This window comes from Henckelia pumila, chromosome 1, assembly GCF_033568475.1.
Source record: "Henckelia pumila isolate YLH828 chromosome 1, ASM3356847v2, whole genome shotgun sequence".
Classification (NCBI taxonomy): Eukaryota; Viridiplantae; Streptophyta; class Magnoliopsida; order Lamiales; family Gesneriaceae; genus Henckelia; species Henckelia pumila.
Genome location: NC_133120.1, coordinates 163,086,799 through 163,158,887, shown reverse-complemented (window position 1 = coordinate 163,158,887; position 72,089 = coordinate 163,086,799). Strand labels below are relative to the sequence as shown.

Genomic DNA, 72,089 nt, shown 5'->3' with positions numbered 1-72,089 from the left:
TGCAGCCGAAGATGAAGAAGAGTAGCTCCTGCTCCAAAATGTGAATACCCGGCAATGACTTCGCTGAAGATGAAGAATGAGTTGCTGCTCCTCCTTTACTTATCATGATCATGTCCCTACACAATAACAAATTTAATGAACCTTGATTGGCATTCAGGACTGCAATGTTTTACAAGTGCAACAATTTGAAAATCAATTGAAAAATAGTGTTCAACGGCCAATAACATTTATAATGCATTAGCACACAACTCTGTACGAACAAGAAAGCAAAATGATATAGCACGAATAAGCAAACAAAGAGATTCAATCGTAAGTACAACATAAGAAATAATGAGTAAAACAAGAGAGACAAAAAATAAAATAAAATAAAACCCACCCCTGCAGTACACCAAATCATTATAAATAAGTTTCTGTAATAATTTTTCTTACTTGTGAGGAATGAGGACCCCCAAACTGATACGGGAATAAATTCATCAGATCACTTGCATAGAAGTTTGTATTACTTTCCTGCGTTTAAAATTAAAAAAACAAAAGAGATATAAATGTCGATTGTGCCAAATTGATCTTCCATTTTCAAAATAAAAATATAATAAGATACCATTCGACTGTGCTCAAATAAAGATGGAAATTGAGGAGAAGCAAACGAATATTGTGGTAATCTGAAATTTGAGTGTTGTTGTGATGGTATATAGTTCATTTTTTGTGCGGTGGTGGCATCTTGTGAACTTTGTCCCTTCCTTTTGGTTCCTTTTGCATCTATCAAGTCCAAAAAAATTAAAAAATTAGAATTACAACAGATATATAATGAGTATATGAATATAAAGATTGAATAAATTAAAACTTACTTGAAATTTGAGTTTTTTCTTTTCCTTTCGCTTTCCCTTTTTTGCTTTTAGCATCCCAATGTCGTGTAATATTTACATTTGTAATACCTTTTGTTTTAGCAGTAAGTGGATTACGTATGCATACTTCTTCACTTCGAAAATCATCACACGGTGTCTCATCGACTACACTCGAATTTGGGAGAAGCTTGGAGATTTCATCTTTTGCCGTGTCAACCAATCTATATAACAATTTTCTCGCATCATCATGAGGTTTGCTCAGTTGAGTTAGATCATATACTGATCTCATTATTTGATTGACAAACACCATCTCAGATACATCACCACCACCACCACCATCTCTTTCTTGAATATTAAAGTTGACTCTGTTTCTTACATTCTTCATCCATATTTTCAAAATATAACCATCGGGTAAAACAGTAACATTCATGCAGTTATAGACCATCAAAGCATGCTTACACAAAATCCCCATTGTCTCAAACTTATGGCAACTACACTTTATTTCATGATTCTGCTTGTTGAACACCACATTCCTAACTCTGGAGTTTTCGTCATGAGATTTGACCTTAATCTCAATCCAATTCCAATCATTACCAAAACAAGACGGCGGTTCAACAAATTTGCAATTCAAAGAATTAACCAATTCCATTTCAAATAACTGGTAAATAGTAACTGTATAAATTTCAGCAGCATAAGCCAACAATAGATGATTTTTCAAAATTTGTGCAGGCTTTCCATGAAGGCAACGAGTATCCTCGGTCTTTTCCTTTACCCGCCAATTATCTTGAATCTTTGCATAATTGATCACAAATTCATAAAGAGAACTCATTTTATTACCTGACTTTTTCAAAACCATATTTGTCACCTCACTCCTTGAAGTGGCCAAAAGTCCCGCACTAAACCTTTCATTGCTAAAAACATTAGCCCATTTTTCCTTAATTCTGTACATCTCATTCAACCATTTATGACCATCCAAATTATATCCATCAATCATAGATTTTCACGTGGTCTCAAATTCATCTTTAGATTCACAATAAGTCATACATTTATGCCACAATTTTTTAAAAGCTGAATCACCATTTAAACTACCAAAGTGTGAGGGAGCATTTTGATTGATATGCCATTGACATAAACGATGATGTGAATGTGGAAAAACTGTATTAATAGCATTCATCATAGCTTGACATTGGTCTGAAAAAATAGTTTCAGGTTGTTTTCCATTCATGGAATCAAGAAATGTTCTAAACAGCCATTCAAAAGAACTTTCAGTTTCATCAGACATAAATGCCAAGACAAACAACACATTCTGCATGTGGTGATTTAGTCCAACAAATGGAGCACATATCAGATTATACTTATTTGTTCTATATGTTGTATCAATCGACAGAACATCGCCAAAATATTCATAATCAACTGCACATCTATAGTCTCTGAAGAAAAAATTCATCACCCTATCATCATCATCCAACTGCACATTCCAGTAAAAATAATTCTCCTTATTCGCCTTATTTATAAAATATTGAACAAGTCCAGTGGCATCTCCGTTCTCAACTTTGGTATGTTTTTTCAAACGGCTCATATGGTCATATGCATCCTTTCGAATAAAACCTAAATTTTCAGATCCACATGCTTCATTTTCCATAAAAGAAACGGCATTAGAGACAGATATTCCAGCATTTACCATAGCCTCTAGAGTAGACTTTTTTGCATATGATATATTACGTGCCGATCTTAACAAGTAAGTTTGATCAGGTGCAAACATCTCATGGTTATGTTCTGTGAAAAATCTACTCACACGCCATTCACCCCCTCTCTCCCTCGTAATCTTCAGTTTGGCTTTACATTTAGTTCTAGTGACCAGTTTTTGATAAACTGGAATTTTTTTACTAGAACTTTTTTCATCTTTTGAACCTTCACATGAACAATTAAATTCCTTTGATTGAAGTTCATTAGTATGAGAAAAACATCGTTGATCACCCTTTCTCACACTAAAACCTTTGGCATGTGCATATTGACAATACAATAAATAGTCATCTTCGATATCGTTCATGATTGTACCCACTAATAGTTTACTCTCCAAAACATCAACAACATTCTTTTCATTTTGTACCTCGATGTTTTTTGGCATAGATAAATCCTGGTCTCTATATTGAATTTCTGAAATTTGATCAATTTCAACTTCTTGACTGTAGTCTACCACCAATTCTTCAAGTGACAATGAGTTGGTATCTTCCATTTTCGATCAAGAAACCAATTGATTTTCTGAAATCATACAAAAATATAAAGCAAAAAAATTAAACTAAAATTTAATTTTCATATTTGAAATGCAACATTTCAATCGCATGATCCATGTAAATTATTGACAATAATGATTATTAAAGTTCTAATATTTAAAAACCATGTCGTCAATGTCTGGACAAATTAATCTTAAATTTATTTTTCTTACTTGGTCTTCGACCCTTGAAAATAAGAGAGAAAAAACCCGATAAGAAAGGTTTCCATACATGAAAGAGAAAAGACGGTGTTCATAAAGAGAGGAAATAGTCTCTTTGGCTTTCAATTATTTTTAATCGGTCCCATTATCAGAATTTGGTATTGTAATTTTTGGTCTAAAATTCAAGGCACAACCTTACATAAATTAATGTTGCAAAGACGCAAAAAAATGTATTGCTATCGAAATACATATAAAGATTAATATAAAATATTGATGCAGAAGGAAAACTAATATCTTTAGCTTTCTGCTTCTTTTTTTTGGCTCAGTCTCATACATATACGAAGGATTTAAATAACACCAAAGAATTAATCCGTTCATATTTAAATTTGTTGGGATCGGCTTGTTTCTTTTGTTTTTTAGCATCTACTGTCTACAACGGAAAAGCAAATGAACATATATGTGTATAACCAAGAAAAAACAAAAGAAAATGTGAAACCAGAAGCCAACAAGAAAAAAAAATTCTCTTTTCGATGGTTTATTGTTGAAGCCAAAAATATTACGTGACTAACTATTTTCTCACAATATAAGTCAATACTCAGATAAAAATTCTGCTTACATGAGATTAGCTTCGAGTGGTGAGAGCGGAGGCAGGAGTCGGAGTGGCGGAGAAGATGCAGATGGAGTCGGAGTCAGACGTCGAAGCGGGAGCCACAGTCAATGGCGGAGAAGATGCAGATGGAGTCGGAGTCAGACGTCGAAGCGGGAGTTCGGTGATGGAATAAGAGTAGGGTCGATCGAAGATCTCGGAGTGGGGCAGAGATTACGCGGTGTGTGTATCTTTTCCTGATTACGCGAAATCTGAAAAGCCCGCCCAAATCAACAAACCATGGTTAGATCCATTATTTTAAAATTAAAAATAAAAATAAAAATAAAAATTGGCGTGACACGTGTCAAACACTCAATGGTTTGCGACAATGCCCTCACGGTAGGGTCGAATTAACCGTTATATTCTGTTCCCCCTTGTTTTTTAATTTTATTTCATATTTTCCATCTGTTTCTCTCTCTTAGTCACCAAATACCTAAATTATTATTATATTTTAATTAATGATAAATTATTTATTTACTGAAATTTTTAAAATTTATTCTCTTAAATTATATAAAATTAAATGATATTACATTAACAAATACAATGGAAGAAAATAACATATTAATCGAAGAGGCAATTTCAAATATTTAAAATATTTATATATTTACTGAGATTTTTAAAATTTATTCTTTAAAATTATACTCTCCTTGTCTCATATATAAATCAATTTTTCTTTTTTTCTTTTTTGGTCCAAAATTTATAGATTGTTATGATAATAAGTAATTTTTTCTCTACTTCTTTACGAATATGCTCATATTTAATTAGACTTGCCATTAAATATATTGATTACTTCAATAATTGTTTGCACTACATAAGCACTTATTAAATAAGTGTAAATTTGAAAATTTATTTACAAATTGACATTTTCAAAAAAAAAATATTAATTTGTGTGAAAAAATAAGTAAGATAAATATGTTGCACTAATTGACTATAAAATAAAATGACATATATATATATATATATATATATATATATATATATTTGAAGATAGAAATATATATTTTAAAAGTAAATAAAAAATATTTAAAATAAATAAAAAAATGTGTGGAGATATATGATCTTGTTTTTAGATATCATGTTTGTGGTTACTCTTTTAGTTTCTATGGCTACTTTAGAAAAAAAATCATTATCAACCATTAATATTAACAAAAATAGACTTAAGAGCAAAATGAAGGATGTTTTAATATTTTCTTTGATGCATTGATTATACGTATAAAAAAATTATTAAAATTTTTTGTATTGATGTTATCATCGAAAACTTTGAAAATTCTAGTGAACGTTGAATTTCTTTAACTTACAAAAATGTTTTTCGAAAATATAATTGATGCTTAATTATTTGAATATAACTAGTACTGTAATTTATCTATTCTCTTTTAATTTTGTGTCTAGCTTGTAGGCGGCCCCCCATGACTAAAATCCTGGATCCGCCCCTGAATGAGCGAGACCGGCTCACAAGGGAATTATTTGGCGATTGGTTCGAAGCGTTTTTTTTTCTCTCCATCTTTTTATAATATGTTATTGTATCATATTTCCATATCATTTTGGTCTACACTATGTTATTTATGTGATGTTCATGTAATCGTTTGAATTGAAAATACATTATTAATATTGGACATTAAGTTATAAATATTATCCTTTTTATCTGTGTTCAATTTTTTTTAAAAAAAAATACTTGTTTTCGTAGCAAAATTAAAATGTTAGTGTAAGAATTATAAGCACAAAGCATTCATTAAATTGGCAATTCCTTCATTTTTTTTAATTGGTTATATTCATATTGTTCTATAAGCATAATCAATCAACAAAATTCAATACATTACACCTAATTTCATGCAATCATCAAACAACTAATTACACTCAAATTTTAAGAAATTAAAAAGACTCATGAGACGGTCTTATTAATCAATAAAAAAATATTAAGATATCCTCCTCACAATCGTACCTAGGGATCATTGACAACTTTTTTTCAATTTTATGCATGACTATTAAGGCGTATAAGATTTTTTTAAAAAAAAATTATTTTATCGATTATATCATAAAATTTCTTTATAAATTATAGCTCATAATTTTTGTTCTATTTTTTTAAATCATGATTGATTAATCTAATGTTTAAGAATTAAGAGACTTTATAACTTTCTTATAAAACAGACATTATATCTTTTTTAATCATCTTTTATTGAATCTTACAATTCTTACAAACTCACATCTTATGAGTATGTGAGTTTGTAGATAACTCCGGAGAGCCGGCAAGGCCAAGTGGTCCTACACATTGGTAGCTAGGAAGCCTGCACTTATTAGGGTTTCTTCCTGAAGGAATAAAATTAAACCTAGAGGGGAAAAAAAAAAAAGATTGCATGCCCTCTCTAATATTTTATTTTACGAATAAAATTAATATTTTTGATATAAAAAAGTAGTTTTTTTTCCTTAGTGACCCAAACAAGATCACAAAATTGATCAATGAGACCGGCTCACAAGAGACTTATTTGGTGATTGGTTCTAAGCGTTTTTTTTTTCTCCATCTTTTTATAATATGCATATGTTATTGTATCATATTTCCATGTCATTTTGGTCTTCACTATGTTATTTATGTGATGATCAAGTAATCGTTTGAATTGAAAATACATTATTAATATTGGACATTAAGTTATAAATATTATCCTTTTTATCTGTGTTCAATTTTTTAAAAAAAATTAAAATGTTAAAGTGTAAGAATTATAAGCACAAAGCATTCATTAAATTGACAATTCCTTCGTTTTTTTAATTGGTTATATTCATATTGTTCTATAAGCATAATCAATCAACAAAATTCAATACATTACACCTAATTTCATGCAATCTTCAAACAACTAATTACACTCAAATTTTAATTTAAGAAATTAAAAAGACATCTTAAATTAAAAAGACTCATGAGACGGTCTCATTAGTCAATAAAAAAATCTTAGGATACCATATCATCCTCGCAATCGTACCTAGAGATCATTGACAACTTTTTTTTCAATTTTATGCATGACTATTAAGACGTATAAGATTTTTAAAAAAAAATTATTTTATCGATTATATCATAAAATTTCTTTATAAATTATAGCTCATAATTTTTGTTCTATTTTTTTTTATCATGATTGATTAAAGGGTTAATTGTCAATCACTCCCTAAAACACTTTATAACTTATTTATAAATCCCTACATAAATAAAACTTACTTTCAACTCCCTGGAGAGAGAAACTTTTGTTTCTAAATACCAATTTTACCCTTATCTTTTAAAAAAATAAAAATAAAAATAAAATAAAAAATAAAATAAAAAAATATAAAAAAATGAGAGAATGGATAATAAAAACAAAACTAATCCAAATAGTATATATATAAAAATTCAAATTAAAATCAAAGAACATAAACCATATCATATACATGCTTATGTTGATACAGGAGCAAGTATGTGTTTAGGAAGCAAGCATATACTTCCAAATCATTATTGGAAGAAATATGATAAAGGATTAAAAGTTCGAATAGGAGATGGATCAATAATCATGCATAATGCAGTAGCAGAAAAATTAAAAATAGAAATAGAAGAAACAAAATTTGTAATACCCATTATATATCAAATAGAATCAGGAATGGACATTATAATAGGAAATAACTTTTTAAGAGAATATCTTCCCTTTACACAATTTGAAGATCACATAACTTTAAACAAAGGATCATCAATGATTTACATTCCCAAAATACAAACAGCATTTCGCGTAGGAAATGAAGGATTTACAAAGAATTTTCATAAACGAAATACAAATCCAATAGAACTAAAAATAGAAAATATTTTAACGATTAATCCTGAAAAAGAAATCATGAGGAAATTTCATGATATATGTTCTGAAAATCCTCAGGACAAAATTAAGAAAAGAAAACAATTCATTGCTTCAATAAAACTCAAAGACCCTAATATCATAATCTGTGAAGCACCAAGAAGATGTAGCATGGATGATGCAAAAATATTTGAAAAAAAAGTTCAAGAATTATTAAAACTTAAGATAATCATCCCTAGTAAAAGTCCACACTCTTCACCAGCCTTTTATGTCAGTAAGAAAGATACTGATAAGAAAAGAATGGTAATTGATTATCGAAAGATGAATAAAGCAACAATTATGGATGGATATTATATCCCAAATAAGAATGATTTACTATCTTATAAAGGAGAAATGAAATATTTTTCCAGTTTAGATTGTAAATCAAGATTCTGGCAAATTCAACTAGAACCACAAACACAATTACTTACAGCATTCAGTTGTCCAAAAGGACAGTATCAATGGACTGAATTACCTTTCAGACTTAAACAAGCATCAGGTATCTTTCAAAGATATATGGATGAATCTTTTAAATCATATATAGATTTTTGTTGCGTTTATATAGATGACATATTAATTTATTCAAAAACACTAGATCAACATTATAAAGATCTCATGACAGTTTTAGATATTTGTCATAAAGATGGAATTATACTTTCTGAAAGAAAGCACAATTATTCAAAACAAAAATAAATTATTTAGGATTACAAATAGAAGATGGAAAACATTGTTTACAACCGCATATACTTAAAAAAATTCATGATTTTCCTAGTGAAATCAAGGATAAAGATCAATTAAGAAGATTTTTAGGATTATTAACTTATTCTGGAAATTACATTAAGAAACTTGCAGAAATCAGAAAACCTCTTCAGGTAAAACTTAAATAGGACTATAAGTGGAAATGGTCGAAAGAAGATACTAATTACATAGACACTATTAAAAAGAAAATAATTAGTAATCTTCCTGAATTATATTTTCCTTTAAATAAAGATATAATAATAATTGAAACAGACGCTTCAGATGAATACTTAAGAGCATGTTTAAAAGCTTATACTGGAGAAAGAAATTTAGAAGAACTTACTAAAACAGCTACTAGAAATAATGAAGAATTATGTAACTATACATCAGGAACTTTTTAAGGTGCACAATTAAATTATCATTCGAATGAAAAAGAATTATTAGCTTTAATATTCACAATTAGAACTTATGAAATTTATCTTATTTCTAAACCGTTTTTAGTAAGAACAGATAATATGAGTTTAACATATTTCAAAACAAGAAAAATATCAAGAAATGCAGGGAGAAATGCGGCAAGGCTAATTAGATGGCAATTGGAATTGAACCATTATCAGTTCGAGATCCAACATGTCAAAGGAACGGATAATTCATTACCCAACGCATTAACCAGAGAACTTCATCCAAACTATACTATCCGTAGTAATGAAATAATAAAGGAGATCCTAAGTGATCCAGAAAATGACTGTGAGTCATCCGAACATGCCTCAGAAAGTATGGGGAATATAAATTGATGAAATGAGATTTATATTCAGAAACATGAATTATTTTATGACTTTCAGTCATCCGAACATGCCTCAGAAAGCATGGGGAATATAAATTGATGAAATGAGATTTATATTCAGAAACATAAATTACTCTTTGAGTAAAATAATCAATTTAAGATTGATTCAATTCTTGCAAAAGAATTTATAAATGCAATGATACGCATAATAAAACTATCCGAATTACTCACGAAAAGAGTTATTTTACTAACCATTATATATATAAATATGTTTTCTTGTGCAGAGTATAATCAAGAAGGAGCAACTAAGTCAATTAAAAGAACAATTGATTGAATTGCAGGAAAAAATTCAAATTCTTCAACTAAAAGAAAGGAATTTGAGTAGAAAAATTCAAAGGACAGAAGAAAAGATGATAACTTCATCATCATCATCCTCACCAAGAACACCAATCAAAATGGCAACTCCATTTGACAAAATAATGGAGATAAAAGAGAAACAGTCAGTGGTCACAGCCAACACTGACAAATAAAAAGAAAAGAAAAAAGAACCGGTGGACACAGCCAGCACCGAGAAAAATAAAAAAGAAGAAAGGACGTTTAAAAGTGCCCTTGAAAAGAAAGAAAGAAAGATGGTCAATCTGCGACCACAAAAACCATATTTTGAGAAAACAAATTTTTCAGAAAAACTCAAGACTGAATTTTTTGAAACACTAAACTATTTGAGAATAGCCAAACCATCTGCAGAATCTTGGCTACAAACTTGTGACACACAGAGCATATCAAGAGCAAGAACACTGCAAGGTGCTCCAGCGCATGAAGTCGCAAGATTCTTTTCAAATGGATTATTAAGTGGATTGGAAGTCAGTCCCAACAATCAAGAAATAGAACTATTTCCATATCAGTTGAGAAATAGTATCATCCAGTTCAAGAAAGCGGTCTTTAAGGACGATCCAGTATTAACATTGAGTATTCACTCAACCCTTCCAGATTGGGATGATAACAAATTCTATCTACCAATGGTATATATTCAATGTCGAAAACAAAAAGACAAGTTCTTATTCGAAGGATCAAATGAAGAGAAACCAGTAATGGATATCTCAACACTTTCTGAGATAAGAATAAAGACATTGATTGATATGATCTCAAAGACAGGAAAGATTGATGAAAACTCAAAGGTTAAAATAAATTTTACAACCAGTAAAATTTTATTAGCCACTGGACACAAGGATACAATCCAAAAGAAGGAACAAGCCATGTTAGCTCAATTCGAAGCTTCAATCTATGAAGCAAGAGTTGACATGACCCGAGAAACCCAACAAATGTTATGTCAAAAACTAAGAACAATGATATCCACTCACAAATGTGGACATTGCCAACCCATTCAGACAGAAGAAGCAGATGTCAAAGAGGACAAACCAGCTGTCAAAGAAGACAAACCAATAAAGAAATAGTCCGAATGCACCAGTGATTCAGAGAGTGACACAATGTAAAAACAAATGAAATCGTGGACCACACCACATGTTAAAGGCATCCACTCAGATGTAAAATGAGTTGTTTCCATTATGTAGTGTCGGGTGGTCCCCCTCTTTTCTTTTATTTTTAATTATGTATGTGTTTCTCCACGCCTATAAATGGAGATGTTTTGTGCTGTAAAATAGTAAGTGAAGTTTGAGTATCTCTCTCTTCTTAAAGTTTCTTACAATCTGGTTCATACAAGACGTATGAAAACTATCAGAAACTAAGAAACATAAAATCAGAAACAAAATAAGCTTTATGGCTAATAACTAAACAAGCAGGGCGTAAGGAGGATAAGGTTGGAAACCAATCATTGAATATTCATGGTTAAGAGTAAACCTGGAGATCCATAGAGCAAGTACCAGTTGATCAAGTGATCGTTAAGGGAAAGCAAAGATTTGGCCTCTGCTCAAAACCAAGATTCATTCAAACAAGGTAACCTTTCTAAACCTCCTGCAGCCCTTAATTCAAAGAAATAGTCAAAATACATTAATCATGTCATCATCCTTTATAAGAAATGGAAGATTAATAATAAAAAACTGGTTCGAAATAGAAGATGATCATGAATATGATACATTTCGTGAATATCGTTTAAATACTTCTGATTTAACCATATTTGAATCAATTTATCAACTAAAATTTGTATTAATAATCCATTAATGGAACCAAACTAATATGAAAATATTTATCTGTTATAAATGAATCAGATCTGAAAATCCATGAATCAGATCTGTAAATCCATGAATAAGAAAATTCATAAGAATTTGAAGAATTTCGCAACCTGGTATCAGAGCTTAAATAAAGCAAATTATTAATGTCTGGATTTACTTTAGATATTGAGATTAAAAATTTATTTGATAAAATAATCTTACTAAAAGATTTACGTTAAATAAATCAATTATGGAATAAAAGAAAAGATCTCCAAACCTTTTATTTCAAAAATCATAAAAAAGAACATTTTTCAAGCAACTGGAAAATGATAATTCAAATTTCTGAAAACGATGAAATTGAAGACATAACAATATTTTATGAATAAGAACAAACTTTGTTATCGAAATCCGATCAACAAAAACAAAATAATAAAAGTAACAATTTTTACTTAATGAAAAATGTATGAAAATACAAAAATGAATATCTTTAATTTATATTCTCAAAATATAAATTTTGATATAGAAAATTGTGAAAACAATTTGAAACATCTTAAAAATTGTCAATCTTCAATTGATAGTTTCGAAGATTTTCAGAATTTATTAGACAGATAGATTCGACAAAAAAGCTTTTAATAGCCTTAAGAAAATTAAGAAGTTCTATCATCTGTTAAAATGACAGAAGTAACAATTCCAAATCAAAATAACCTGGTCGATGAATCTGAAGAATCTGAAGAAAACCAAGAGTATAATTTGAATATTATATTCAATCAAAGCAAGTTTGCTGAAATACATAAAACAGGATTTTCTAATTCAAAAACAAATCTAATAGACCAACCAGGAATACTAAGTAAGATTTCAAATTTTATTAATCCCAGGAAAAATTTAATTTATTATTCGATTCGTACAAAAGAACGATCTTGTAAAATAAATAACGAATCAAGGTCTAATACTCTGAAGTTATTAACAACTCAAGATATTAATACCATCATGGCAAAAGCCAGTGAAAAAGAACGATCTGAACTGAAATATGTTCATATCGGAGGAATTGAAATAAAAATATCAGCTCACTACCGAGAAGGAATAGATACACCAATTGAAATAACAGTTCGTGATAAAAGAATACGTAATTTCGAGGATTCTATCCTTGGAAAAATTGAAGGAAATTTATGTTACAAAAAGATGAAATTTTTTATGTATCCACAATACAATATATCTCTTTTTGATAAAAACATAAATGACGTTTTAACATTAGATTATTACTTTTATAAAAATAATCTTATGTTAACAGGAAACCATCCGATCAATATAAACTATGTTGTCGGTTTAGCAATAAGTAATAATTCTCAAACAAGAATAATTTCAACAAAACCAACTATTTCTGTTGAAAGAATGTTTGAAAATATTACAAGAGTTGAACACCCTAGAAAAGCATTTATTGAAGAAATAAATCCCTATAAAAGATGGAGTTCAGATGACCTCCAAATCACAAAACAGTCTGTACCAAGAAGATCATTATCATTTGCTAGAAATGATGAAGATATTCTTGATAAGATTGGAACCATGAATCAAAATATTCTTAAAATTAAACAAGCTATTGTTAATGAGTCAACCTCATCGCAATGACATCCTTAATAAAATTAGAAAAAGATCTAGGAGATTTAGAAAATAATATTAATAAGATCAATCTATCAATACAAGAATTAGAGAAGAATTTCAAAGAATATATTGATTTAGCAACGACTAGATTAATAATTGAACAAGAAAGACATAGTAATGAAATATTAAACTATCTTAAAGAAGTTCTTCCAATAGATAAAGGAAAAAGAAAAATGGAAGAAGAACCATCATTCAAAATTGAATCATGGTATAGAAATCCCCTTAGTTATGGCAAACATAAGTATGGAGATGTTTAGTGAAACCGACTCATCTGATTTTGAACAAATAGGAGTAAATACAGAAGAATTATATCATTCAGAATTATATCATTCACATCAGGACTCAGAACAATACAGAGATATGGATATTTCAGAATCAGAATCTGAAGATGATTCTAGACCACGATTAAATCTACGAACGAATGTAGAAGATAGTGGTGGAAGAGATGATGAAGAATTTAAATATAACAGAGACCAATACTCTGGATCTTATAAAGATGTTAGAGATATTATTAGATAATCAAAAACATCAGGATTTGTGAAACAAAATATCTTAGATTTAGGATGTTCAACAGCCAAAGAAAGAAAATCAAAGATAGATCATTGGGCAAATGAACTATCAGTACAAATTCAATTAACATCATTATTAGACAAAAGTGAGAATATTCAAGTTTTAACTCATGGGATGATAAAAATGACACTGGTAGGAGCAGTAAGAACTTGGGCTGAAAACCTAGTAATTACTAATCTACCACAAGGAATGACAGGACATCGATATTTCGAACTATTTGTTGATGCCTTGTACCAAGAATTTTTAGGAGTTTCTAATAATGATGCTAATTTGGTAGCTAAAAATATAGAACAAAATAGAGCAATCTTTATATTAGATAATATTAAATTATGCAATTTATGTTACTTAGAAGAATTTATTTGTGATTATGAAACAAACTATTATCAATTAATAGATGCTGATAAAAAGGAACATTATAAATTAAGTATCTTTAATAAGATACCTAATATACCTATACACAGTAAAGATGAATTCTTAACTAGTCCTTATGCTAAAACTTTAGGAGGAGCTATTAAATTCATCAAAGACATAATAACAAAGAAATGTCATGAAGTAACACTAAATAAAAGAATCTCTAAATCCTACAAACAAAACAATAAACTTTGTTGTGACAAAATGGAATTCACAGTAAAAGAATACGGTTGCAAAACAAACATGTCACACAAATATTTAAAACGACAGAAACAGAATAAATTTAATAAACCTTATAAATCTTTTAATAAGAAATAGTTTGATAACAAAAAACCATATTGCCCAAAGGGTAAAGGAAAGAATTGCACATGTTGGTTGTGCAACGAAGAAGGACATTATGCGAATGAATGTCCAAAACGAAACGAAAAGAAAAATAAAATTAAACTTCTTGAAGAAATATATACTATTGGATTCTATCCCGTAGAAACAATTGAATTTTCATCCGATGATGAAAATATTTATTATCTTGATGAATCAAGTGAATCAGATTTGAATCCGATTCCACATTTGATAATTCAAGAAATAATAATGATTAAAATAACGACAAGGGCATTTTCGGAAAGACAAATATAGGGAGTAAATTGAAAGTTATGTTTGATTTAGGGAGTTATCTACAAGTTGCCCTTGATTAAAACTGACATTATAGCTTTTTTAATCATCTTTTATTGAATCTTACAATTCTTGGATATCATAGCAAAATCAATTTTCAATTCTATGATATTAATAATTTTGATTTTGATTTCAAACTAATATAAAAATTGAGTAATTAGAAATATAGAAATTATTTGTAACCAAAACGAAAAAAATCAGATAAGAAATGAGAAATTAACCAGGTTTTATTTGAACTTGTACTTTAAAAATGTTTTTAATGTTTTATAAGTAAAAAAAACTTAAAACATGTGTTCAGACAAGATTTTTGTAAAATATTTTTGAACCTTTGTTATTCTGAAAGAAAAGAAACGAAAAAGGCCCATTAAGTTTGAATGTTATGTTAATAAACAGATTTAATTAAAAATAAATTGTTTATTTTTTGTGGATTTTGTTTATTATGAGACAGATTAAACGATAAACAAAAGTTGAACCACAAATATTGCTGTTTGAAAGCCACAAAGTTCTTGAGTCAGATCTCCTCCGCGAAATCAGATCTCCTCCGCGAAATCAGATCGAGCCATCGAGCCGAGGTTCACACCACCGGATTTATACCAGCTGAGCCACAGTTATATCACAGTGGTCTCTGAGGTCACTTTCACTCCTTGCACTGTTGCACATTTGACCCAAAAAAGCCGGTAAGAAAATATTGCACAGTCAAGGAAATAACGACAAGAATGTAAACACATTTCATTGACAAAAGAGATGTCGCACTATAATAAAAGAGATCATGTATGACGAAAATCGAAACATTCATCGAACATCTACGCTAGTACTACCGATGAACATCAGCGAAGTCACATAGGTAGCACAATCACGGTCTTCATCGCTGAAATTTGCAACTTTCCAAGATTACGAGTAGCAATCAATGGCAAAACATAGCAATGAATAGTATAGAATAGAATATAGCTAGGACTTTTCAACAAAGACGATCTTAAAGCAAGAATTTTATATAAATATTCAACCAATGACGAACAATGATCGCATGACATGGTAATACATAGTTTACATGTGACTTTCCAACTACGACAATCTTAAATAATGGCAAACTGCAAAGATCACATAACTAATGACCACAAAAACTATGAACACAACATATTATTTTCCAAGAAAGAAAATCTTAAGCTAGAATAAATAAATACTCAAATAATGGCAAAAGAATAAAAGAGGAACACATTACAGTACCATGTGCGGAGAGTGATCGTCTTCACTTTTAGGTTCGACATCATGATCTTTTTGGCCCTGTAATTTCTTGGTCATCCTAAAAATATGACAAAAATTACTATCAAAACTGTTTCGCCAACAAAAAGATAAAGAATGATAATAAACAGTTTGGCCTTTGATGATGAGATTAATTTTCTCTTTCGCCCACTCAAACCAACCCTAAATTTACGGCTTTGATATATGATTCAAACTTGGTCGAAGGCTCCAGTACTTATGCTTACAGTATAGCCTCACTCTAGCACCACAAAACATCAAACATGTGAAAACCGTAATTTTTTTAAATTACGTTTAGGATCTTTTATTATTTAATTATTTATTTGTAATAATAGTTAATTTATGATAATTAACATTAGTATATTTTATGTCATCGAGATAGTGTTGGAGATAGAATATAATTTTGGGTATCTTGATAAAATATTATTAAGATAGGTGATCAAGATCTAGGTGTGGTCAAATCTTGGGAGATAGATTTGAATTCAAATTTTGAAAGTCACTATCCTAGTCAATCTCAAACTCCTATTGAGTGCCTATAAATAGAGGCTCATAGTTTAAGGAAAAATCAAACAAACATACTCTCTTTTCCTCTTCGTGCTTTCGAAGCTCGGCTGAGAGTTTGCTTAGAAATCCACCCCCTTCTCTTCAATTATTTTCGTGTATAAGGCTGCCATTTGGGAAAGTACTTTGTCCTGTTTTTCTTTTTTGTTTTTAATCTTTCACCATAAAAGTCAAAGGAATTTGTCATCTTGTGCCATCATACTTTCGAGAATTTGGGCTAGGAAATTTAGAGGATTTAGTGCTTGCTTGTTCTATAAGCTATCAACACGTGAGCATAGTGGGATTTTCGAAGAATCCCTTTGAAGTTTCGGTCCAGCATTGTCAAGTATTAATTTTTGTACACATCTGCAGGTAAGTGGGCTTTTGTTTTAAAACCTTATGTATGATTTAAAATTTCGATCGTTCATGATATTCCTTCGAATTTTTCTATGTAATTGATATTCTTGATGAATTTGTTAAGAGTATGTTTTGACACTGTTATGACTCAAATTATAAGTGGAAAGGAAATTTCCGAACCATGTTATGTTATGGCCCTGATACGGTGGGTAATAATAACCGTTCTATGACCTCACCCCTTAGAGAGATTACATATAGGGGACTGATCAGTTAGCCACGATTAATGAGAGAAATTTCAGTGTCTGGCCAAAATTATGTTATGTTATGTTATGTCATGTCAATTATGTTATGATGATGTTCATGCTATGCTATGTTAAGACATGATATGAAATGTTTACGCTTTGAATTATGCTATGAGTTTTTGAAATAAATATATATATATATGTATATATTTGATATGATCGATCGGCCCCCACTTGCTGAGTGTTTCCCAAAACACTCACCCCCTTACTTTTCCCTCCCAGATGATGATGCAGATGATGATTTAGAAGAGCGTGAACAAGATATGTTTTGGGGATGGTGATAGAAGAATTTTTAAGAGTTTATTTGGTTGTTTTATTTAGGGATTAATACATTAATATTTTGTTATTTAAGTTTTTAGACTCTTCCGCAATCGTTTCATTATTTTGGATTTATCGAGTTGTAAAAACAATGTTTTGAAGTTATTTATGATAATAGACTGGTTTGGTTTATACTGTACTACGAGGCTGGTTGTTTTATAATTTGTGTGAATTTGAAACAACGCCGGTGGCACGTCTCGGTCTCGGGGCGTGACATTTAGTGGTATCAGAGCCCGCCAGGTTCATAAATCCGGATGGGAATCCGTACCAAAAAATTTGACGTTGTCAAATTTCGACTCAAGCCTAGCGTATCCTAACCCAAACCGTCCCTCTGAGTCAAACTCATACTTTGTAGGATCAGTGACGTTTTTCGGTCGTTTGAACCCGCAAATTCGCGTTTTTGCTATTTTTGGAAATGTTTGTTTTGCCTATAACTTTTCGTGGGAAACTCGAAATTTGTTTCTGTCGATTGTCTCATACTCCTTGTGATCAGTAGTTTCGATCCTTGGAAATATCTCGAAAATTTCCATTTTTGGAAAATTCGCCTAAAAATCTTGTTCTATATCAATTCTGCCTGAAGTTTCATCAATTTGAATTTTAACTTGAACCCATTCATATTTATTTTAGGAAGATGGCTCGTACCAAATTTACGGCTCGCAAAAGCGTTGTGCGAAGCAAGGATCAAGTTATTGAATCATTGAGGTCTTCTCTATACGTGGAGCAATACGAGAAAGAGGAAATGATTGAAAACATGATAATGCTAAAGGCTAACAAGAGCGAGATGGAGGAGCATCAGGACCACCTTGAATCCGATGTTGAAAGGTTTGCATATTACCTCAATAAGGAAGAGAAGGAACACGAGGAAACAAAGAAGGAACTAGCATCTGCACTAGCTAACGTGAAGGAACTTCAAGCCATACTCCTTGAGGAGGTACGCAAAGAGGCACTAAGGCGTCAAGAGTCGGGAATCCGTATCCAAGGTTTAAAAAATCAAATGCAAGAGCTGCAACACACTGTGCAAAACCTTGAGGCGCATAACTTAGCCGCACTCGAGTACATTGATCAGCTCCTTATGGCAGCCCTTGTTGGAAATGAGGACCCAGAAGACGTTCCGGCAGAAGATGAAGCCGCGGGCGATGGAGAAATCATAGATTAGACTATCACCTAGCTTATTCATTTTATTCAGCACTATTTTTATTCAGCATGGTTCTGATATCTTGGTGTTTTGAGACTTGACTTGTTTTGTTTACCTTCATGAAATTTTGGGAATCAATAAAATAATTTTTATCCTTTGGATTATTTATTGATTTATTTATTCCGCTATTTACTTTCTTCTTAAAGTGTCATATTTCGACAAACTCTTAGAACTCCTTTACTGTAGGAAATGGCCGGAGCACCCCCTAGAACTCGCAACAACAACAACAACAACAACAACCAGGGGGATAATTCGAACCCACCTCCAAGAGTCAATCTTAGTAGAGAAGACATTGCGGCTATTGCAGCAATAGTGGCAACAACTATCCAAGGGATGGGAAACACCAACGGAAACGGCAATGGCAATCCGCCACCTCCACCACCTGCCCAGAATGGAGTCAAATTCCATTACGAGGCTCTTCGCAAGAACCGAACTGAAATGTTCAAAGGGAATGCCGATCCAGAAGTGGGACGAAATTGGATAAAGAAGATGGAGGACCAACTTCGTTTACTTGAAATTCCTAAAGCACTGAAAGTAAAGGTGACGATTCCTTTTCTGGAGGACAAAGCAAGGAAATGGTGGAAAGCCGTTTCACCTGCTATGCTAGCTGTGGGAGCAATCACATGGCAGCAGTTCCGTACCGCATTTCTGAAGCAGTACTTTCCAGCTGAAGTTAAAATGCAAAAGCTGAACGATTTTGAGAATCTTACACAAACACCAGACATGACAGTGGTGGAATACACTTCCAAGTTTAATGAGCTTGGGTCCTATGCCCCAACAATTATGGGAGACGATGATCTGAAGTTGCATCATTTCAAGAAGAGGTGGAATAGTCGTATACAGTCGGCATTAGCAGTTTATCAGCCTGCCAACTTCGCGGATTTGATGGGAGCGGCCATCCGAGCTGAATCGGACATCAAGCATCGTGAGAATGACTTCCACAACAAACGACCTTTGACGAGCCAATCTTCTTCACACAAACATGTGTCCAAGCGTTCGAACAATTCTGATGAATCCTTCAAGGAAACTTATGTTGCTCCAAACTGTCCACAGATCAAGCTATGCCCCACCTGCAACCTCCGACATGAAGGGGAATGTCGTCGAAACACTGGTGCCTGTTTCAACTGTGGAAAATTCGGACACCGAATTGCTCAATGTCCCGAAACCATGAAGGCAAGGACAGGACCACATACTAGTACTACTACCCAAGGCCAACCAAAGGAAAATAAACCCAATGCTCGTGTCTATGCAATTACTCAAGAAGAAGCAGGCGGTGCAAACAAAGTCATGGAAGGTACCATTCTAATCAACAATGTTTCTTTATCTGTTTCGTTCGATTTTGGCGCCACCCATTCGTTTACATCTAAGAGATTCGTAAGATGCTAGGGCTTATACCTGAGTAACCGATCGAACCATTTAGCTTAGCGACCCTTACTAGTAAGTTAATCAAAGTTTCGAGGACGAAACTTCTTTTAAGGTGGGGAGAATGTGAAAACCGTAATTTTTCTAAATTACGTTTAGGATCTTTTATTATTTAATTATTTATTTGTGATAATAGTTAATTTATGATAATTAACATTAGTATATTTTATGTCATCGAGATAGCGTTGGAGATAGAATATAATTTTGGGTATCTTGATAAAATATTATTAAGATAGGTGATCAAGATCTAGGTGTGGTGAGATAGATTTGAATTCAAATTTTGAAAGTCACTATCCTAGTCAATCTCAAACTCCTATTGAGTGCCTATAAATAGAGGCTCATAGTTTAAGGAAAAATCACACAAACATACTCTCTTTTCCTATTCGTGCTTTCGAAGCTCGGCTGAGAGTTTGCTTAGAAATCCACCCCCTTCTCTTCAATTATTTTCGTGTATAAGGCTGCCATTTGGGAAAGTACTTTGTCCTGTTTTTCTTTTTTGTTTTTAATCTTTCACCATAAAAGTCAAAGGAATTTGTCATCTTGTGCCATCATACTTTCGAGAATTTGGGCTAGGAAATTTAGAGGATTTAGTGCTTGCTTGTTCTATAAGATATCAACACGTGAGCATAGTGGGATTTTCGAAGAATCCCTTTGAAGTTTCGGTCCAGCATTGTCAAGTATTGATTTTTGTACACATCTGCAGGTAAGTGGGCTTTTGTTTTAAAACCTTATGTATGATTTAAAATTTCAATCGTTCATGATATTCCTTCGAATTTTGCTATGTAATTGATATTCTTGATGAATTTGTTAAGAGTATGTTTTGACACTGTTATGACTCAAATTATAAGTGGAAAGGAAATTTCCGAACCATGTTATGTTATGGCCCTGATACGGTGGGTAATAATAACCGTTCTATGACCTCACCCCTTAGAGGGATTACATATAGGGGACTGATCAGTTAGCCACGATTAATGAGAGAAATTTCAGTGTCTGGCCAAAATTATGTTATGTTATGTTATGTCATGTCAATTATGTTATGATGATGTTCATGTTATGCTATGTTAAGACATGATATGAAATGTTTACGCTTTGAATTATGCTATGAGTTTTTGAAATAAATATATATATATGTATATATTTGATATGATCGATCGGCCCCCACTTGCTGAGTGTTTCCCAAAACACTCACCCCTTACTTTTCCCTCCCAGATGATGATGCAGATGATGATTTAGAAGAGCGTGAACAAGATATGTTTTGGGGATGGTGATAGAAGAATTTTTAAGAGTTTATTTGGTTGTTTTATTTTGGGATTAATACATTAATATTTTGTTATTTAAGTTTTTAGACGCTTCCGCAATCGTTTCATTATTTTGGATTTATCGAGTTGTAAAAACAATGTTTTGAAGTTATTTATGATAATAGACTGGTTTGGTTTATACTGTACTACGAGGCTGGTTGTTTTATAATTTGTGTGAATTTGAAACAACGCCGGTGGCACGTCTCGGTCTCTGGGCGTGACAAAACAACTCAAAGAATCTTCAAAAATTTACTTGAAAACACACCGCCGCAAAATTTAGAACTTTCCAACCAACATGACACATATCTAACACACTAAAACGAACTTGCAGATCCAAATTCCATGATGAACAGACTAAGGAGTTTATTTACTTCCTACTTGCTTTGTATGATGGGATTGTAAAGCAACAAATTTCATAGGCATCACCATTAAAATGTAAGCATTGAAATAAACCAGGAACAAGGATCTCAAGTACCTTGATCTCACAAAACATAACATGATACCCACGCAGCCCATGAACAACAGCTCGAAAAAGACGGCGCCCTTCACTTTCACTTTCAGCCCAAAATGTCATGTAGCAATTTAAAGCAAGTTTGTTAACCTTGACAACCTTCTGGAGATGAAAACTCTTTTGCTGTAACCAACCCGAACGAACAAAATCATTAAACTTAGGCCCCGTTTGGTTTCAAAAGCCAGGCCAAAAAAATACTTTTTAAGTGCTTTTCAGTTAACAAGGTGTTTGGTTGACCAAAAAAGTACTTAAATAAGCACTTTTTTAAGTCAAAATTAGAGCTTTTTCAAAAGCAAAAAATTGTAGCTTAAAAAAGTGCTTTTTTAAAAAAAATGTCTACCAAATCCAAACGGGGCCTTAATAAGAAATCAAGGCTATTAAATTAAATAATTTGTATAACCATATCGTGATTATAGGCATCTAAGGCTGCATTCGCCAAATCCCTGATCACACGTATGCCATCGACATCCAACATTGTGAACCCATCACCGGGTGCTTGATTACTTGGGTCCATATAAGCATCACATGTCTGTCAACAAATTTAATCGAAGATTAGTTTTCCAAAAAAATACAATAATATAATAATACAGTAAAAGAAGAAGTCTTCTTTCCCCAGTTCTGAGTATCGTAGAAAGCAAAGAACAACGTACATCTCGTAGTTGTTGCGCCTCATAATCTGTCGAAACTCCTGTAATTTTAGGAAACGGAACAAACGAACCCACTTTCGGATTCAATTTGGCCCGAATTCCAATCGACCCACGGCTAGTTTGTTAGCATAAATTCAAAACGGAAAGGAAAAGAAAAAATACCAAAGATTTATCGTCGTTTTTTACCTGGATTCGCCATAAAACACAAGTCAAAAGAGCGAAACTAATAGTACTAGTTGGAAATTGGTATGCGGCCCCTCCAAATTTTAAATCCTAGATCTGCCCCTGATTGTCTCTAACCATCGTAGTCGATGAAAGCGACTTCCAATGTCCGATAATCAAATGAAACAGAGGGCTGAGTGAACCTGACCCTCACCACAAGGACATTTCAAATATATGATAGTCTCAACATCATATACATGCAACATAATAATTGTGACATAAGATATGCAACAGAGTAACGTGTCAAATAAAATTCAACACATAGAAATTCATACTCAGTCGGGATATTTCGAACAGTACTTACGTACCTCTAAAACACTAGTTTAGGGATCTTAAGTTCCAATCATATACAACATATCAATCATATTGGTGTTTACTATCTGAACATGCATCAACTACAATAACCAACTCTGCAATTACACCTAAGGCTTCGTAGTTATATCTACGTCTGTCGTTAGCTCTTTGGGGAAGATTCCAGCACTGATTGCTCCAAACGTTGTCTCCGCTCCTAAAAGCCCTCTGGAACCAATCTCGCCTAACAGTATGGCTCAAAACCACTCAAATATATACTGGAAATGAGAGGATGCTCTGTAAATTCATGCCAAATTATGAATTTCCGATTACCTATTTATAGGCGGAGTTCGGAAGGTCTGAAAGCTGCATGTCATGACATGTCATCGTTGTTGAAAGAATTTTTGGTCTAACACACTATCTTTAAATCGTGTGTGAGTAAGTGTTGTGTATGGTGTTGTCAACACCTACGACAACATGCAGTGAAATAATAAAGACACGATTAAATTCCGTAAAATAAATAAAAACACGGAGGTAATTATGTGTTAGGATCGGCTGTATGTGTAGAGAGAGAGTGGATACACACTCTTAAATTCTATTGATTTTTCGCCGCAGAAAAGTGTGCTTCTAATCTTTTGAGAAATCAGAAGCCAGTCTCATTTAGTGATAAATGCAGCATACTACTGAAATATTGTGAAAACAGTCCACAACTAGTTGATAAACAAAAAAACAAAGAATTATTAACTCGAGAATTGTTTCTGAAAGTTCGAAGGATAAAACCCTTTTATGTTTCCTCTTCTTCTATTTCCAAAAGATATCAATAGAAGACATTGATTGGTACAAGCAGGGTAAAGATATACTTCAACGGATCTTACTTTTGCCTACTGAAACTCGCAACCAACAATTTAATCAAAGAAATAAAGAGATTTCTGGGAAAGACTATTTCCACATATTAAAAATTTCTCAGACTTTACAAGTATAATAATGTATAATGGTGAGAAGCACTGGCAAGAATAATCTTCACGATTGGATTAATCTTTTTGCGCGTGTTGAGATTTTGAATTTCTAGATTGCTTGAAGTTCTTGAGGATGTTCAAATTATAAGAGTTCGAGAGAGCTGATTGTCCCATATTGAAGCCATATTTATAGAGAGCATGTAACGTTAAAAAATAAATGTCTATTTTCAGAAATGTACATGCACAACAATTTTTTGTCTTTTGGCTTTATTTCGAAAATGGCAACAACAATAAATGGGTTTGTACGAGCCAATGAGTGAGTTGTACTAAGAAAATAAATTACCTCATAAATATAGACATTCTTCGACAAATAGTACAAGTGACATGTGTCATTGTCTAGTGTCTACTGATTTTATGACTTTAAAGAGCTCTCTAATGGAATTGTTAAGAGTTACTTCTGCTTTGTTAGGTTATTATGATATATGATGATGTTATTCCTATAAGCCTGTTGAGAGTCTACTTAAAATCAGAGGCCTACCGAAATTCTAATCATTGCCAAAACTAATGTAATCTAACATTATGCATAAGTATAAATACTTGTGACATGCCTCAGAGAAAAATAATCACTAGAAAAAATAATATTAGTTTACAAAATCAATACTAGAAATTCTATGAAAAACTAATTCCTCAAAAAATTAAGAAAACAAATTGTATCCTAAAAAAAATAACCAGAATAAATAAAGCAAAGAATGCAAAACTATGTGCCAAAATTCAGAGCAAAAAAAAAAAGAATCTTCAATCAACACTCTTAATATGATAGGTTAAGTGTTTACAAGGGGGTTGAATAAACACTTACAACAAATTCTTCTTCAAAACTGAACTCAGTTAGGTTGGCAATTGAATTCTAATATCCTCGAATGTAAATATCAGCTGGGTAACAAATTATGTGCGGAAATAAAACAAACTAGAAGATTAGAATAAATAAATGGTTTGACGGAATATAAAACTGAAAGTAAATGAACATGATTTTGTTTTTGTATGTTCGAAGAATTCAACACTCCTACGTCGCCTCTTCTTCCAAGTTAGGAAAGTATCACTCGAAGACATTGAATTTTACAATACTTTGCAAAACCCCGATTCAGTTTGGACTTAGACACTGCCAAACTGAAACTCCTAGTACACAACTGAATGAATACAGTACTCAAATTGATTTGATTACAATAGTTTACAACTTTCGGAAAGGCTGTAGCCTGTTAGGACTACACATCCTCTAGAAGTAGTCTACTTAGACTTATGTGGACCAATGAATACAAGAGCATGACTTAGGATGTCAATTCGGGTGACTTCGGGATGGGTTGACAAAAATATTATTTAAAATTTATCGACTCGAACCCAACCGAACCTAAATCAACCTGAAAATGATCAAATCGAACTCAAACTCGACTAACCCGATCAATCGGTCAATCGAAACCAATCCGATTTTATTTTTTAAAAAATAATTAAAAAAATCAAACACACACAATAATAATAGTAAAATTTAATTTAAACACATAATAACAAAATCTAAACTTATATATAATTTAAATTTGAAAGCCTAGTTGTAGAAAAATTAAAGTATATTTATTATAAAAATAAAAAATTATTTTAAAAAATCAAAATTTTACAAAATAAACATTAAATGACGAAAATATATTATATTAATATACAATAATTTTTTTTCAAATATACAATATATAAAATGTAGCAAATATTCCTTAATTTCATATAAAAATAATAAAAATAAAAAGTTTCGGGTCATCTCGGATCAACTCGGGTTGACTTGAACCCAACCCGATTAATTTTTTTTGGGTTAGCTTTCGGGTCCAATCCGATTCGACCCAAACCAAAAAACCCCAAAACCTAATCCGATATTTTTTGGGTCGACTCGTGTCTAGTTGGTGGGTTGGGTTTATTTTTGACACACCTAACATGACATGTTGGGTTATACTTTCTCACCTTCATTGATTTTTATTCGTGCTATTGATCAGTATATCTCCTATCTCACCAATCGAAAGTACATGAATGTTTTAAGTGATTCCTGATAAAGGTTGAGAACCAAAATGAGAGAAAACTCAAAATTGTACATACTGATAGATGAAGAGAATATTTGTCTGACCAGTTCAGATAACTCTATGAGGAAAAAGGATAACAAGACAATTAACGACTCCATAGATCCTACGACAAGATGTTTATTTTAATGAATGGTAATTTAAGTTTCTTATTACTTAAAAGGCTATGTTTCTTGTGAGATGGTCTTACGGATCTTTACTCGTGAGACGAATCAACATTGTCCATATTTACAATAAAAAGTAATATTTTTGGTATAAAAAATAATATTTTTATTGCTGACCCAAATAAGAGATCTGTATCACAAAATTGACCCCTTAAACTGGCTCCCATGAATTTTTGTGTACTTTAAATCAGTGTTTTCAAAATTGAATCAGACCGGACTGGCCGGTTCGACCAAAAATAGGTCATCAGTCCGGTCCGAAAATACTCAAAACCCATTTTAGCGATCAGATCGGTTAGAACCGGTCGGACCGGTCAAGAACCGAAAAATCAATAAACCGATTATTCGAATGTTTTGATTTTTTTAAAAAAATAATTTTTTATATGAAAAACCTTAAAATTAATATTTTATTATATATACACATAATTATTTGAAATTTTTATTTCGTTACAAATATTAGTTCAGTAATAGTAGAGTTTATTTAATTAGTTTTTTTATTTTTACAAAAAATGTATAATTATAATTGATATTTTGAATATATTTATATAGTTATTTAGTTTTCAAATTTCGATAAATATATATTTTTGTCTATTTATATATATCTTTTAGGTTTTTAAATTTAAAATATATTATTTATTATATTATATAAACGATTTTTCGATCCGACCGTCTGATTAAACCGATCCAATCGATGAAATTGTTTTTTTAAGATAGACCGATCTTTCTTATAAAAACATTGCTTTAAATAATTATAAATTAAAGGATCATGATCCCCTACTACGGAAGATCCCACAGTATGGAGTACTGTCGAGGAAACGACATCGTTTCCTCCACATCACACTTTTTTTTCTTTTTTTTTAATTTCTTTCTTTTTGTTTGTTTTTTTGTTTTTGCCTTTCAAGTTTTTGCATTTTTGTATGTTTAACTCAAGTTATTTGACAGATTTCTTTTTTTTTTTTTTATTATTTTTTTAAAAAAACAAAATTGGCTTTTATTATTTTCTAATTTATCCAATTTTATGTCTTACAAAAATTTTAGGGGCGACAAAATTCTTGAAATCCCGACCTTTCCTGAATCGCATCTCATTCCCGTCCCGAAAAAACCACAACCCAACATTTTCTCGAACCGAGTTTTTGCAATTTTCTCGTCTAGATTACTATCGGGAGAGAGATCGGGAATAAAACCTTATCCAGAGGGAATTCTCGATCCCTCCTGAAATAATATTATAATATATTTTATTAATAATTTTAATAATTGATTGAGCTAAATATTATTGTGTTTCAACACATATAACAATTAATTGTCGACTTAATTCACATAATTTTTTATTGTTGGAACGATCGTATAGTAGTATCACGAAATGATATTTTATTTTTGTGTCTTTTTTAAAAATTAAATTAATAATTTAATTAATTCATATTTATAATTATCTAATTAGAACAAATATTTAGAATAAAAGATGCAATTTGACAATCTATTTACTAAAATTTATCCAATAATTTTTATCATAATATTTTATTAATAATTATAACAAAAAAACTTGAAGAATTATCATAAATATTTTAATATTATACGCTTTAATTCGAATATTTATTTTATATTTAGAAATATGAAAACGAAAAAAAAAATCAGAATTTATTCTCCCTACCCGAGAGATCCCGAATATTCGCGGTCCGGAATATTCAAGTCTCAAAATATGTCGGGTTTGCGTTTCCGGATATTCAGGTCCCAAAATTTTGGAATTTCCTTTTATTTATTGTAAATTAAAAAAAACTTGAATTGAAAAGAAAAAAAAAATATACGAGTTAGTATGTAGAAAATTGGAGGCAAAAAATTGTTTTAAAAAAGAAAAAAAAATTTGGATGAACTAGAAAATAAAAAATAAAGCCAATTTTGTTTTTTGTTTTTTTAAAAAGAAGAAAAACAAACTTGTTGAGTTAAAAATTTAAAAAAATTAAAAAAACTTGAAAAACAAAGAAGAGAAAACAAACCGAAAAAAAGAAAAGAAAAGGAAAATGCACGTGTGCTATGCCACCGTGGAATCTAGCGGTGAGCATTCGGTTAATTCGGTCAAAAACCGAACTGAATTAATCGAAACCGAATTAATCGAATTATTTTTTTGGTTAACCGAATCGAACAGAATTTATATTAAAATCGATTTAACCGAACCGAATTAACCGATTTTTTTTTAAAAAAAAATTAAGAATTAAAATTTTTATAAAATTAATAATTTAAATATGATTTTTTAATCATTATAAAAATATATTAATCTTAAAAAAATTAAAATATGAAAAATTAAGTAAAATATTAAATATAAACCCATTAAAAATATTAATCGATTTACCGAAATTTTTTAACATAAAAACTGAATTTTTAAATTAATCGAATCGAATTTTCGAATTGATTCGATTTGATCAGTTAATTCAGTTTAACCAAAATTTTGATCACCCCTAATAGGATCCCCGCAATACGGAATCCTAATCCTAAATTAAAGTCGGAAGCACGACTGTTTTTTTAACGACCGGTTTTCAGGTTTGACCTGTTTGTCATACACATATTTTGACGGCTCATGGGTTTGACCCGTTTGCAACCCCTAAACCGGACTTAATGGGTCGGGTGTCATTCGGTGATTTAACCCATTTACTTATTACCGCCGTCAAAGGACGGGTTTTTACCTGAAACCCTAAATTTACTCTTGCCTTTTTCCCTATGGAATATTAAAATCAGGAGAAATCATTTGACCAAGTCGGCGGCCATGGGTAAAATTCCCGATTCCTCCATGATAACACATTAATCCCATGATTTCAGGAAGAGTATTTGATATTTATAGCTCGGGTTCTAGGTAAAAATCTTGAATAATATTATACATTCCTGTTTCTAGTGATTGTTGACTGAAGATTGACCTAGTGCAACAACAAATCACTGCTCATGCTTTGCCTTTAGACCGTTTTTCAAACTCTCATTAGGAATTTGAATTTTGCGGCTTGTAGGGTACTGTGCGGTTCTTGTGCAAATCTTTATTCATAAGCTATAGGATTTTTCATTTCAGTTGTTTATCAACTGTGCCTTTTGATGGATTGTAACAAGGGAGAGGCTATCAGGGCTAAAGATGTTGCCTTGAAGAAGATGGAAAGTGGGGATTTTTGGGGTGCCCTGAGACTTGCAGTTAAAGCACAGAAACTTTATTCTGACGTAGAAGATATTGAACAGATGATATTGGTATGTGAAGTGCATTGCTGTGCTGAGAAAACTGGATATAGGAATGAGAGGGATTGGTTCAAGATTCTGAAGTGTGAGCGGACTGCTGATGATGATCTGATCAAGAAACGGTACCGTAGCATGGCTTTGATGCTGCATCCTGATAAAAACAAGTTTCCTGGAGCAGGGAATGCTTTCCAACTTGTAGGGGAGGCTAAAACTGTTCTTCTAAGTCAAGGGACTCGGAGGTCTCAAGGGAGTAACTTGAACTCTACGTTTTATGATGATGTGGAGTTGGAAGAGTGGGAAGGCTGGATTTCGCAAGACTTTCCGAATAGTAGTGGTTGGTCGAATGCTGGAAGTTCTTTTGAATGTGGGTTGAATGAGGTGAAAAGGTCAAGCCCATTCGAGGAGGTGAAGAATACTAGCAAGAAAAGGATGGAATCTTCAAACTGTAGAGTTGTTGGTGATAATGCAGATGGTGATGGAGCTAAAATTGGTCCTAGTGTGAAACGATCAAAGAATGGTGGATCTCATGTTGCTTCTACTCAGAAGGTTGATAACTATGATTCTTTTAAACAGGGGTTGAATGAGGTGAAAAAGAGTAAGAATTTTGCTGAGGTGAGAGTGCCTAAAGAAAAAAAGAAGGGGAAAAAGAAGGAAAAATTTGGTGGATCGGGGTGTAAAGGAGGGAATTCTGCCAATTGTTATCAGTTTTCAGCTAATTCAAGTTCTGGGATTGCACCAGAACGAAACATTCTTGAATATCCAATCCCAGAATTCAGTGATTTCCAAAAGGGAAGGATGAAAAACTGTTTTAAGAGTGGACAAATATGGGCTTCGTATGATACACTGGATGCTATGCCTAGATTCTATGCTCTGGTAAACAAGATTATCTCAGAAGATTTCGAGATACAGGTTACTTGGTTGGAACCATACTCAGATAACGAAAAAGAACAACATTGGCTCTATCAGGGCTTGCCTGTTTCTTGTGGGAAATTTCTACTCGGAGAAACTGAGACCATTCAAGATCATGCAGTGTTCTCACATTCAGTAAACTTTCAAACAGGGACCGATAGAAGAAACCGAAGCTTTTATGAGATATATCCAAGAAAGGGTGAGACTTGGGCAGTTTTCAAGCACTGGGATATCAGGTGGCACTGTGATCCGAAGAGACTTGAGAACTTAGAGTTCGAGTTAGTTGAGATCTTGTCGGATTATGATAGTGATATTGGCATAAAAGTTGCATTATTGAGTAAGATCAAAGGCTTTACCTCACTTTTTAAACGTGTTACCTGGAGGCAAACAGATTTAAACTTGATACCTGCGAAGGATATGTTCAGATTTTCTCACAAGGTTCCCTCAATTCAAATGACTGGAAATGAGAGGCCAAATGTTCCCAAAAGATGCTTTGAACTTGATCCAGCCTCATTGCCTCCCGATTACACCGGTATTTCGGTCTTTTCGTCAGAGCCAGAATCGATCACAATTCTAGACTCGGAATTTTATGACTTCAACGCTGAGAAGTCACCAGAAAACATCAAAATTGATCAGATATGGGCAATATACAGTGATGAAGATTGCCTACCAAAGTATTATGGTCTGGTTAAAAAGGTGAATACATTTCCCAAGTTTACTTTACAGGTAATCTGGCTTATCCCCTCACAACAACCGTATGGAAGCATAGGATTTCTTGATAAAAACATGCCAATATCTTGTGGAAAATTCAAGCTCAATAAATATAGAAAAGGGCACAAAATCGATGTCACTGCCATTTCGCATCAAGTTAAAGTACAATCTAAGAAAAATGAATATTTTATTTCCCCCGGGAAAGGTGAGGTTTGGGCTCTATACAAGCCATGGAATTCAAAAATGTCAAGTTCTGAACTGCCGGAATGCAAATACGAAATTCTTGAAATCACGGAAGTGAACGAGAGATGGATAGAGGCAGTGGTTCTTGAGGCGGCTGAGGGATACAAATTGGTTTACAGACCCCAACATGAAGGGCGAGAAATGACAAGAAGACATATAGAATGGCATGAGTTGATCAAATTCTCACACCAGATTCCTGCTTTCCGGTTAACAGGCGAACGGGGTGGCATCCTTCAAGGCTTTTGGGAGCTCGATCCGGCTGCCTTCCCGGCCTACTTGTTGTCTTGATATTCACTAGGCCTAAAGCCTTTTGTCTTTTGCTGCTCTGGACTTGTTTTCTGCAACCGTCTAAGCTACTGACATTTAATTTAGACAATTTTAATTTCATCGGCAAGGCTTCTCATTGATTATTGACTTGTCCACAGTCCATTGATATGCTTGTCCATTGACACGCTACGTAACTACACCATAAGGTCCATGAGCAAGCACAAAATGCACTCAAAAAACTACACATGGAGTCAGAACTGTTAAAAGATTCATGGATAGTTTGTGCATTCCAATATTCGAATTCAAGCTCGAATTTGCCCGTGTATACTTTCAAAAATAGACTTCACATTTCATATATCACTTGTAAAAGTATTTCCTTGTGGAAAAAGTAGAGTAAATTTAATTAAATAATGTTAAGAAATCGTTAAAATAATAACCAAACCTATGAATCAATCAAATGTAGTTTAATTGCGTGTTTAATTGAAAATTTTCATCAATCACACAATCACAGTTGTAGTTAATTAACCTGTACATTTTTTTTTTCATTTTTCACCGAAATGGTGACATGATATTGAATATGTCACCAATGTCCAACGCCATGTCACCATTTTCTACTATTACATATAATTTTCGGTGTCATTTCAATATTGACCAAAACTGAAAAAATATAAGTTATTGGACCAAAGTGCTAACCGACTACAATAAAGAAAAAGAAAACTTATTAAGGTTACTAACTAAAAATATTGTTTTCTCAATATAATACTATTAAACATCATGTATTTATCAAAAGAAATAAACTTAAAAAACGTCAAATAATTTAGAAACAATTTTCCAATATAATCCGAATCTGACCCGACCCGACCATATTTATACGGGTCACCGTTCCCTCGTGTTCCCACGTTTCGCCCTAAAATTTCCCTCCAATTCTTATTTCGCCACGCCTACATCTTAGAATCTTGTTTTTCGGAGAATCTCAGGAGTTGAATCAGTAAATCTTCTGTCTTCACCGCACTCTCCGTGCACTAATCCCTTCTACATTAACAGTTTTTTCAATGTTTTTGGTTTGAAATATAGGGTCTGCTCTTGTTTTCGCGTGAAAAAATGTGTACTTTAGGAGGTGTAGAAAATGGCAATCACATCAATTCAAGAAAGAATGATTTGGATAAATGTTTGAGCAACGTCGAGACGCAGCAAGTTGACAGTCAATATTCTCCTGGTAAATTTTCAATTCCTCGTGTTTGTAATTTCAGTCGGTTCCAATTGATGCGTGGCTGTCTTGGCGTATGTAAATTTAGGTTCATGCTATTTTCTACTGGTGAATTGGGCTTATGTACAAAAATGTTCCAATTTAATCCTCACACGCCCATCCCCAGCCGCGTGAGTTGTGAACTGCATTTATGTTCGGTAAATTTGTGATTTTGCATAAGAGAAGATTGTGTATTCGGTTCTTAGGAAAGGATTTTTTTTTTGTCTAATTTCGGAAGCAATGCATACCGGAGGGTTGATTGCATGGGACATACAATGTCGAAAGTAGGGTTTATGTTGTCTATATACATACCATATATTTATATGTTTATGCATAAATAAATTGGATTTACTAACAAGTTTCTAACATTATAACAAAAACTATAGCTGAAGGTGCAACTTGAATCTTTAACATTATGTTCTTTGGAAAATTATTTTGGAGTAATTTTTTTTTTCCCTTGGTGCCATTATGGAAAAACTTCCTTTTGTTGCTCTGACTTAACCTTCTTTTGTTCCATACGCATTAGGTGGTGATTTGAGAGTTGATGGAGCTGACGATTTTCACTTTCCCTCCGGTACAATGCCAGTCGATGATAATTTTCTATTGGACGATGAATTCGAGACTCAGTTAGTGGATCTTGTTGGGGAGACTCAGTTGGTGGATCTTGCCGAGGACACTCAGCCTTGTTATCTAGACGGGGAAACACAATTGATGGATCTTGCCTGGGAAACTCAAGTTTTGGATGACCTGGATTGTGTTAACCATGCACCCACTCAGTTGCTCGATCAATCCGGTGAAACTCAAGTGTTGGATGATATTTATTGTGTCAATAATATCCCTACCGAGTTGTTTAGTGCAACCAATATTGAAGTTTCTGATGGTTGTGACAATGACGAAGCAGATAACACCGAGGGCACGTGTGATACCCAGCAATTATCTCCAGATGATTCCTTGAAGGGCCATGGCAGGGATCTAGCCACACATGTGAAGACAATGGTTGCTATCTCTGGCAATCAAGGTGACTGTGTTTGTGGAACACCATCTGATTGCTTCACTGCTGAAGAGCTTCATTCAGGTAACTTTTACTTCGATTGTTGGTCCATTTATTTTTATATATTTTGGTCTCAGTCCGCCAGTATTTAATGTATATTGTCAATTTTTTCACTTCTTTTTATCATCTCAATTTACCTGTTCTGTTTATTTTGTCAGGGCCTGTATTGAAACCACTTTCTGCCCCTTGTATAGAAAAGTTACTTTATGCTATGAAATTTTCCTGTGCAAAAATCACAAGTTGTTTTCCCCCTTCATTGCTTGATGTATTTCATATCTTCGGTTCATTTTTGAGCTTACCACGTTTTGTTTTCCAACTTCTTGTGTATTATTGCTTATTTATGTAAGACATATTTTCAAATAAACATTAAGGAGTCAATATGAAAAGATATGCTCAATAATTGTGCAAGTTTATTCTTGTAGCTTAATCCACTATTTATTTTAAAAAACACATGGATTGGTGGAAAGTAGAAAATCTGTGTTGCTTTGTATACTTGTACAGTGAGCTTTTTGCATTCGCAAAATATCTGTCTTCATATTGATCCTTTATCCCTTGTCACAGTTTGCTTTGATATCTATAATTTGTATTTAAGTCTGTTGTCCCTTCTCCATCAGTAAAATTCAGCTGAATGAAATATGGGCTATATCTTGTGATTCTTGGCTGCCTTGTCCTCACTGATTTGTTCTTTGCATTCAGTTAATTCTTCTAATTGTTATAGACCTAAAGCATATGCTTTTCTCTGGGGGGTGGTGGTCTGAAAGGCATGTCACAATCTTTCACTTTCTCTTGGGTTAAAGCATTCAGTTGAAGCTTTAATATATGTGTGAATAAGAAGCTGTTTTTTTTTTGTTTTCCCTCCCTTTGATTACAATAACATCTTGTTTCAGGATCTTTTTGCAGAGATTTTACCACAATTCGTGCTTCATCAGTTAGAGCCTCAGGTTTGGCTCCTCTTGCCCGAGGAGCCAATAGTAATTCGTGTTCCTCACTTAGTGAAAAATCTTCCTTGGAACAACACAGGTGTGAGCAAGAAGGTACATTTCTTAGTGGAGATTTGTTTAAGTTTGGCAGGAAGAACAATGAGGAATGCTTTTGGAATGGGAATGATGACAGCAGTAAAAAACTAAGAGATCCAATTTGCAAGGGTAGTAATATTATGAGGAAACTTTTTACAGAGGATAGAGTTGTTGAAGTTTGTCAGTCAGAGGCAGCCATTAACCAGACAGATGACAATCTTCATGCGTCTGAGTTAGATGCATCTGAAAATCACTTGGCTGGTTTAAGCTATGTCAACTCTGAGGAACCTGGAGATTTATCACAAGCCAATGCACTTGAGGTTGTGGACAGGTTTCTTGAACTTAATGTAATGGAGCATGATCAAAGCACAGGCTTCAGAATTCACATGGCAGAAAAACCAAAGGTAATCAATGGAGTAAAAGGTTCTCTAGATTTCGTAAAAAACTCTGTTCTCAAAAGTACTGATGTAGAATGCAGAGCTTATGATTGGGATGATAACCGCGAAGATGAAGGTGGGGGAGATTTTTTCCAGAAGAAAAAGGAACTCTTCTTTGACAAGGGGAGTCCAAAGGAGAGAACCTATTTGGAAACTAGGAAATCTGGCTGTGCTGACACTATAAAAATCAAGACTGGTGGAGGTCGTGAAATTGAAAAGAATCAAGCTTACGATGAGAAGTTAGGAGACCCACCCTACACAGATTCAGGGGCGATGTTGCTTAGAAGGAGAAGAGCAAAGGGAAAACCATTTCATTGCAGAGATGAGGTGTTGCAGAAGAATCTTAAGAAGGATTTGGATAACCAGTCGAACGTGGCATCTGGGAACAAGTTGACTGAAAATGATACTAGCAGGGATATTTCAGACCTGAATATAGGTCCTGATACTCAAATGGCTGCGGAAGTGTTAGGAACTTTCTGTATCGAGCTGCAATCAGCGAACACTAATAGTGATGCTCCTGATGAAGGCGTTGGTCCAATTACAAAGGCGTCTGCAGAAAATCAGTGTAGCATTGGCATTGTCACTAGACAAGCCAAACGTGCGATGAGGACCCGCAGCAACATGAGTAATGGCTCTACACTTTCATCAGTTAAACAAACTAAAAACACTAGGAAACGGTGTGATGCAGAGCTGAGGAGGGCAGAACAAAGGAGGCTTGCAAATGTCAATGACGATTTTGTCTCATACGGCAAGGAATGCCTGAGCACCATACCTCCTAAAATGAAAGAGCAGAACGTAGGAAGAGCTAAGAAAAGGAGCAGCGTTAAAGAGACTGATCCATATCAGAGTGTGGAGTTAAAGGGTCGAAAACCTGAAACCAAGCATTGTTTGGTGGAGCCACTTAATCCTTCTGTACCAGTGGCTCATCGAACTAGGAGAGGCAGAAAATTGGATGGCTCAAAGGCTCGAGGAAATGCAAAACATGCGAGGGAGGAGATAAATGATCAGATAAGTGCTCGTGAACTCAGAAAAAGTAGAACATCTCCCAATGATGAAAATGTTGAAATGCTTTCCTTCAAGAATTTTAGAAAGGCGAGATCAATTATGGTTAAGAAATCAAATAAAAAATGCGTTGGTATGCCCAGTTCGTCAGAACCAATAAGATCATCTCTGGAGTATCCTGATCGAAAAAGAACTCGACAAAAGGCATTCTTAGATGAGGAAGAAAATGATGCACAATGTAATGCAAGTTTAAAGAGATCAAGAGACAATGGAAGTATGAGGAATAATGCTGATCATAGAGGTTCTGATCATGGGAAAGTGATAGCAAGTGTGCATGACACAGTTGATCCCCACACATATAAGCAATGTGATGGGATGAGTGATGCAAAGACCTCAAAATCTTCTGAAGTTGCAGAAACTGTTGACAGGCGAGATGCATCTCCAAGTGAAAGATTGGAAGGACCCATGTCAACTTGTACTACACCTGATACTTGTGCGAAACAAATAAACAATGTGTCTCCTATCTGTATGGGGGATGAGTATCATAAGCAGTCTTGCAGGAAGAACCTGTCTAGACTGTCTTTTATAAAAGAAATTGATAGCTTAATGACTGACACATCAGTACCACTTAGAGAAATGAAAGACTTGAGAAAGAGGAAAGATCCTGCAAATATTAGAGTCTTGTTTAGCCAGCACCTAGATGTGGATGTTGTCAAACAACAGAAAAAGGTATTTAGTAAATTGCTATTGGAACCCACAATTTGTGCAAGTCGGTGGAATTCTTTTAATTATTTGGTTACATTTCTCTGTCACAGGTTTTGGCTAGGCTGGGAGCTTCAGATGCTTCTTCCATGTCTGATGCTACACATTTTGTAGCTGATGAATTTGTCCGCACTAGAAATATGCTTGAAGCAATTGCTTTTGGAAAACCAGTAGTCACACACTTGTGGCTTGAAAGCTGTGGACAAGCTAGTTGTTTTGTTAATGAGAAAAATTACATTCTCAGAGATGCAAGAAGAGAAAAAGAATTTGGCTTCAATATGCCTGTTTCTCTGTCAAGAGCTAGTCAACATTCCCTTCTACAGGTAATATCCGATTGTCACGTAAAAGATATACTCTAACCATACTGTACTAAAATTGATTTTGGTGGCAGGGTCAAAAAGTTTTTGTCACCCCGAATACAAAGCCCGGTATAGACATTATAGCAAACTTGGTCAAGGCAGTTCATGGTTTGGTATGCGATCATTCTTGAGATTTTTCTTTTCCTATATTTTCAGCTTAGTTGTTTCTTTATGAGTGTTTTATGATCCTCATTTCCTGTGTGCAGTTAGCATTAGTTAACTTAGTTTTGTTCACTTCTTAGCAAATTCTGGGGGTGAGTGTATCAACCCAAGGTGCTAGAAACCAAGCAGTCGATTTTCTTGACTACTAGTAGGTGGTTAAATTATACTTGTAGCTCACTGGATCTTAAAGCTATTGCCAAGCATACGATTTTAAGCTCTCGGATTATTTTCCAAGCTCCTCTTTGCCCTTCTTGATTTTTAGATCTCATAATTTAGCAGGTCTCCTATTATATAATTGGACAATCATTGATTACTGCATGAATGTGTAAGGATTGAATTTCTGTCGCATTCATTCATGGCAGCGCATTCAAAAATATTTGCTCTGTGCATTTTAGTTCAGTGTATAATATTCAAAATCATTTCACATTATTAATAATATTCTAGTTTCTTATCAAAAAAAAAAGTTCAGTGTATAAGGTTTTATGCACCTTCTTTTACTTGTGACTTCTCTGATAAATGCAATGACAAAGGGTGAGAGTCCTCTAAATGGAACCATTTTAGAATGGATTATGATACCTGGTGCGTTTCTTACCAGGCAGTGGAGAGACTTGGAAGATCAGCATTGAAAGATGAAAAACTTCCAGACGATCTTTTGATTATATCTTGTGAAGAAGACTATGACATCTGTGTGGCTTTTCTCAAGAAAGGTTGAAACACGTACCTTCAAATAACTGTCGTTTCTGAATGTAATGCAAAGATGACCACTCAATGGCCATTTATATGCAGGTAGCGCAGTTTACAGTTCAGAGCTATTACTGAATGGAATAGTTAAACAGAAGCTGGAATATGAAAGGTTCGTTTATTCTGTTATTGATGAATGTGCCATAATAATCTTGCGCGTGTGGTATATACATCAATTGGATTGGAATTGAGTCAATTGACCAGAGAATCCGTCTTGTCACTTTGCTAACGACTCATTTTTTTCCCATTCAAATTTTCTGCTGCATTTAGTGTTATTCTTCTGATGATGGTTGCTTGTGGCATGTTCCATCATGAGACGTGTGAGACATGTGTTGGGTATTTAGTACATATGTAGCAGACGATATAACCAAGTGTAGCAAAAAATTTAAGTTGCATTACTCGTTTCTACTCTAGTTCTCTTCTGGACTCTTGGAGTGCTATCATCTATTTTCTAATGGATTTTGGATTGACATGGGTGCCAGTCTTCCAGAGATCTGTTTTTGTGTTAATGTTTTTTTATTTTTTGTTGCAGGCATCGTCTTTTTGTAGATCGAGTCAAAAGGCTCGCTCCACAGTATGGGTGAGAAAGGATGAACATGATGTAAGAAAACGCAGATGAGGACCCTTTTGTTTCTTGCAAACCTTGCATCTTGCGCATAGTTTTGGAAGCGTGGTAGTGTAAATTGGCGTATCAACCAGTAAAGTATCTTTCCTTTCTTAGTACTAGTGCTTTCCGTATGTGTTCTGTGCATACATGAGTACAATGCATTTCATGTGTGATACAATTTTATTCGTAAAATGTAAGATACGTGGTTTAGTTATAACATTCTGTAAATTTATATCAAACAATTACTTCAGCCTAATTATACCAACCCTCTTGAAATGCCAAATAAATTGATGCCATTACAGAGAAATATATTCCAACAAGAATGGTTTCCATTAAAAGGATTGGCGATTACAAAATCTGACAGCCTCGAATATCATCCAAACTTCAAACCAAGACAACGAGTCAACATGACAAACTGTTTACTCGAGCAACAAAAAAGGAATGTTCTTTGAGGCAGAACAAAAGCATCAAGAAGCCAAAGACAGGACCCCGCGAATTCGACAACCAACTAGTCTACTCGCCAGGCCACATTCGAGTTCACTCACTTCATTTTTGCCTCGGTGAAGAGAACATGGCGATTCACTCGAGGATCGTACTTTCGAAACTCAAGTTTGATGTTACTGGTGTGGAGCCTCTTGGTCTTCTTCACCACATAGAAGAATCCAGTCCCAGCAGCCGAAACCAGCCTCACCAACATAGTCGCCTTCTTCTTCTTGTCCCCCATTATTGCTTCACTACACTACAGGCAAACAGATGAAACCATATAAGAGGATTCATCTTTCCATGTCCAAATCCAAAATACATAATAATTTAAAAAGAAAAAGAAAAAAAAAAGGTCTTTTTCATCAAATACACCCGAAATACACATCACTCCAAAAACATGAAACGCTAAATGATCAACCAGAAACATATATAGTCAAACAAGCAATTAACATCTTGCCACATGGTGTTCACTCGCTACAGTTTCCCACAGAAAATACTAATAAACAGGTCTTTTTCATCAAATATCAGCTGCAAATTTGAGAAAGCGGCATCAATCAACAAAAAGTTCTTTCAGGACTAACATCAAACACTTAATGCACAAGATATACATACACCACGAGACCATCATCCAAATCGAAAGTCATAGGCGTAAGAGCGCGCGTGTGTGTCTGTGTGCGCATGCGTGAATTGAGAGAATTACCAGCGTCAAAGAGATCGCGAGAGAGGACAAAGAGTTAGCGTCAGCTCGCCAAATAATGGCAGGAAGGAAGAATGGGGACATAATTTAACAGTACGAATTGGGCCGTGCAATCTACCCTTGCTCAAGCCCATTAAAATTCTTTACTGGGCTATTCATAAACTTTTTGGTACATAATGTGATATAAAATACAACAAGATATTTGGTATGATTTTAAAAAGAATGATTAAATTTATATATTAGATATTTAGATTGTAACAAGAAAATTAACCCACGTCTAATAGTTGAGTGTCATTTTATGGTGGGCACATTGGTTGCAGGGCTGATCCTGAACATATTTAGGCTTGAGTCGAATTTTTCTAAAAAGGCCCCTAAATGACTTAAGCATAATACGTGTTCACATTTTTTTAGTTCCATGATAACCTCTTCAAATTAAATCAATAGATTAAATACAATATAAATAACTAAACAATTTTATTATAATTAAAAAATAAGATCAAACAAATCTAAAATTATCGCTAAAAAGCAACCCACCTTACAGTTTGGAGCTAAAATTACTAATTAAGTTTGTATAATCAAGTTGTTCTGTAATTTTTTTCTCAATTTATAACATAATCATTCAATCTTTTTTGTAACATAGTTGATCGGAGAAAAGATTTGATGAGCTTTGTCTTTGAGAAACTTCTTTCTGCACTTAGTAGGCATGGTAAACCTAAGAATTTAAAAATTCAATGAAAATTTTAATAAATAATCACAAAAAAATTACATACACATCTTCTTCATTGAAAATATAGAATAAATAAATCATGATTTTCGAACCACATAAGATTTCTCACTGTCACCAATGAAGTATTTACGTGCATACAAATTAATTGATCAAACAACTTGCAAACACCGTATTCCGTATAGACATTAGACAATCAAATTTTCAATTATCATATTTTGATCAACCATAGTTCATATAATCATTGTTACCTATAAAACTAATTCAAACAATTCATCAAGCAGTTTACTTGCAGTAATTCAAACTTCTCATTCAAATCATTTTTACACATTAATCCATTAAAAAATTATCGTTATATCTAAATCTAGAAACTAGAAAAAAAAACCTTCAAAAAAAACCTATTATGTCGTGTCGTAATATTGAATGTTGAAAAACTTGAATTCTATTTTGCTTCACTTTCGCTTATGCTTTGGAGTTTGGAGAAAGAACGAATTAATAAATTTTAATTGGACTATGACTTATAGTTTTTTTTAAAAATTATGGGCCCCCAATTTTTTTGGGCCCGAGTCATTGGACTCTTCTGACTTATAAAAGGAAAGGTCCTGATTGGTTGGATACGATAGTTGGGCAGATAAATATTAATAATATTTTGTTTCTCAAAAAAGAAATGAGAAAACCAAGCATGAATCAACCATTTCTTACACCTTTGTCGAACTACAAAAAACTCACAACCCTTAAATCAACAAAATAAGTAAATCAAATCAATATTAAAATGCATAACGAAGTAAACTAAATTTGATAAAAAAAAAAAAAAACAAAAAAACAAAGGATTCACGAGTGTTTGTATCAAATCAACATAACAAAGATTCTAAAAAAAAGTATTTCAAAATGCAAAACCAAGATAGGGTCCCAAATCTCACTTAGGATTCACGAGTGTTTGTATCAAATCAACATAACAAAGATTCTAAAAAAAAGTATTTCAAAATGCAAAACCAAGATAGGGTCCCAAATCTCACTTCAGTGAACGAAGATTCGCACGAACACTTCACCCGAGAGAATTCTCCAGTATAATGTAATAAAAAATAAATAAGAAATGATAGTGAATATAATATTTGATTTGATTGATGAATTATAGTTTATTTGATTTGATTGATTAAATTTTATATAAAAATAAAAAATTATCATTTTGTCTTTTTAACAATAAATAAAATATGAATAATATTATTTATAAGGGTAATATAGTAATTTAAATTCAATTATTTGATTGATGTAATATAAATAATTAATGATTTGATTGATGTAAAATAAATAATTAATAGATGGATAAATAATATGACGAAAAAAACGCAACATTGAATAAGATAAGTTATACATAAATTAATAATATAGGCTACCAAACGAAGCACGGTAATTAGGTCAATTTGTGATACTTTTAACTTGAATTAAATTTATATTTCCAACTTAATCCCTACCTTCTCCAAGTGGGAAGATATTTATCACAGATCCATTAAATTAGTGTGAGATTATGCTCCACGAAGTGTGTTATCTCCGATGAAGCTTAGCCCTGGATCATTGGAGGGCGCCATACTATGTCGCGAACTATGGGCTTTCCCCCCTTAAAACTTGGGCCATAGTTATCACTCAACGGTCAACAGCCCACTAATTCCATCCTTCCACCTTCCATAGTAAATACCAATACCGGTCAATCTCGACCGCTCGCATGGTACGGACACAATCTGATTATCTGAAGTCTATACGTATATATATATATATATATATATACACCACATAAAAAAAATATTGAAATTAAATAAAAATTAATCTTTTCCTCTACTTTGGGCCAAGAATATAGGCTGATTTATTATCCAGAGAGCTGTGTTTTTTTTTTTTTATTGATCGAAGTATGGTAAGTGATGTGGCCTATTTGAAGGCAAAGAATTTGCAACTGTGCAAGAATTCATGAAAAACTCTGAGTGTTTGCGTCACTGATTACGTGGGCTGACCAGTTTTGGATTGACAAATCTTTAGCTCATTAATTCAAGTTGAAAACTTTGGTTCAAGGTACGAAGGTTGAAATTTTGAGCTTATTGTTAAAATGTTGGTTGAAGGCATACAGGGAGGGCAGAAGATTAGAGTCAATTTATCTGTTTTATTATTTCGTTCTGTAGAACTAAGTTATCGAGCTCTCACTAGCTGGAACTTGCATTTTGCAGGAATTATTGGGTTGATTTTCGACCGCTGGTTGGTTCATTTTTTTAAATAAACCGGTGATTTGGTAACCTCTTTTGGGGAAGAAATTGAAAGGGTATTTATTGAGGTTACTACAGTAGTAATTCTCTTGATATTTGTTGTTGTTGTTTTTTTTTTAAAAATTATTTATTATTTGGTGGTTCGTAGGTTCAGAATCTTCTGATAGTGGGAAGAAAAGATTTAGAAGAGAATGAGTAGGTTTGGGAGGTATTTTGATGGTTCTGATGGTGAGAATGATGCCGGAGGACCCAATGGAAAGCCGCTGCGTGGTTGTTGCGATGATGAAATTTCACAACTCACGAAAATTAAGTCCACCCCACATGAACATCTGAGTAGGACATTTCCTGGAAAGAAAAGATTACCCATTTCACCGGTGAAAATGTTGCTGGGCAGAGAATGTAATTACAGTGGAAGAGGGAGGTTCTCGTTGTCAGATGGTTGTCATGTGTTGAGCCGATATTTGCCTGTTAACGGCCCTTCCAAAATTGATGAGATGAGAAGTCGTGCATACGTTTCTCAGTTTTCTGCAGATGGGTCCCTTTTCATTGCTGGATGTCAGGTATTTTCAATGCTTGGGCTGAGCTTTAGAACTTATATGTGAAATCCCTCAGTTTAATTATGAGCCGTCCTTGCTCATCTGAACAGGATAGCCACATTAGAATCTACGATGTTGATTTGGGATGGAAAATTCACAAGGATATTCAGGCAACGAGTTTGCGGTGGACAATTACTGATGCATCTCTTTCCCCGGACCGGCGATTCCTTGTAAGCATATTAAGTTTAACAAATAATGTGTGTAGTTGACCTTTGTGCGTGTTTCGTTAGCATGATATTATCCATGGAAATTCTTGAAAAGTTTGAAAGGAAAATTGTATCTAACACAAATATTGTGTATTTGTAAACAATCTATTAATGAATTAGTTTTAGATGATACACATTTAGCCTGCATTGCACCATCTAGGAATGAGAAAATGGCGGATATCGATGCTTCTTTCTTGCTCTTTAGGCTCCACTCCACTCTTCCTTTTCTTTTAAGTTCCATAAGAAACGAGTTTACTACTTTTAAGACCGGATGTATCTGATGGATAACTTACACATAATATTTTTTCCGTCAATTAAACTTTTTCATCTTACTTATTAGTAACGAACTGCAAGCATGATTACTTTTGGTGAAACTTGTTCAATTTTTCTTTTTCCATTTCCAGCCGGAGTGTTTCCTATATAAATTGGGATTGATGCCACTTTCCACAGGTTTATTCCAGTATTTCACCGATAGCCCATATTGTCAATGTGGAATCTGCTACAAAAGAGTCCCTAGCAAATGTGACGGTTTGTATTTCTAGCTCTTTTCCTCCTTTCATCATATAGAAACCGCTAGCAACTATGATTGGCATGCTAACAGTTAGAAGTCCTCTATTGCATGTTTTGAACATTCTAGGCCTCTGGTATCGGTGTTTTTAGTTAAATGATCCGACCTATGGTGTGTATATTTACTTGGATCCATTGAAACATGATTAATCATTTTTAAGCTGACTAACAAAAAATGAGCATGTTAAAAACTCCAACCAAGTAGGCATTAATCGACATTTTCTTTTAGATGTTACAGTAATGAAATGAACTATGCCACACCATTTAACCTTTTCTTTATGAATCAGACGCGCGTACCAATTACCAATATTCTGAAGCTAGGTCTTTTGCAATTAAATGATGTAACTCTTTGATTATTGTCTAATTGTATGTACCATTGTCTATATAACATTGCATAGCCTACCTATATGTGCCTTGAGTTGCTGGTTAACACATTGTTTTTACTTTTCTATTCAGGAAATCCATGAAGGTTTGGAGTTTTCAGCTGACAGTGATAATGATGATGATTATAGTTTTGGCATCTTCTCTGTGAAATTTTCAAATGATGGACGAGAGGTTGTGGCAGCTAGCAGTGATGAGTCAATATATGTTTATGATCTTGCAGCAAAAAGGCTCAACCTTAGAATCACAGCTCATATGGTAACCACTGTTTTTGTTCACTTTGATTATGATGTGACATCATTCCTTGTTTGGAATCCAATCAAATTGATCTTTGTCCAAATTGATCATTTACACCTTAACAATGTCATGGACATTTGACATGTTAATTAAGTTGAATGTGCGAGATTTTATCGGTGATAGCGGAGATGTGGCTAATTCAAGTCCTATCCTATGACACATGATCTTTTCTGTTGGTGATGGGTTGTGGCAAGCAATGCCAGGTGTTGTAAAAGATGGAGATTATGAGGTATTATTGAAAAAATGGGTTCTTAAGCAGCAGAAAAAAATGGGGAAAGATGAAGGAAAATTCCATCCAATTTGGCTGACCGTCCCCTTTTTATCAGAATAATGAGCCATATGTCTGTGTCGTTTTTTGTCAAATATCCTTATTCCTTAATGAAGTATCCCTGTTTCTAATTATTTACTTATTGGCTAGTCATATAAAGTGAGTGAGGATGCTAATTGCTATGTTTAGGAGAGGAACAACCATTTTGTCAGGCTAAGGATGTCCCTGCTGTCCCGTTGTTGTCTATGTGATGGAGTGATGTAATGATCGAAACATGTCATTTAGATTATTATATTGTTTAAAAGGTTTGAGTTGAATAGTTAACAATAACTGCAGTTTTGGTGCAGTGACGAGTATTTGTCTTTAAAATTGATATTAAAACCAAAATCACATGTGCGATTCCCGTAAGTTGTAAAATTGATTGTTGGAAGCAAAAGTTGCCCATCTTGTCTTGTGTGGCTGTCTATGTGGCAAAGTGATTGAAGCGTGAAACTGAAGTTGTTGTATGGTTTAAAGGATATGGCTTGTGCTTCACCACTAGTTATAGTTAATTAATTATTTATACAGCGGGTGTTGTATTCTACAATTTTTGAACAAGTTTTTCACATAATGTTTAAACTTTCAAGAGTCCAGGTGTTTAGTTTTTCTTAAATCTTTGATCCTTTTTTTTTAAATATAATTTTCGCTTCCTTAACTAAGAGATTTATGCTTTAATCCATATCCTTTTCTGGGTCAGAAGTAATTATTTAGTTGGATTTACTCTTACAGAAAATTTGATTCAAAACTGTATCAAAAATGTCAGGTTACTTGTATGCCTGTTTTGCAAGTGAAAAGGAAACGAGTGACAATATTTTTATACTACAAGGCATCACTTGGCTAATGGATAGGATGGTCAAGGAAGCATGCATGATATAAGAATGGTAAATCAATATACTTGATAAAAAAATGGTGAATGACAGTAATCATTTGTGAGTAAAACGTTGGATAACACATGGATGAATAATCAATGAATGTTTTATCCTACATACAAAGCGGTACCTAAATAGTTGATTAAGGATACCGGGATGAAGTAGAATAATTCACTCTGAAAGTGAAAATTGTTCCAATTTCTAAGTATGCAGATTAACTGATCTATAGAATTTACCGAAATGGCTGAACATAATAAAAAACTACAGATATCTCCTCATATGTATAAATTACACCGGTCTTCATTTTCTGTTCCTCGTCACTCTGGTTCTCTATCAAACGCTCAAATCTTTTCTCGAAGGTTTGTACTTGGTAGGGTGGAATTATGAGAAGAAATTTAGATGTCATTCGTATGATAGGAAAAGAAATCGAATTTTCTGAATTCTTAGCCAATCACGACAATTCCATCAACTGGTCAGTACTGTGATTGATACTATTGGGAATAGATATTCTATTATTGCTTACTCTTTTTCCTTTATATAGAGTTAATCTAAGCTACAATATGTGCACATTTCTTAGTTCTTGTGAATATAAGGAGTATTAATATGACATGCAAGTTTTTTTTTTCAGTCGGATGTCAATGCAGTGTGTTTTGCTGATGATAGCGGTCATATAATCTATTCTGGCAGTGACGATCACCTCTGTAAGGTAAATTTTGTATGTTTATCGAATTTGAATTTGACTTTCAGTTTTTCCCTTTCCTCTTTGGTTGAGAAGATAAGTTTCAAATTTTCATCTCTAGCTCGGAAGCATTTTTTATTGACTAGTTGGGTTCTTTGTGTACTATCCATTATCATTGTTAGATTAGTATATATACCTAAGCTTGGGAGAGAAGAAACATGCCTGAGTTCATTCTGAATGATTTGTTTCCCAATGCGCTATCTTTAAATCATTTGGTCCCGGGGAATCTGAATGCCTTTAAAGTCACAATAAAAGGTTACATTAGAGAGCCACATAGACAATCCCTCTCCTATCCCAGCTTACTATCGTTGGAACCCAATATATGATATGATATTGACTGTGATACCCAAGACCAAGGGCTGCTTGTATATTCAAATCTTTTGATTCTTTCATTGGCTTAAATGTCACATTGTGATCTGTGTGGTACGTACAAAACAATATGACGTTTATTCCTACTACAACATTCACATCCAATATCGACACCCATCTGACCAAATCTCTACTCACATGTCTGAAGCTAAAACATATACCCCTATGTGGTGGTTCTGCTGGCCCTAGTGAGACTGATACATTGCATGTAGATATGAATGATGCAGAGATTTATATCTCTGCATTCTGAATTGTTGGTGTTTCTTGCTGAATACTTGTGCTGTAACTCAACAGTCAAAGTTTTAATTTTCTAATATATTGATCGTTCAGGTTTGGGACAGACGTTGCTTAAACAGAGAACAAGCAGCTGGAGTCCTTATGGGACATTTAGAAGGCATAACTTTTATTGATACCCGTGGAGATGGTCGTTACTTCATCTCAAATGGAAAAGATCAATCCATCAAACTTTGGGATATAAGAAAAATGTCGTCTGATGTCAATTAGTACGTCTAAGCTAAATATTTTGGCTTTTATTTTGCGGTTCATTTTTAATAATGCTACTGAGCAACCATTCATTCATATCTGCACACCTCCAGGCTGATTGAATATATATTTTCAAATTATGATAAGACTCAGTGATAACAAGTATTAATGTTTTATGAATATAGCACTTCAAGACGTCGCTATGCTGACTGGGATTACCGATGGATGGGATATCCGGAACGGGCCAAAAATCTTAGACATCCAGATGACCTTTCACTGGCAACATACAGAGGTCATTCGGTCTTGCGCACCCTCATACGCTGTTATTTTTCACCAGCATATAGGTAAATAATTTTGCTATGGTTTCTGTCACAAGTTCTTGAAGCAAGATATGAACTTCAGACCGTCTCATTTCAGCAGGAAAAATTGGTCAATTAGCTTTTTCAGTGAATCTTGATAATGTGTTCTATGCGTTGTGTTCAAATGTCAAACTCACCTTCCATATTTATGTGACTCTTTCAGCACCGGCCAAAAGTATATCTACACAGGGTCGACTGATGGTTCGGTGTATGTATATGACGTGGTAAGCAGGATCTACTTGATCACCGCTCTTAAAATGTTTCAATATTATTTGGATGTAACAGCATCTCTCTCGTTCCTCTGCTCACCGACTTCTTTTTCTGTAGGTAAGTGGGGATCAAGTTGCAAAGCTCGATTTTCATGGCGAACCCGTGAGGGACTGCAACTGGCACCCTTACTATCCCATGGTCGTTAGCTCTTCATGGGACGGGATAATTGCCGGTTGGGAATTTCCTGGTAAAGTCAAAGACTCGACGAACATGAAACGAACAAGAAGAAGGCGACATTATTTCTACTGAATGTACATTCTGTGAGGTGTATCAAGGTTCATAGCCACCATATATTGATCAAAGTTGTGTATAGTTTTGTCATTTTTCAAATATAATAAATGGTGTTATAATGTGTGTTTGTTTACTAAATTCTTTGGACATTGCACACGTGCAATTTAATTAAATTATATCTGATCATAGTTCATGCCATTTATTTTGTGTGTGTCTCTTGTACGACAGTTTTATGGAGATTGATCAATCCAATCCGTATTTGTTGAAAAAAATAATACTTTTGAATTAAAAAAAAGTATTTTTCATGAATCAAGTCGATCTAGATATTTGTATTTTTCATGAATCAAGTCGATCTAGATATTTGTATTATAAAGAGAAACAATTTCATAATAGTTATTGTGTTATTTGTATTAGACCAGGAAAGTGCACGTGCGCGGATGACTAATGGTTGAAAACATGAACACGAAATTTAGATATTGTTTAAATCCATTTAATAATATTATTTTTAGGAGTATTTGTCAATCTAAAAAGCAAAACACATTAGATAAAAAAAACATTGTGCATTACAATAAATCATATATATTCACCTATCCAAATAAGACACTTTTCAATCTGTGTTTTTGTGTAATCTTGATGTAAGGGCAACTCTCCTCAAGTAAAAAAAAAAAATTTACTTCATTCGTCCTAATTATATAGACCTATTTTTTCACACGGATTAAGAAAAAAATATTGGGAAACAAATTCTGTACAAACTCCTCATTCTATCCCTATTTAATGTATTCAAAAAATAATTGCACAATTTTCAAGATATAGTTAATAAATTTATATTAGTCAAGGAGTGTAATAAATATTATTATACATTTGAGACCAAAAAAACGTGACCTACATAATTTGGACATATATATGGCACCGTTTGGTTTGAGTGATAGGATAAGTAATCCATAGATAAGTAATATAATGTAAATTAAAAATAAATAAGAAAAAATACCTAATACATTATTTGATTTGATGGATAGATTATAATTTATTTGATTTAATTGATGTAAAATTATTAATTAATAAATAGATAAATAATATGACAAAAATAAGGCGAAATTAATTGGGATAAGTTATACATAGATTAATAATACATCAAACCAAACAATGCCTAAAGTATTTTTTCCATTAAATTAATACTAATCATAAATAAAATCAATAAAAATAAGGGTAGTGCTATACATGTACACGTATTGTTATACGTTGAGTTACACATTATACTTAAAATTACATGATTATCCCAACACTTTATTTGGAAAAAAAATCTTTCAAAAATGCATCAGGGATAATCATGTAATTGTAAGTGTAATGTGTAAACGTGTAACTCTCCATGAACATGTAGTATTATCCTAAAAATAATGTAGGACCGGTTGTATGACACTTACCAATAGTTATAGCTGTTGGTGACGGTGCAATTCAATTCTTTTAAACTGCACAACAACTCAAGCTCTATGCCTTGAAAAATTTTATTAATTAAAAAAATGATCGTATTAATGTTAAATAAAAACCCTAAAATTGTTACTAAATTCAATATCACTCATGTTTGTGCGAAATTTTCAATCATTTAAAACATTTCTCAATTTTTTTAGAGTTACATAATATAAATAGTTAATTTTATGTCACATAATTCCTCTGTAAATTAATATTGATGAAAATTAATTTCATGGGAAATAAAATTTCTCATGATATATATGATCAATTAAATAAATATGTGTAATAAAAACACATATTTTAAAACAAAAAATATAATATGTGTTTTAAGAAAAAAAGAATCAAACGTCATATGTAAAAAAAATTTCCTATAATTAATATTATATTATATATAGTCTACATTAAATTCAAAAGTAGAAAGTAATTTATATCATTTAAAACTTCTCATTAATTTATTTTTCTATGAATAAAACTGAAAATAAATCAAACTAATAAAATTATAGTGCAAATAAATGTTAGAAAAATTTACAAAAACACACTTAAAATACACATGCTCTCAATACTCAGTTTCATTGTAAAGACACACTAAAAAATGACATATATTGACATATTTTAAAAGGCACTTGTGGATTTTTTTAAGTATTTTTATTTTTTTTAATCTCTTTATTCTACTTGTGGCTATTAGGCAAAACTTATATGTAAAGGTTGAAAAACATAAAAATCTAGAAGCCAAACAAAAAAATGTAGATGTTTTTATATCATTAATATCGAAGTAAAAAATCAAATACAAGTAAATGAATGGCAAATTTATTTATATTTAGGAATATGAGAAGGAAACAAAAAAATACATTAATTTCACAAAAAATGGATAGTCGGTCATAATAATTAACACACATTACCAAAATAATTAAATGCAAGCACACGCTTCGAATGCATCAATCAATAATCCTTCCATTATACATCAAATAATAAAAAAATAGATCTTATTTTTTTCTTAGGAATATCATTTTCTACTAAGCACTCAAACTACAAGGTTATCAAAATTGGTAGAGTTAAATATACTATTAATGACTATATTAATTTAGTACATAAAATTAAATGACACAACAACCTTATGAACCACAAATAAATTATAGATAGAAGAATAAAATATATAAATAAAATTAAAAATAAATCAACTAATCAAATTTTAGTGCAAATAAACTTTAGACAAATTTACAAAAGCGTATTTATAATCTACCTGTTTCAATACCCAGTTTCATTGGAAAGAAACTAACAAAAATGATATTTACCGACATATTTAAAGGAACTTGTGGATTTTTTTTGATTTTCTAATTTTTTATTCTACTTGTGGCTATTAGCAAAAAATTACACGTAAAATTATTATTATTTTTTTAAAATAAAATATGGAAACCAAATCGGAAAAATGTAGACGCCTTTATATCCTTCATATTGAAATAAAATCAAAGACACGAAGATGAAATCAAAATTTATTTATATTTATGAAAAGGGAAAAAACATTAATTTCACAAAAATTAAAGTGGGTAGTCGATTATAATATTTAACTCACATTACCGAAATAATTAAATGAAAACACACGGATCCAATTACCATGCATCAATCAATAAACCTTCTACTTTACATCAAATAATAAAAAAAATTAGCTCTTATTTTTCCTAGAAATATCATTTTCCACTAAACATTCAAACTACAAGGTTATGAAATTTGGTGGAGTTATTTATAGTATTAATGACTCTATTAAGTTTGTGAAAAAAATGACATAAACAACCTGATGAACCACACATAAATAAGAGGGTAAAATTAGTTACAAATCAAACTCATATATTTATAGTTGTAGTATAGATTATATTATTATATTAGATAAGAGTAAAATTGGTCACAAATGAAACTCATATATTTATAGTTATAGTATAGAATATAGTATTAGATTAGATATTAGAGATATATAATAGAGAAATTAAATAAAATAATAAAAAAACCAAATAATAAATAGTAGATGCACAAAATTATCATTTTTTATTTAAAACAATGCATATCAAATAAAAACAAGGCCAAATTGTTACGCCATAAACACATACAAATCTCGTGTTATGAGATTAATGTTTTTAATGCATTAACAAGTCTCATAATATTATGTTTTGATGATTACAAAACTCGGTTAATTGTTACTAACCATTTAAAGTGAGATTTTGCAGATTAGATTTATTGACAAATAAATTATTGAAAGTTATTTTGAAGCTATCAATGTATTTATTAAGTTTCATATTGCTCATATAATTAACACAATGTTATGTGGATGCCATGAAATATTGTTATGAGGATATGAAGAAAGGGACAAGAAGAAGCCAAAGTATGGAGTAACAACTTCCAAAAATTACTGGGCTTTTTCTATGGATTGAAATCCGATCTCCATCAGTCATAATCTTGATGAGGAATTTTTACATGTACTGTCCAAATTTGAGAGCAATCCAACGGCTAGATATGGAGTTATGATTTTTCCACAAAAGTTGTGCAGTACCTATTTCTGCAGAACTTGAAGCGAAGGATGAAAAATCAACTTTTGAAAATTACTGGACGTTCTTGAGAAATCCAAATCAAATCTCCACCGATCAAAATCAATATCAGGATGTTTTCAAACTTATATCAAAATTTCATATCAATCCAACGGCTAGATATCGAGCTATAATGTTCCACAAAGGTTGCACAGTACCTATTTCTGCAGAACATGAAGCAAATGATGAAGAATCAAATTCAAAAAATAACTGGGAATGCTTGAAACATACAAATCAAATCTCCACCGATCTGATTCAAATTTCGGATGTTTTACAACCTATGTCCAAATTGCAGATCAATCCAACGGATGGATATGGAGATATAAATTTTTCAAATTTGTTGCACAGAACAAGTTCGAAAACTTGATGAAGCGACTTCCAAAAATTACTGGAAATTTTTGACTCTTTAAAATCGCATCTCCACCGTTTCGAATGCAGATTTAGATGTTTTAAAGCTTTGGTTTGAATTTCAGATCAATCCAACGGTTAGATTATGAGATATGATTTTTCCACAAAATCCACTCAGTGCTGGGAAAAAGTAGACAGCGGCGCCGAACACTTTTTGTCACTCCTTGACTTCTCAATACATGCTCCATGCACTCAAATCAGATTCAAATCTTTGCCAACTATAAATAGAGGCCATCCAAGGTCATTTGGAGACATCCCAACTCATCTCTTCTCTCCTTTGCAAGCAATTTCTCACTATCAAAGTGTTTGTGTGATATATTTGAGAGTGTTTGTAAAAATAGTTTGTGAGTTGATTGTGCTATTGTTGTAAACACTTGAGTGTGAAGCCAAGTGTGTTGTGCTATCGTTGTAAGCACTTGAGTGTGAAGCCAAGTGTTTGTATTGAGGCTATCCTTGGAGCCCTTAAGGCCAAGAGTATCGAGTTATATCGGCGCGATGATCGTGTCAAGTTTTACGGCTATCCTTGGAGCCATCAAGGCCAAGAAGTTGAAGTGCTAGTGAATCCTTGGTTAATCGATCTTAACCAAGAAGGGGAGACGTAGACGATTTATTGTCGAACTTCTATAAACATATTTTATCTCATTTATCGCTTTATTTTTTTTACGCATTTATTTACCGCATTTATTTTTGATTGCTTTAAGTCTTCCGCTTGCGTATTTGCATAATCGCTTTAAATTGCTAAAGTTGCCAATAGAACCTAAATCCCCCCTCCCCCCCCCCCCCATTAGGTTCTAACAAGTGGTATCAGAGCCACCTTTTTCAAAATATTTTCAAAAAGGCTCTATGGAAAATCTAGCGAGCGACTATGCTCAAGGGCAATCAACAAATCGTCCTCCTCTTTTCAATGACATAAACTACGGGTATTGGAAAAATCGAATGTCCCTATACATCCAATTCGTAGACTATGACCTTTGGAAAGTAACCGTGAAAGGTCTCTACATACCTACGAAAGATGTTGAGGGAGTCAAAATTCCTAAGGGAATGAACGACTTTTCAAAGGAGGATATGAAATTGATATCTCAAAATGCTAAAACTATGAATATTCTTCATTGTTCCTTAGATATGAACGAGTACAACCGGATCTCAATGTGCTCATCCGCAAAAGAGATTTGGGACAAATTGGATATATGCCACGAAGGGACCAATCAAGTCAAGGAGACAAAGATCGATCTACTTCAACTCAAATACGAGACATTTGAGATGGAGGCTAGTGAGGATGTTGATACCATGTTTCGAAGGCTTTCTCAAATCATCAATGAGCTAGCCCAACTTGGGGAACAATATCCAACCAAGAAAGTGTGGAGGAGAGCTCTACGCGCCTTACCCAAGGAGTGGGATGCAAAGAGAACGACCATCATAGAATCCAACAAAGGCGACACCGCTTCCTATGATCTTGATCAACTCCATGGGACTCTAAAAACCCATGAGTTGGAATTGTCTACAAGGAAGAAAATAAAGAAAGAAGATGAAAAGATCAAGGCAAAGGGGATTATCTTATCTAGCCAAGTTGAAGATGATGATGATGAAGACATGGTGCTCTTCGCAAGGAAATTCAAAAGATTCATGCGAGAAAATAAATTCAAGAAGATAAATTTTTAGCTGCCCAACCAATAATGCTCAACTTATCCCCGACAACTAAAACCCGGTAGTGGGTTTTAGTAATACGAATTTTTTTTTAAAAAAACAACTAAAACCCGGTAGTGGGTTTTAGTGATCGGGGACGAGTTAGGTAGAAATGGTTGGGCAGCTGAAAATTACTCTAGGTATAAAGTTCATAAAGATACTTTCTCTACTAAGCTACAAAAGATTTCATTTAGATAAGAGGGGCCGTGTTTATATATACTGATTCATATAAATATTAATTACATAGTATTATTTTTTTTAATTTTTTGGGGGGCCGTCCTATGGTGAATCCGCCCCTGTATGGTTTACCTGACAAGCGTATTTTACATGCTACTGCATTAGTTCGGGAGTTTATTCAGTGAGCACCGAAAAGTAATGGTTGCATGTTTTCACGTCATAACAAAAATACAATGATACCACACATATTAGTGTACGATCAAATGTCGTATGAGCTATAAAGAGATTGAATTGTAAGACGAAAAATAAAGAATTATTGCAAAATTTAATCAATTACCGGTGAATCGAAATTATGCCAATTTAAGGATTTATTTTTTAAAAAAATTCCAATAAAAAAATCTTAAGTGTGGATTAAGAGAAAATATTAGAGAGAATATCCTTAGTTATTTATTTAAAAAATATACATTTAAACAAAATTATTTAAAAAGGATCTTAAAAATATATATATATATATTTTTTAAGAGTCTTAAAAATATATTTGATTATAATAAAATTGGCGATGCCTCTCGCACGTGTGTTTATTGCTCCTGTTCGATCTGTCACACGATCCATTGGAGTTTGGAAAATTGGAAGTGAAGTTCCGAAGCAATGGCTTCTCGATCGGTGAAGCTCGTATTCCGGATTCTACTGGCGGCGGCGGCGGTGATGGCACTGTATTACGTCGGACGGCCGCTGTACTGGAAAATATCGGCCACCGTTCACGATATTCGTCACAACAAGCAAACTGTTTCTGGAGGTTTTACAAGCTCTCTCTTTCTCTGAGTCTCGACTCTCGAATGCATGCGTAATTGAATTTGTGCTTGGAATTACGTTGCTTTGGGTCTTGAATCAAAGATTTGACGTTTCGGAAACTCTTTAGTCATTTTTATGTTGGCATTATGTGCGTTTGACCTAAAGACATGCGATAAATTGTGATTTTGGTTAACGAGTTGTCTGGAATTTTTGGTCTTGGATTGGATCAGTTTGATTGTAATGCATGCTGAATTGATCCTGAAACGCGGGAAAAGAAATTTATTTCAGTCGGTTGTCTGTGTAATTTTTACCAGTTTTTCTTTTTTCGTATTATTTTCATCTTTCTTCACATTTTATTACACGCAGGGATTTCAAAAATTGTGCAAGAAGCTCAAAAATCCGTTGGGTGGTTTCATGATGAGTCAGATTCAGGACTACAAGAGGATAAGAAATCTGTCTCTGCTAGGAGGTTTCTTTTGGGGCAGGTCCTGTGACACGTTCATTTTTATTCTTTTTACAATTTTGTCTATGAAATGATAATGCAGAATGGTTTGTATCAATATAGTTGTCTTTTTATCTTGCTGAAAAAATGATCTTTAGTGTTGCGTTCTAAACAACGCTCATCTCAAAAGATAGATTGTAATAATGATATGGATTTATTAAATATTGTACGAGCAGCTAAGTGATACTGGTGGTGAAATTATTTCTGTTGTTTCCGTGGTAAATTACATTTCTTCGCAAGAGATTGTGAAGCTCTTATTGAGCACTCTCAAAGTAGTCGAGCAAGTCCGCTACTAAAACCTAAACTTAAATTGGATGATGACGTGAGTTATAAATTTTCTGTAGAACAGTTAAAGGATAATGCTGTTTTCAATCTAAAAAAACAATCCCTATATGTTTCATGCTCATTTACTGGTTTACACAATCCACTTATATGGAGACAAGAAACTATAATTTCAAAGACCTAGGTATACAAGCTGTGCCCCCTATTGGATTAAGCACTGGATTTGGTCTAGGTTATGCACTATGACAATATTCTCCTTTGAATACGTATGCATCTCGATTGAATTTATATACGGTGTTCTGCAGTGGACTTGTTTAGTAACTGTGGTGGGTGAAAATCTTGGTTTACAAACTATTTATCAAATAATGTGAATATTCTTTGAATGGCTTGGCCCAAGAAAAAGTGAAAGATAGAGATTCAGTGGAGCCTGAAGCCCAACAATTTATCAACTAATGTTCCAGTTACAATATGCATTCTGAATTTTCTTTTATGCTTACTGGTAAACCCCAAACCAGAACTTGTTCAAATTTGAGGGGTTGATTCATTTTTCTTTTCTTTTTTTTTTTGTGAGAACTAGTAGTTGCAACACTGTTATCATTCACTTAATGAAGTATTTTTAGATGAAGTGTTTAGATTAATTCTTGGTTTCTGTGCTCCAAGGTCCCAAACTTTTACTTATTCAATTTCTTTAATAGCTGGTTTGCAATGCATAAGGTATAAAATGGAGTTGTAGATATAATACCCTTAGAAATATATGCAGGCATAAGATCTTTAGAAGTAAATCACTCCATTTAGTGCCTTGCTTAGTGTGCCAACACTTAATCAATTACTAACAAGCAGGCATAATACCATGTCTTACACTTCATTTCTGATCCCCACCGTTCCAACTCTATCTGTTTCATCTTTGACTATAAAAGGCAAAAAAAAGTACTGCGCAGTTACCGTTCCAACTTTATTCCTTGAATCTCATTCCTTTATTGGTAATTTGACGGGCCAGAAGTCGTTATTCCCGTTTATTATCTTACTTACTGCGTGTTTGCTATATGCCTTGTTCCTGCTCTGTTTTTTCACCTGGTGATGTTAGATTCTCAATTAGTTGCTAACCAAGGAATACTTGCTGGGTAACTATGCTATGTGATATCTTGTTGGATATCTACTGGGGACACATGAACGCTCTCGTTTAAACTGTTGGGATATTTCATTTCTTGAAATATAGTTGTGTTAGAAGCTTTGTTGTTTGCACCCACCCACCTTTTTAAACTCTCGCCTAATTTTCCACCCGCAAATTCGATCAGTTTCATTTGTCTTCGTTTTTTCCCCCCTCCCTCAATCATCATTGCTTCCCCTCCCTTAATGAAATAATATTCAGAAATTAAAGGAAGAGAAGATTTTCATCAAAGTTATTATTGCACATGACAGAAAAAGGATACTCCATTCAATCAAACAGTTGAAGTTGTGGACCTCTAAAGTGCTTTTAGTTACCTAATTAGCTTAAAGTTCTTTCAAAATTCTCCTATTGAACCCACTACTTGAAATTTCTGGAGTTTTCCACTTTCCTCCTATTGCTTATGAATAGTGGATCCATGGCAACCTTGACTTAATATGATAGGATCTCCTGGTTAATGGGGTTTTTGACTTTCTTGAATTTCTTTTTTTATTTTATAACCAAATTGACTTTCATTTTGTCAAAGAATTGGAAAAATATTACCATGATGGATTTAATGCTACAGCATTATTGCATCATGTAGTGGAATATGTAAAAGGTAAGATTACTCAATATCTCCATGGATGTCACATGAACTTTTATTTTTTAATTGCATAGTTGTGTATATACAAAGTTCTATATATAGAAAGTAAGTGATACTTGTTGGTTCAATGGTAGAACCCAAGATAAGACCGGGTTTCTAGCCCGATTGGTCTGACCTGTCCGTCAATCGTCCGAGACTCGAGTTCAAGTCCCTCTCATCTTATTTTGTAAAAACAAAACAAAACAAAAACAAAATCGTAAGACCCGATATCACATTTCAAGTTTGTGACTTTGGTCCCAGATGGGATATAGAAGTCAGCCGTCAATCGTTTCCAATATCGATTTATCGACTTGTGCAATATTGTTTGCAGTTGATGTGTTTCCACAAAACATATCTTCAATTTTTACGCCAATTTTTTTTTAATAAATGTAACTTTTGCTTTTGTTTGCATGTGTGTATGTCATTACTCCATTCAACGATCGTGTGGACAAGATCAAGAATATATGTGGATAGATGGATATGTATATATTTTGCTGTTAGGTTTCTAAACAAGTTAATGGAGGAAAAAAGTTAATCTTTGACTAAAACCAAATAATTACACTAGTGGTATAAAGGTAATCTCCTTTTATAGCACCTACCATTAAACAAAATCTTTATATTTGGCTTTCCATATTCGCTTTATCCGTTTGCTTAAAAATGTGTTAATCTTTGGTGTTTTGGAACAAATTAGTGGGAATTAAAATTCTATGCATAAAGTTGGTGCACATACATTGGCTCTGAATAAGATACTCTAAGCATGCGAATCATTGAGTTTGAACAATAATTAAACCTAATCCAAATGTTCAGGGGCGCAAAACAATATTGTTTAAAGACATCCTTTTGCCTTGGACTTAAAATGGAATGAATGAGTTAGAAAATGGTAAGATGATTTTTGGCGACATAAAAGATAAGTCATACAAGGAGGTAGATTTAAGAGTGTAAAAGCTCTTGTGGGTATCCGAGACTTCGAATTATTGATGGAGTATGTGATTAATAATCAGGAGTTCGATTTTTTTTACCAACAACTCCTTGGGCGAGCTTATCACACAAGACTTGTCCAATGCAATTTATCTGGCTAGCATGGTTTATAGGTTATTACATTTGTCGAAGGGTTCAGCCATTGCGCACCAAAAGTTGGCGGCTGGAGGTTCCTACGTCATTTTTTTTTATAAAAAAAAACAGTGTAAAAATATTTATAATCGACGAGGTTGATGAGATGCTAGCAGGAACATCTAGATTGAAGGATTTGAAGCAATAAATTTCAAATATGTAACTTGTTTGGATAGTTTTATATAGGATTTATTTTAGATATATCAATTTATTCATTTATATAAATGTAATGATAATTGTGATGTATTTGAAATATGCAAGATGAATGACATTTCAAATTTAACTTCCAAATAATTTCTCGAATCAAATCCCTATAATTAGGAATATGCTATGATGCACCGGGTCATCTACTCTTGATTGGGCACCCGAGCCCATTTTATTGTGAGCCCGGGTGCCCAATCAAGGGCAGATGTTGCACCGGGTGAAGATCACCCGGTGTAGCATAGCCCGAGCCCTATAATCAAATGAAATTCATATATCCAAACACAATATAAGAAGCAGAGCATTCATCGCAAAATAAAATAAACTGATTGTGTTGACAATTTTTCGATAGGCCAAAACCACGAGCGGACTCACCTTGCTAGCCACAAAAGTAAAGGGGAATGATTTACACGTCAGGTGGAGTTAAAAACATGATTTTAATGATATGTTTTTGCTAACCGATGAGATCATATATTGGAAAAGAGAGGTGTATCTTGTCTACTTCCAATATGAGACAATGCCTAATGATGAATCACTAGTTGGATTATGGTGTCTTTTGCTGACCCCTTTGTATGTATGCGCTTCTGCACACGTCACCAGAAAAACACTTAATTACTTTTGAAAAGAATTTAAAAATTTATATATATAGAGTTAAAAATTCAATTTCTAAAACTTGTATTATCAGGAAATGATCATAAACATAATACATAAAATAATATGGACCGAAACAAATTTTAAAAATGTTTGTCTATCTACGCACCATACATTAGAGAAAACAACAAAAAAAAATCAACAATTTAGGTGGAGATGAAATGACATGCAAAATATATAGATGATATATCACATGCCAATCAAATTTATAGTTTGATTCTAAGCATCTACGATCTTTGCAACCAATCCCTAAATATCATAGATTTTTGCAACCTCTCTTCGTTTTGCACTTACCTATGTGCAATTAAATTGGAGTTCGAAATCATGAACCTAAATGCAATTTTTCAGAGAATATGAAACTTGTGAATCTTAAGCCCTTAGCAATTAGCAAATACTCCAAACAACAATTACAATTAGCGTATAGCGTGTGAGTAAAATAATATAATATATTTAATTAGATATGTTCTATATAAATAATATATTTTTATGTTTCTAAATTAATGTATAAAAAGGTTTGAAAATTATTTATCTTATTATAATTATTAGTTGAGAAAAATATATGTAAATAAAATTAAATTTACATATATGAACTATAAATGCAATTTCGGAAAAAAAAAGTTAGTATCCTCCCTTTAAGGGGCTCAACTATTTATATATATATATATATATATATATATATATATATATATATATGCGCAAAGCAAACCAATTTATTAATTGGAATCAAAAGAGGTAATTAACAAACTGAATTACAAACGGCGACGAAATGAAACAACCGTCAAGATCAGACAAAGAAGTAGTACTCCTCGCCAAAGAGTGAGCATCCTGATTTGCTGATCTTTTAGCAAAAACAAAAGAAACAGATTGAATTTCCCGAGCCAGGGCTTTACAATCTTCAATTAACAACCCAACTGACTAAGAATCCGTTATTGTAGAATTTAAAGCATCAACTATCAAAAAAGCATCAGATTCAACGATGACCGAGGAAAGGCGCAAATCTTTAATCCAGCTAAGAGCTTCTCTAATCGCCATAGCTTTCGCAATCGAAGGATTTTTAATACCTGGCAAGCATCCATAAATAGCTGCTACAACCAATCCAGCATTGTTTCTAATAATACATCCATAACCTGCTTTCCCAAGTAAATTAAAGATTGCTGCGTCTACATTGCATTTGAGGAAATCACCCACTGGATTTTGCCAACTTAGCTGATGCTGTTGTGTAATTGTTCTGGAATGGTTCATCTTCAGATCATGTGCAGCTTTCCATTGGGATAGAAGATCAAGAGTTGCTTGATAAATACTAGTTGCTGGCTTGCTTCGAGCGTTCCACACCACATCATTTCTGTTATGCCATAAGCTCCACAACACCATCGCAACCATCTCAATATCACTACGAGATTAAGTTAAGGCCACATTATTCAACCACTCCGCAAAGCTCCGCTCTGAACCCACAGAACTGCCCACAGATGTAATGCTCCACATGCTACGAGCAACTGGGCAGGAAACGAGAACATGAAAATCTTCTTCCGGCTCATTTAAACACAACGGACACCATTTCGAAACTTCCATTCTTCTACGACGTAAATCTGTCCTAGTCGGTAAACAAGCAGATAACACTCATCATGCGTTTTAATTCATCACAAAGAAGTAAAGGTAAAGCAAAGATGCTCATAACATAAGATGACTTCAGCTTTATTTCGTCCAATGAGTGAGGGCAAGCCAAGGTACTTACCATGATTGTTTGTATAATTTACTCCCAACAGTACACATAGCTCATTTTTTAGTTTCGGATTGACATTGGAGCTGAAAGAAATTGAAGATTTAGAAAGATTCACCATCTGGCCTGAGGCAAGTTCATACTTTTGAAGACAATCTTTAATGATACCACATTCCGCCACCTCTGATCTAAAGAAGAGAAAACTGTCATCCACGAAGAACAGATGCGAAATGGATGGAGCAGAGCACGCTATTTTTACTCCGTGAAGATTTCCTTGACGCTCTTCGGAATGCAGCAACGCAGAGAGACCTTCAAAGAAAATAAGGAACAAATAAGGAGATAAGGGATCTCCTTGACAAAGACCTTGCTGGGGAAAGATAGGCCCGATCTCATTACCATTATGAATCACATTATACCGGACTGAAGTAACCCAAAGCATAATTAACTCCACCCATTTATTGTGAAAGCCCAGCCTATACATCACCTGTCTCAAGAATTCCCATTCAACATGATCATAAGCTTTTGACATGTCAATTTTAAAAGCTGCCGCCCCCTGCTTTCCTTGTCTTTTACGCTTCAAATAATTCCCAATCTCAAATGCAATAAGGACATTGTTAGTAATAAACTTTTCTGTTTGGAAAGCACTTTGCATTGGAGAGATGATATATTTAAGTACAGTCTTGATTCTATTAGCAAGCACCTTATAAACAACTTTGTAGAGCACATTACACAAAGAGATAAGCCTAAAGTCCAAAAGATTATCTGGATTTTTCTTCTTTGGAATAGCTGTGATTTAAGTAAGAAAGACATGCATTGGAAACATCCATACATGTGAGCATCCATTTGATGTGAAAAGAGTCTCAAAATACTGCAAAATATGCTTATGTAAGCCCCTTCCCCATGAATAGTGTTGAAAAAAAATATTGAATGAATTGTTGGAATAAATGGCTTGAAATGTGCTTGAAATATGCTTGTCCCAAAGGCTTGTCCCAAGTGTTGGAAAAATTTGAATTTGGTGAAATAAATTGGACGGAAAGTTGTCCCACATTAGAACAACTCCAATGTATTGCTCACCTTATATAATCCAACTTTGGATTATGAGATTAGGCCCTTAAGGCACCGATGTTTTGTAAAGGGGCAAGACGCTAATCGATGCAACAAACACACGCGCGCGGCCGGTCGGCTCGGCGGGGCGAGGTCTTATGATTCTATTATTCTTTTTGGACAAAATTTAGTTAAAATAATATTTTTTATTATTTTATTGTAAGCGCTCGAGCTGCAATAAATTACCGCCCGAGCGCAGCACCTCACATGCATAACAGTAGGTTGGCCAAAAGTTGGCCACCCGAGTGGTCAAATATTACCGCTCGGGCGCATCGTCAAATAAGCGGGACAGAAAGTTTGGCAAAAGTTGGGCACCCAAGCGGTTAAATTTTACCGCTCGAACGCGCTGCATGCAGTCCAAAAAGTCACGACTCTTTCTGGGATTTTTTTGTCATGGGTTGCATCCTTAGGCCATAAAACGTGTTCTTTGAAGTCATAGTATATATATATGACTTTTATAACGCAGAAAAACTGATCGGTAACATCTGATAATGTGATACATCAGATCTCTCTGCAAATTCTTCCCTCTGTCTCTCACAAAAGTCAAGTTGACACATATTTTCATTTGACGAAGATCGAGATATTTGTTGTGCTGCTATATCTCGATTGTAAAGTTGTTGTATCTTAGAGACGATTGCCGCCAATGTTTAAGCACTGTTAACGGACAATTTCATCTTGAGGATAGAGAGATTCTCTCGCCTCGACTTGTTGTTGCTGTTGTTGTTATTAGTGCTATTGTGTTCAGAATTCGGAATACTATCCATATAACAAATAGGTCTACCCCGAATCAACTTAAAGTAGAGCATTTGTAAGTATTCAAAGAAATTAAAGGGAAAAATAATGGTTATAGAGTTTAAATCATGATTAATATTAATCTTTAATTTAATATTTATGGTCACTGACTCAGTAACCTAAAAATAAATTATGTTAGAAAATTAAAGTTAATTGATAGGATCGAAAAACGTGTGTAGACACTTTTAAAAATTTTGAGCTATAATAGCTTGAAATGTCCAAAAATGAACCAAACACCAAGAGATTATATCGAGTTTGGTTACAAAATCAAGCGGAAGACACTCAACATAATCCTCTAAAAACCGATTAAGCATTTTAAAAACCGTTTGAAAAGATTGCAAGTTGAGATAATAAAAATATTTTGGTTGAAACATTTTATCAAACACTTTGTATGCAACATTTTGGTAGTTTAAAGAACATATAAAATGCTTCAAAAAATCATCAAAAAACAACAACAATATGTAAATGCGATAAAGTAAAGATGCACAAATTTGTTTATGGATGTTCGGAGCTCAATCTCCAACGTCACCCTTCTTCCTCCTCGAAAGGATCCACTAGAAGATTTTGATAGTTTGATTAGTACACAACTATGTACAAACCCATTTCAACTTAGGACTTATCACTAGAGTTGTCAGACCGGCCAACCCATGATGGGGCGGGCCGGCCCACCATCCCGGCGGGCTGAAAATCCTCAACCTAACCCAACCCAACCCAAGGTGGGTTGCGGGTTAGGCGGGTCGGCCCGTGGGTTGGCTTACTACAAATAAAAATAAATAAAAATCATTATAATTAATTATAAATTTCATTTCATAAATAAATATCAATAGAAATATATTAATAAAAATTTTAATTATTGATTTCATACGTGTAAATTTTATATAAAGTAATTAATACAAAAAAATTCACAACTTTCATTAAAAAATACATATATCACAATAAAAATAAAAATAAAATAATAATTCTCCAGGCCCGCGATGGGCCAACTTGCGCGGGTCACGGGCCTAGGCGGGTTGGTCCACCTAGGCCCACCTTTAGTTGGGTTGAAAAAATTTTAACCCAACCCACTTAAATTGTGTGATGGGGCGGGCCGACCCGACAGGCCTAACCCAAATTGACGGCTCTACTTATCACTTGCTTAATAGAAACTCCTAGCACACTCTCGATTGTAGGTCTCAACCTCACAATCTGCAGTAATGTTTAACGTCTCTTATGTCAAGACTACAAACACATGTTAGAGATTAAGCCGGAGTGATCATGACGAAAATAATTGCGAAATAAAATAATCAACAAGAACACCAAAGATTTACGTGATTCACCCAATATAGGCTACGTCCACGGAGCTACTGCAATATTTTTATAACCGGAGAAATATTACAAGTGTATAAAAAATACTATATCTCACCACACCCAAATCCCGAGTATTACCGAGAAAATAATTTCTCTAACTCACACAAGAAAACACCTAAAAAAAACAACCCTTTTTTTTTTTTCTCTCTCTCTCTCTTTTTATTCTCTTCTCTAATGTTAATACAAAAGAAGAAGAGAGGAATGGGATAATACGAATGGGGGAGAGGCTGCCTATTTATAGGGTGAAAGAAACGTGTGAATTAAATGCAGAGGCATTTAATCCACTTCCCCCACTCCCAACCACTGTCATCCACCTATTTGCCACCTAATAATTCTCCCACTTGAAGACTTGATTACAATCATGGCTTCACACAGTCAATGCAGCAACTTATACCTCCTCTTTCATACTTGCAGTTCGACTGAAGTTGAACACAACTTTAGCTTGTCAGTGGTCACCGCCTTTGTGACATATCAGCTGAATTTTTACTTCCAGGAATCTTATCAAGCATCAAGATTCCATCTTCCAGAACCGATCTGATGAAATGGTACCGAACCTGTATATGCTTCGTCCTAGCATGATAAACAGGATTCTTTGCCAAATGAATAGCACTCTGACTGTCACAGTATAACGTGCTATCTTCAAGCTTCTGACCCAACTCCTCAAGGAATGATCTCAACCATATCATCTCTTTGCTAGCTTCGTCACTGCAACATACTCAGCTTCAGTACTCAAAAGTGCAACAATCTTTTGTAACTTGGACACACAGCTTACTGTCGTACCACCCAATGTGAACACATATCCAGTAGTACTCTTCCTGCCGTCTAGGTCACCACCCATGTCGGCATCTACAAAACCTTGTAAGCCTGAATTTGACTTTCTGAAGTACAGAGATGAACTAATAGTACCTTTCAAATATCTGAGAATCTACTTCACTGCTTCCCAGTGTTGTTTTCCTGGATTGCTCATAAACCTGCTCACAACTCCCACTGCATGTGCTATGTCTGGTCTGGTGCACACCATTGCATACATGAGGCTTCCGACAGCAGAGGCATAAGGAACCTTATTCATATAAGCATGCTCCTGCTCTGTCGATGGTGATTGGGCTTTGGTTAGTTTGAAATGACTAGCCAAAGGAGTACTAACCGGTTTAGCTTCATCCATGTTGAATCTGCTAAGAATCTTTTTCACGTACTCTGCCTGAGATAACTTCAAGACTCTGTTCACCCTATCTCTCAAGATCCTCATACCAAGAATTTGTTTTGCAGCTCCCAAATCCTTCATTGCAAATTCTTTTGATAACTCTCTCTTGAGCTTATCAATCTCCTCCAGACAAGATACTGCTATCAACATGTCATCCACATATAACAGTAGAATGATATAAGAACCATCAATCTTCTTCACATAACAACAGTGATCCGCCTGACACCTTAGGAAACCGTTGTTATTCATGAATCCGTCAAACTTCTTGTACCACTGTCTTGGAGCTTGTTTGAGACCGTACAAGCTCTTCTGAATTTTGCATACCATTTTCTCCTTCCCTCGTACTTCAAATCCCTGTGGCTGCTTCATATAAATTTCTTCATCTAGGTCACCATGAAGAAACGCCGTATTTACATCCAACTGCTCCAGATGTAAGTTTTCATTCGCCACTAATCCAAGTACAGTTCTGATAGTGGTCAGCTTCACCACTGGAGAGAAAATATCAGTGTAATCAACGCCTTCTCGCTGTTGAAAACCTTTCACAACAAGTCTCGCCTTGTACCACTTGCTACCATCAACTTCTTCTTTGATTCGGTGCACCCACTTGTTGTGTAATGCCTTCTTGCCTTCCGAAAGTTCCGTCAACTTCCACGTCTGATTGGATGACAGTGAATCCATCTCATCTTCCATGGCTAACTCCCACTTGATTGAATCATCATTTTGCATCGCTTCTTCAAAGGTCTCTGGTTCACCTTTATCAGTCAGCAAAATATAATGAAGTGCAGAGGAGTATTTCTGAGGTGGTCTGATTGTTCTCGGCGATCTTCTGAGTTCAATCACCGGAGTTTGTGGATCAAGTTCTTGTGCAGTTTCTTCTTCCTGGTTACTATCATCCGAATCATTAATAGGAATATCTATCAATGACACTTCATTTGACTTCTGGACTTCAGGACATTTATCTCCTGATGCAATGTCTGACTTGTCCTTGTACAAAACTAGCTCACTGAAAATGACATCTCTGCTCCGAACGATCTTTCGATTTTGGTCATCCCAGAACCGATAACCAAACTCATTATCTCCATAACCAATAAAGAAACACTTCTTTGATTTCGGATCCAGTTTCGTTCTGCTGGCTGAATCGATGTGAACATATGAGAGACAACCAAACATTTTTAAGAACGAAAGGTTTACTCCTTTGCCTCTCCAGACCTCCTCTAGTATTTTTCAATCAAGTGGTACCGAAGGTCCTCTGTTGATTAGATACGCTGTAGTGTTAACTGCATCAGCCCAGAATGATTTCGGTAGTCCAGCGTGCAATCTCATGCTCCTGGCACGTTCATTCAGGGTCCTATTCATTCTTTCAGCCACACCATTCTGTTCAGATGTACCAGGAATGGTTTTCTCCATCTTGATCCCCTTCTCTGCACAATACTTCTTGAACTCAAAATCTTCATATTCTCCTCCGTTATCAGACCGTAAACACTTCACCTTCAAGTTGGTCTCATTCTCCACCATGACTTTCTACCTCTTAAAGATTTCGTAAACATCAGATTTATTTTTCAAAAAATAAACCCAAACATTTCTGCTCGAATCGTCGATGAATGTGACGTAGTATCTTGAGCCTCCAAGGGATGTCACAGGAGATGGTCCCCATACATCAATATGAATCAACTCCAACTTTGATGCTTTCAGTTCTCTAACGCCTTTTGAAAAGCTCACCCTTTTCTGTTTTTCAAGAACACAACTTTCACATAATTTGTGTTCGACAGTTTTTAACTCTGGTAGCTTTCCTTTTGATATCAGCATCTTCATTCCCTTCTCACTCATATGTCCAAGTCTACAATGCCATAGACTTGAGTTAGCTCCAGAATCCACATCTGCTAACATGTCTCTGCAACTGGAAGTCATGTAGAGGGTTCCAGTTTTTGTTCCTCGAGCAATAATCATGGCTCCTTTTCTCACTTTCCAAGATCCATCACCAAAGGTCACTTTATGACCTTTGTCATCGAGTTGTCTCACTGAGATCAGATTTCGGGTCAACTTTGGTACATGCCTCACTTTGTTGAGCTTCCAGATAGATCCGTTTGACATTTTCAAACTGATATCACCCATACCAACCATTTCCAACGGTTTTCCATATGCTAGAAAAACTTTTCCGTAATTACCAGCAATGTAATTACTAATTACTGAATATCTCACGATCACCGGTGGTACGAAATGAAGCTCCCGAATCCATAACACATGAATCAACCGGGCTTTCCATGGATAGTACTAAGGCATCATGTACATCCTCAGTAACAACATTTGCATTATTCTTGGGTGATCTGCAGTCCTTTTTCATGTGACAAGTTTCACCACAGATCCAGCACTTTAATTTCATTTCGAATGTATTTTTGTCTTTTCCACTCCTTGATTTGGATCTGCCACGCCATCGGTTAGAACTTTTTTCGCTACTCCTGCCCCTACTTCGGTTTTTGAGATTTAGGGCAGATCTCGATGATGTTGCTTCTCCCGAATCCATCTTGTGAACTTCTTCACCAAGGATTCGATCTCTGACATCATTGAATTGCAACTTTCCTTTTCCAGCAGAATTGCTAACCGCTGCCCGCATCGGCTCCCAAACATTTGGTAAAGATGCCAAAAGAATAAGTGTACGGATCTCATCATCAAACTTGATTTCAACCGATGTTAGCTGGGAAACAATCGTGTTGAATTCATTGATGTGTGCCGCCACCGAAGCACCTTCCTCCATCTTCAAGTTGAATAACGTTTTCATGAGGAACACTTTATTATTTGCTGATGGCTTCTCGTACATGTCCGACAAAATGGACATCATCTCCTCCGTGGTTTTTGCCTCCGCCACGTTGTGTGCCACGTTCTTTGTTAGGGTCAATCGTATTATCCCTAACACTTTTCAGTCAAGAAGCTCCCACTCATCATCCTCCATATTTTCTGGTTTCACCCCGGATAAAGGTTGATGTAGCTTCTTGCTATACATATAATCTTTAATCTGTAACCGCCAAAACGTAAAATCTGTACCATCGAACTTATTGATTCTTGGTCCCGATCCATCATTTCCGGCCATCGCTTCACCTGCCTTAATAAAATTTCAAAAAATCTTTTTTGATGTGGAAGATCAGACAAAGCTGCAACCACAGAGCATACTCAGAATTTTAAGAAATTTTTCACCAAGGCTCCCGGACACCGTAACTGCTCTGATACCAATTGTTAGGGATTAAGCCGGAGTGATCATGACGATAATAATTGCGGAATAAAATAATCAACAAGAACATCAATGATTTACGTGGTCCACCTAATATAGGCTACGTCCACGGAGCTACTGCAATATTTTTATAACCGGAGAAATATTACAAGTATATACAAAACACTATATCTCACCACACACAAATCCCGAGTATTACCGAGAAAATAATTTCTCTAACTCACACAAGAGAACACCTAAAAAAAACAACCCTTTTTTTCTCTCTCTTTTTATTCTCTTCTCTAATGTTAATACAAAAGAAGAAGAGAGGAATGGGATAATACGAATGGGAGAGAGGTTGCCTATTTATAGGGGAAAAGAAACGCGTGAATTAAATGCAGAGGCATTTAATCCACTTCCCCCACTCCCAACCACTGCCATCCACCTATTTTCCACCTAACAACACAATCTTTAATGTCTTTGTATGAAGACTCTCACTCAACTAATCTTTACAAATCATCTCTCATATGTGTGTGAATGAGTTCGGGTGTGAAGAACTTAACTTTGAAGGCTCAAGATTATGTTGTGTTCTTCACATCAAGGACATACTTTCAACTAACTGATGAATCTGTTTAAACGTCTTTTTTCTCTCTTTGATTTTTTGAGCGATGTTGTATTTATAGCCTCCAAGAGACATATATACGTTAGACACAAGAATATGACCGTTAAGATTTTAAAAAAATATTTTTTGAATAAATCAAATAAAAAATAATTAAATCGGTTAAATTTATTTAACTTGTGTAATAAAAACAACATAATATATTTGAGAGAGAGATAATACGTAAGAGTATGTGTGGACATACAATAAATGGAGAAAAGATGAAATATCAATAACTATAAATGTGAGGAAAATGAAACATGGAGGTGTGGTATCCAGTTACGCGACAACCGACAAGAATCACATGAATGTTCCATTCTCGGACATCGCTAAGATTTGTTTTCTTTCGCGACAAAAGGAGAATCGCATTAAAGATACTCGACTGTAACCTCGCAATTAAATAAAAATAAATAAATTCAACAAATTCGGATTCATGGAAGTATAATCGTTACGGATTTCATCGACATTGAAAAAAAATCTAAATTAAAGAATTGACTCAAAAGCCATGTATGGCAGAAAAATAAGGCAAGGAATGGACTTAAAATTGCTCGTGCCTATACACTCAACTATGGAACATTACTTATTCTAAAAACATCAAAAATATTTGATCATGTTGTTTATTTAAAACAATAATCTGGACAAGTATTCAATGAAGAATTGATAAATCACCTGATCAAAATGAAATGATCAGTTTTCGGTTAATCACACAAAACTAAAATAGTAAGAACGAAAAATAAATAATACAAGATTTACGTGGTTCGGCCCAAAATTAGCCTACGTTCACGAATGGAGCAAATATTATTAAGAGATTGGACAACTACCCCGTAAGTTACACCTTCAAGAACTAAACCCAAAGATCATTAATATATGATATACTTCATACTAGGTATCCCAAAGATCATTTTTCATGTTTTTCCATTGGCTTCCATTTTTGTATAAAATAATATTTTGTTTAATTATTTTTTATTTAATAACCACAATTCCTTTCCGTTCTATTTATGATGATAAATGTTAAAAACCTTAATTGTGTTTTAATTATTTTTTATTTAATAATCATAATTCCTTTCCGTTCTATTTCTGATGTTAAATGTTAGAAAACTTAATTGATTTTTTAATTAATTATCATCTATCTATTATAGCAAAACGTATTGTATACTATTATAAAAATGATATTATTTTACTGAAACTAATTTTTTTTATTAATTATCATCTATATATTATAGCAAAAATTATTGTATACTATTATAACAATGATATTATTTTACTTAAAATAAAATTTTCTTTATAAAATTTTTCTTTTAATTGTTTCTTATTCTTTCTGAAAAATATTTGCATAAAAATATTGTGAAATTTTTTGTAAAAAATATTAGTGTCAGAGAATATTTACAAAAAAAATAATCTATTTTATTTCTATTTCTATTTCTCACCAAATATATTTATTTCATTATTTGTACAAAGTAACTCATTCAATTTACACGTAATGGTGGTAGTTCTATTAAATTAATTTTTATTGAAAAAAAAATAACTTATTGACCTTGGTCGTGATGGTGATCACAAC

At 33.7% G+C, this 72,089-nt stretch overlaps 7 protein-coding genes and 1 pseudogene across 16 annotated transcripts; 5 read left to right on the top strand and 3 right to left on the bottom strand.

Annotated features, from left to right (window-relative positions):
- Positions 1–1,842: 1,842 nt before the first annotated feature.
- On the bottom strand, positions 1,843–3,078 carry LOC140874361 (protein FAR1-RELATED SEQUENCE 5-like). Its single transcript, XM_073277646.1, has one exon. The coding sequence runs from the start codon at positions 3,076–3,078 to the stop codon at positions 1,843–1,845; it is 1,236 nt and encodes a 411-aa protein (XP_073133747.1).
- Positions 3,079–18,903: 15,825 nt separating this feature from the next.
- Positions 18,904–20,100, top strand: LOC140874360 (uncharacterized). Its single transcript, XM_073277645.1, has one exon. It carries the CDS (start codon positions 18,904–18,906, stop codon positions 20,098–20,100), a length of 1,197 nt encoding a protein of 398 aa, XP_073133746.1.
- An 8,941-nt stretch (positions 20,101–29,041) lies between these two features.
- LOC140875582 (uncharacterized) lies at positions 29,042–31,747 on the top strand. Of its 2 annotated transcripts, none has more exons than XM_073279298.1 (2): positions 29,042–29,172; positions 29,321–31,747. In XM_073279298.1, exon 2 carries the CDS (start codon positions 29,403–29,405, stop codon positions 31,686–31,688), a length of 2,286 nt encoding a protein of 761 aa, XP_073135399.1. In that variant the 5' UTR covers positions 29,042–29,172; positions 29,321–29,402; the 3' UTR covers positions 31,689–31,747. The 2 variants fall into 2 exon arrangements, with proteins under 2 accessions (XP_073135399.1, XP_073135400.1); XM_073279299.1 differs by having other exon boundaries at positions 29,048–29,172; positions 29,380–31,747.
- An 847-nt stretch (positions 31,748–32,594) lies between these two features.
- LOC140874591 (uncharacterized) lies at positions 32,595–39,309 on the top strand (annotated as a pseudogene).
- Positions 39,310–39,359: 50 nt separating this feature from the next.
- Positions 39,360–40,360, bottom strand: LOC140874592 (uncharacterized). 3 transcript variants are annotated; one of them, XM_073277904.1, is made up of 2 exons: positions 40,234–40,360; positions 39,360–39,789 (listed from the first exon to the last, which is right to left on the bottom strand). In XM_073277904.1, exons 1-2 carry the CDS (start codon positions 40,312–40,314, stop codon positions 39,592–39,594), a joined length of 279 nt encoding a protein of 92 aa, XP_073134005.1. In that variant the 5' UTR covers positions 40,315–40,360; the 3' UTR covers positions 39,360–39,591. The 3 variants fall into 3 exon arrangements, with proteins under 3 accessions (XP_073134005.1, XP_073134006.1, XP_073134008.1); XM_073277905.1 differs by having other exon boundaries at positions 39,360–39,784; positions 40,234–40,321; XM_073277907.1 differs by lacking the exon at positions 40,234–40,360 and adding an exon at positions 40,146–40,205.
- Positions 40,361–42,697: 2,337 nt separating this feature from the next.
- Positions 42,698–49,075, top strand: LOC140877866 (LEC14B homolog). Of its 7 annotated transcripts, none has more exons than XM_073281477.1 (11): positions 42,698–43,015; positions 43,168–43,259; positions 43,358–43,763; positions 43,850–43,969; positions 44,456–44,533; positions 45,029–45,211; positions 47,055–47,132; positions 47,865–48,037; positions 48,203–48,361; positions 48,540–48,600; positions 48,704–49,075. In XM_073281477.1, exons 3-11 carry the CDS (start codon positions 43,395–43,397, stop codon positions 48,893–48,895), a joined length of 1,413 nt encoding a protein of 470 aa, XP_073137578.1. In that variant the 5' UTR covers positions 42,698–43,015; positions 43,168–43,259; positions 43,358–43,394; the 3' UTR covers positions 48,896–49,075. The 7 variants fall into 7 exon arrangements, with proteins under 7 accessions (XP_073137578.1, XP_073137585.1, XP_073137562.1 ...); XM_073281484.1 differs by having other exon boundaries at positions 43,168–43,271; XM_073281461.1 differs by having other exon boundaries at positions 42,699–43,015; positions 43,352–43,763.
- Positions 49,076–55,767: 6,692 nt separating this feature from the next.
- Positions 55,768–56,696, top strand: LOC140876298 (uncharacterized). Its single transcript, XM_073280223.1, has 2 exons — positions 55,768–55,981; positions 56,344–56,696. Exons 1-2 carry the CDS (start codon positions 55,834–55,836, stop codon positions 56,469–56,471), a joined length of 276 nt encoding a protein of 91 aa, XP_073136324.1. The 5' UTR covers positions 55,768–55,833; the 3' UTR covers positions 56,472–56,696.
- A 4,729-nt stretch (positions 56,697–61,425) lies between these two features.
- LOC140874359 (uncharacterized) lies at positions 61,426–61,890 on the bottom strand. The gene has a single exon (XM_073277644.1). The coding sequence runs from the start codon at positions 61,888–61,890 to the stop codon at positions 61,426–61,428; it is 465 nt and encodes a 154-aa protein (XP_073133745.1).
- Between the last annotated feature and the right edge of the window lie 10,199 nt (positions 61,891–72,089).

Excerpts from the sequence above, each read along its gene's own strand:
- LOC140874361 (XM_073277646.1), bottom strand. The coding sequence starts at position 3,078 with ATGGAAGATACCAACTCATTGTCACTTGAAGAATTGGTGGTAGACTAC.
- LOC140874360 (XM_073277645.1), top strand. The coding sequence starts at position 18,904 with ATGGCCGGAGCACCCCCTAGAACTCGCAACAACAACAACAACAACAAC.
- LOC140875582 (XM_073279298.1), top strand. The coding sequence starts at position 29,403 with ATGGATTGTAACAAGGGAGAGGCTATCAGGGCTAAAGATGTTGCCTTG.
- LOC140874592 (XM_073277904.1), bottom strand. The coding sequence starts at position 40,314 with ATGTCCCCATTCTTCCTTCCTGCCATTATTTGGCGAGCTGACGCTAAC. Across the intron at positions 39,790-40,233 it reads TCGCGATCTCTTTGACGCTG|TGTAGTGAAGCAATAATGGG; the intron begins GTAATTCTCTCA and ends GTTTGCCTGTAG.
- LOC140877866 (XM_073281477.1), top strand. The coding sequence starts at position 43,395 with ATGAGTAGGTTTGGGAGGTATTTTGATGGTTCTGATGGTGAGAATGAT. Across the intron at positions 45,212-47,054 it reads TTAGAATCACAGCTCATATG|TCGGATGTCAATGCAGTGTG; the intron begins GTAACCACTGTT and ends TTTTTTTTTCAG. Across the intron at positions 48,038-48,202 it reads ATGTCGTCTGATGTCAATTA|CACTTCAAGACGTCGCTATG; the intron begins GTACGTCTAAGC and ends TTATGAATATAG.
- LOC140876298 (XM_073280223.1), top strand. The coding sequence starts at position 55,834 with ATGGCTTCTCGATCGGTGAAGCTCGTATTCCGGATTCTACTGGCGGCG. Across the intron at positions 55,982-56,343 it reads CAAGCAAACTGTTTCTGGAG|GGATTTCAAAAATTGTGCAA; the intron begins GTTTTACAAGCT and ends TATTACACGCAG.
- LOC140874359 (XM_073277644.1), bottom strand. The coding sequence starts at position 61,890 with ATGGTTGCGATGGTGTTGTGGAGCTTATGGCATAACAGAAATGATGTG.